Below are 68,654 nucleotides of genomic sequence, written 5' to 3'. Positions count from 1 at the left end.
AAAACCATTTATTTATTATGGGCAGAAATTAAAAAAAAGAAAAGAAAAGAAAAGAGGCTTTGAATTGGACAGAGAAGAGGAGGGCACAAATATCATGCACCGTACAGCAAACCGAGTGTCAGATTCAACAGCAGCAAAAAACAACTAACGCTGTTGAACGTGTGATTCTGTTTTTGACTTATTCCTTGATTTTTTCCGCATTCGATGCTGTAATTTATTTTTTATTATTTCCTTTTTTTTCAATTTTTTTTTTTGTTTTCTATTTTTCTGTTTCCTCCAATGAATCTAGGGAGGAGTAGTCAAATCTCAAATGTTGGTTGAGAATTGTGTCCTCCCTCTTTTTGAATCATCGGATCCTTATTTGGTTTTTTGGTCAGATCGGACCCTAACTTTACACATCACCTTTTAGCTACCAACATATATATAATACTATTAAAATATTTCGAGGTGAAATTTTGCGCGCCCGTGTATGGCCTTATTTCTTCCTGGCTATATTAAGAGTGTGTTTATTTAACAGAAAACTCGAGGTTTTGAAAATATATTCCAAAAAGTGAATGGTTATATCTCTTGAAAAAAATTAGTGTATTTTTGTGGATGATGAAAATATCTTACATTTATTCATTTTTGTAAGCGATACAGGAGATCATTTTTCGAAAAACGTTTCCCAGATCTTGAGTTTTCCGTAAAACAAACACACCCCAACGAAAACAATAAGATCCACCCTAGGCTATACATATAACACCGAGTTTTTTTACTTGTGCCCTAACTGATTTTACTCATAATATTTTACCAAAGTCTTTAGAAAAAAGGAAAAAATAAAAAGGTAAATATCGCGGAAAACCTCAAATTTGTACACCCGTGACAATTTTATCCCAAACTAATTTTATTGGTACGCACGTGATAAGTTTACCAAAAACTAATTTTTTTGTCACAAAAAACGCCAAATTGGTGCATTTGTGACCAATTTACCCTTCGTTAATTTCAGTGAATTAGATTAATACCGCGATAAACCACAAACCGATAAGCCTGTGACAAATGGAGGGTAATTAGTACACCCGTCAACTGCTACGTGTCATCCAACTCAGCAATTTGACGGTAAAATTTAACGGAAATTAACGGAGAGTAAATTTGTCACTAATATACCAATATGGGGTTTTTGGTAGTCAAAAAATTAGTTCGGGCTAGATTTGTCACGAGTGTACCAGTTTTGAGTTTTTCATGATATTAATCCAAAATAAAAATAAAAAAGGAAGCAAGCAGGAGTTGGAGTGCAAATAAAAATGAAAAATAGAAAATAAAAAAAAAGAAGCAAGCAGGAGTTGGAGTGTAAAACGGGACTTGGGCTGAGAAGTGAATTTTGGGCCTAACCTTTCTCATTTCACCTCCTAAAAGCGATGAGCGTTGGTGTGAAATAGGGCAATGTTGCCTATAATCACCATAACTTTCACTTTTCTATGTTACATTGAATTAATAGTTTGGACATTCTCATATCAATTTTTATGAGTTCCCTCCCACAACATTTTGATAATTTCAATCGAAGAGTTATGTTTGGTCTCCAATACAATGTCCATAATGTCGCATATCCACTTCAACGTTTGATGATGACGGTTAATTGATAGAATAAGATCATTACGAAATGATGTATGCAAGGATGGTCAGATGTGCCCAAATAGGATTCAACTGACTTGAAGGAGAAAAAAAGGGTAAAATGTGAAGATTGGCCTACATAATCAATATACTAGATTTGTGGGCATACCGCGACTTAGCATTTATAATACGTGGGTTTCACTCAATTCCGAACAATAATCCAGTCTCATCGTCTAATTTACTAATTTCGAAATCTTAGTAAACTGAGCATTGGTCATGTTGGCAAAGCTTTAATGGTATGGGTCCAACCCTAGTTCACAAGATGCCCAAGAACTTGTAGAGAAACAATTTTGCACCACGTTAGAGAAGTCATTGTCTAAAGGCTTCTAAACATAGGCTAATCGTCTCCGTCAAATTCGCGCGCTTTTAGAACATATGTGGAGTCCACACTCCACTCCACATGTACACACACTTGCATATCATCTTAGTCTCTCTCAACGTGCTCTCATGCATCTAATTTACTCGTTGAGTTGAATGATCTTTCACCTTTCGAGATGCATGAAATTCAATGGCCCGTGTGAACGAGAAGATGGCCACACGCGATTAGAAACACATGTCACCGTCGCGTGATAAGTTTAGACGACCGTAGAAAAATTGGATCGGCTAGCTAGAATGTCGGCAACCAAACTTCTCTATCCAGACATGTGTACTGATTCACGAAACACCCTATAAAAATAAAACCTTCATCGATCATGCTCAAGCATGCCCGACTATTACATAGCCAAATGCTCAATGCTAGGTTCATATTTTGCACCCACTAAAAAGTGGTAGAAAAGAGAGAGAAGCATTCCCTCGATATTCTTGTTCTCCTTTTTCCTTTCATTTCTTCTCTACTATAATTTGTGTTTATACTATTTTGACGTGACACTACGCGGACATTTTTCTCGTGATAATCTCGTGCGATTCAAAGTCACGGACCACACAAATAAAGTATCATTCAATCAAAACCCCCCCCCCCCCCCCCTACAAAAAAAAATTTACCCTTCAGTGATTTGTTTGACCTAATATTCTACGGATGTGGTGATTCTATCATTTCGAACACAATCACAATAAGTGATTTTTTACCCTAGTTTATACAACGACAAGGAAGGTTGAACTTTGGACTTCTCACTTTTTAAGGCTAGAGGTTAGGGCATCCGATTATCGTGCCAACACGCAATGGCTTGTCTTTTTAAAAGACATTACGATAAGAAGAAAACGAGACCCGAGAACCATTTTAGATGGTACATAATGAAGTCCAATTTGAAAGGCATGCAAACTTAATTAAGTTTGAATGCATTTTTTATAAGTAAAGTGTTAAAAGACTATATGATCTTTTAAAGCAACAAAAAGGAGATTAAAAAAAAAAATTGGGCCGATGCTATTTCCACTAATCAAAGTGGCTGCTTTCCATTTTCAGAGATGAGAAGCATTGAAAAGGGGGGAAAATTATTTAATAAAGGACGAAGCTTTCGATGAAGGTTTCACTGTTCACTGCGAGGCGTGCGAACCTCTAATTTCTCTGCTTTTTTTTTTTTCCTTATTTAATCTCCGAATTTGGTTTTACAGCCTTTTTTTAATTCCAATCTGCCAAGCTCCATGACAAGAATCAAAGGAATGAAATTAAAAAAAATATATATATATATATATATATATATATATATATATATATATGTCAAACATTGAACACATTTCGAGATGTTTGTATTTATAGAATAAGAACAATTACGTCCATTTTTTCAACGAAAGCCATCGAAGCAGCCCAAAAAATTTCATGATAAGAAAATAAATGACAAAGGCATAGTCTGTTTCGCGAAATTTGAATGATTGGAAATTTTGTTTTAAGAATAATCGCTTATATCGGCTTGAAATAATTAGTCAATGAAAAATCTTTTTATTATTAGCAATTACTTATGTCTAAATATTTTCGTGGAAGATGAAAATATTTTTTGTTCGTTCTTTTTTATCAACGATACAATCGAATCGTTTTTTGGGAAATTATTTTCAGAATCATTTATTTTTTACGAAACAGATGCACCTAGAGAGTTTTCGCACGATTGCACTATTACAGTGAGAAATGCTAAAGTTCACTTAATCCGGTTTACAAAATTCGTTTACTATATTGTTATAGGTTATGGAATATGACTCGCTTATTTAAAGAGTCATCTATTATACGACAAATCACTAAGTAAATGAATTTTGGGAGTAAGACTGAATAAACCTAACATTTAAAAAAAAAGATAAATGGTTTTATCTCGAGTTATCATAATAATTATCGTTTCATTTTCTTGTAAAATGGTGACTAAGAGCAGTATGGAGAGAGAGAGAGAGAAAGGCGTGCTGACACGCAGAACCAGTATTTGGTGAAAAGTATTGCCAGAAAACAGGGGCTACCAGCCCCCACTCAGATTATACAAATCCAAAAAGGATTATGTTAATGGGGAAATTTGTTAATCATCACCTGGGGCACTAATTAAACTCCACTCAAATTTCTTTACCCAGTGAAAAAAACATAGATTTCATCTGTTCAAATTTTCTCATGATGTGCAAAATCAATTGCCCTCCATTCATGTCCACGTCACAGAACATGAGACTCCCATGATCACTAATCATTGAGCACCACCTCTTGACAATAATCATTAACTTTCTTCAATAATAATAATTATGAAGTGCAGATTATAATATTAAATTGAAAGAGGCCAAACAAAAGAAGGGTGAAAGGGAAAGGAGTGAGTGGGGGGAGACCCGGATATCATTCACTCAGGTGTCAGAGACCCATGTGACAGTGTGGCCCTTTCCCCTTCATGTCCACCTAAGAGAAACCGCAAATTGAGACAAAGGAGTCCTCTAAAGCGACCTTTAATCACATGAAAACATCAACCCTTTCTTCAGACACCTCCCTTCATTGTTTTGTTCTTTCAAATTTTCCTTTTTTCCTCACAGCACTTTTTCTTTGTCTGTTTTCATGTCATCTAGTGGAGTACAGTAGTAGCAACAAAGAACAATAAGTAAAGAAAAAAAGAGAAGCTCAAAAGTAAGTGCCAAAAGGGCACAGCTTTCCATCACCAAAGCCCCTCATAAAAAAACAGTGGCACTTCTCATCTGTAAGTGAATGTACTGGCAAATATTTCAGCTACTATTCCATTTAAATTCTGCTTCTGTACATACAACTGTGACTTAAAGCCTTACATGAGAGAAAAAGGGTCTCATTTTTCTCCAGTCATTTTTCTCTTCCTCTGTCTAAAAAGCAACAAGAAAAAAGATGATGGAAATTACAACAATATTATATTAAAACATTTAGGAGTCACTAGCCTTTGTTTCTTCTGGTATTGCTATTGCAGTGTGGTCCCAGCACACACACAGACCAAACCTAGAGAGAGAGAGAGAGAGAGAGAGAGAGAGAGAGAGAGCACTTCCATGTAGAAAAGAGAAGGACCCCACTTCCATAAATCGGTTCATCTGTCCTTTATATATGTATTGCAGTGTGTATTGACTGTTAAAGTATGTATTTGGTGATGATGACCATGATGGTGGTGATCTTTGCTCAGATTTTGTCAAGACAATCTTTCTTCCTTTTTTCTTTGATGAGGCTATAATTTTTCTTGGTCTATACAGCTATAGGAGGATCTTTCTTTCTTCACTGCTCATTCTTCTGAAACATCCCTGCAAAAAAAAGGGTCCAAAAAAAGTAGCTTTGCACATAAATATTTAAGCAGAAAATTAGAGATCTCTCTCATACCGTGACAGCTTCAATCAAATTGAAAGTTTGAAATGATTTCCACCTACCTAAGTAAGGAAATATCTCTATAGCTGTCCATTCTAACACGTGGTCAACTACATTCCAATTGCTCCATGCCCAGAAGAGAAACTGGGAAGGACACAAAAGTCAATAATCCACCGCCCCCCCCAAAAAAAAAAAAAAAAAGGAAACTCTAATCTTATTGATCATTGGAAATCATGGCCTAAGCGTACCTGGGCACGTGAAACAAACATGATTTTAGAGCAGCAATATTGAGCGCTGATGAAGTAGTCAGCAAGGGCTCATTGGTTGGAGCAGATGAGGTGATCAAACTTGTGATACTATCATCACACTCATCATCAGCAAGAGAAGTGTTGAAGGCAGTGAGATTGTCAGACCTTGATTTCTTGGGAGAGGCAAAGAGGTTATCTGGGAGGATGTGCTCTAAGCTGTCCGAGAACATGAGTAAAAGAATACTTAATTAATAAAGCTTTTGCTGATGAGTATCTTCAAAACATTTACTAATCAATTAAATAGAGCAACTTGCATCTTCAATAGATTATTTTTCTCGTGTTATTAAAAAAGCATCTATATGCAAGATTATTTTTTCATGTTATTAAAAAAGCATCCTTATTGAGTATGCTTACTTAGTAATCATAGCGAGAAGTGACAATGTCAAAAGCAGACAATAATTATGGGTCTACAAGTACCCAGAATGTACAAAACATTACAATACAGGTCCTTTGACTGAAACTGAGCTGGAAATGAGATTTTCTATCGAGGGCAATCATTTTATACATCGAAGGGGAAAACTTTTCGCACCTTTCATGGTGATCATACTCTCCAGGAACGGAGCTCTCCTCTTTTCTCTTGCCAGTGCAATCTTTCTCAACCCAAGCTCCATCCACACCGTGCAGTACCGGGTTTTCGCTCTCTGCGGATTCGGAATTCATCAGCACCGAACCATCAACAAATGCCGCTGTAGCAAAGCCAAAAGCAAAACTATCACTATTAAGGATAACTAGCTATAGTGACGATCAATGCAGCTGAATTCGACCATAAGAAACAAGAATCATTAGTTCCCACCTCTGGCAACTTCTTGGTTGATGGCATTAGGGGGAAGATTCAGTGATTGAACATTGGGAGAGCGAGGAAGAACTGGTGAGGAAATGGGGGAGTTGGCTGATAAATTATGAGGGTATTGCCGGTAGCGATTCTTCAAGTCCAAAAGCTGCAAATTCACAAGTCTTCTCCCTTGAAGCTCAATTGCTTGATGCAGATCGGCTTGTTCCTCCAACTTCCTTCTAAGCAACATCTCCTGAGCATTGTAACTCATTCTCGAACCTTCAATGCGACATAAAGCAAATTTACAACATGTCGAGAGGTGAAAATGATTTAAGCATAAATTGGTTGAACACGCTTTCACTTATTGCCATACCAAAGGGGAGATCAAAAGGTTCCCTCGATTCAAACCCGGTTGGACTCAAGCATGCCGAGTATTCACCCCTATCCATGAACTGTTGTTGTTTCCTGATAAAAGTTTCGCGAACGACATGAACATCATAAATCAATTAACTCAGCAAGACAATGAAGAGCCAGCAAGCATTTGAAAACAAGAACATAGCCCCCACCTATCTGCAATTTTGCCTTTCTCCTTGTAAGGTTTAACCAGCACCCGTGAATCGCAAACAAAGTGAGGATTGCCTTTGGCCAGTATGAGCTTCACGGTCTCCGCATATACAAAAGTAACAAATCCAAACATTCTCTTCTGCTGGTAAGGAATTCTCACATCTTGTACCGGTCCATAATTGCTTCAATTCCCACAAAAAATTCACAAAAGAAATCAACTTGTCAGCATAAACTTTCAAACTCCTATTTCTTTGAAACAACATTGGGCTTGGGCAACATTGATTTACCTGAAGTAATTCGAAACATCCTCTTCTCTGAAAGTGCTATCAGCAGGAAATGTCAAGTAAATTTGCCTTGACCCAGGGCTACTCGCTCCTCCCAATCCTAGTCCCGAAAAATCGCTCCTTTCAGACTGAATGTGCCCGAATTTGTGCACCTCCTCCCTCAGCATGAACTCTGGAGCAGTCGATCTAAACCAAAATCGCAATGCTATCACAAACACGTCAACAAACCATAAAACCCAACAAGCTGCACATCAATACTCTTAATTCTGAGTTAAATTCCGAACGGTCCAAGCCGATCAATCGAACTCCAACAAAGTTCCGAATTACAAAAATGTAACGACTAAAACAACACAATTCACCTCTGGGTGTCGTTCTGCTGCTGCAGAAACAAGTCCACGCAACTGTTGTAAGGCAAGGACGAAGCAGAAGCACCGGCCAAGAGCTTCAACCTCTGCTGCTGCGCCACCACCGCGGCCTTCGATCTTGCGGCGAGTTCGGGTCCGAACTGTTCGAGCTCGCTAAACTTGACCGGCGACCCGACATTGACCGCTGCCGAGGCGTCTGTGCAGTCCCCCGAGTCGCCGTGGAGGAACCTGCAGCTCGTGCCGTTCTTGCAGAACCCCCTCGCGAAGTACAGGCACGGTCTCCACCCGAACCCAGAAAGACCCGGTTCTTCGCCAGCAGCATAAGACCCAAGACGCATTCCGGGTATTGAGTAGCATCTTCTGTGCGACAAGCCAGAGTCGCCGTTCGGAGCAAACTCGAGTCTTGGGTCGTAAAGGTCGTCGCTTTTGGGGTCGTTCAGGAAGGAGAGGTGGTCCTGGAGCTGGTAATCGTCAACGGGGTCGCTGGGGATGTTGGGGGTGGTGTTGTGAGTGACCCCATTGACGACATTTGCGTAGGATGGGGTGCTTCTCGCAGAGGGGATGGAGAGAGAGTGGTGGTGGGTGATGGGTCTTCGTGAAATGGGGTTGAGATTGAGAGCAGCAGAGGAAGGAGAAGAGGGGGTCGTGGAGGTTGAAGATGAGGTCCCAGAGAGGGAGAGGGACAAGTGGGACTTGGCCTTGAGGATGAGGGCGCGGAGGAGGGGGTCGGGGGCGAGGGCTAGTCTGGCCATTTCTTTGTCGCCCTGGTCTTGGAGGAGGATGTAGCCCATGATCTTGGAGGCACTGTCCGGGTCCAAGCTCTGGATCCTCGAGAAGACGAGCCTCGTAGCTTCGTATGAGTCCATTTTTCTATGCTAATGATAATCACAGAGAGAGAGAGAGAGAGCTCAATGAAGATGATGATGATGATGAAGTCTCCGCCTAGAGAGAGCGGAGGAAGATGATCATGACTATGAGGGAGTTTGGGCTAGCTTTAAAGAGAGAGAGGGAGAGAGAGATAGAGGGGGGCAATGATGATGGAGTTCGGCAGTACATAATCGTGTATGATGATTACATTACACTGGGTTAGTGAACAGAAGATAGATAGGAGAGAAAAGTGAGGTCCTTGTTAGCCTCATCATCCCATCCATGCTCCTGAAAGCAAGAAAAGAGAAGGAAGGAAAGGAAGGAAGTGGGAGTGACAGAGAGACTGAGAGAGACTGTGAGAGAGAGACTGTGAGAGAGTTTGGTTCCCAGCCAGTAAAAGATGTGGTTCCCAGTCTTTAAAAGAGAGCTCCAAAGCAGCACGAAGAGCTGCAGCAGCAGTGAGCAACAGCATCATCCTCCCCCCCCCCCCCCCCAAAAAAAAGCATCTTTCACTCGTTCTTTCACACTCTCTCTCCTGTCCGAGAGAGAGAGAGAGAGAGACTGCAATTATTATTTAATGCGGGGGAGGGGTTTTGTCTCCGCGAGGAAATGGACAAAAAACAGGGCAAAAGCGGGGATAGATTCAGATCTGCGCCCTCCCAAAAGATTGAAGTGCGCGGGGGAGGAAACGGTGACGACGCCACTCGCTCCCCACGAGCGGGGGGGAACCACGCGCCGCGCTGGGAGGGCCGCCGTGCGGCGGCGGCGGCGGGGCACGTCCCTTGGCACCGGAGTCGCGGGGACCGAGAGTGAATTACGTCGGCTCCGCGTCTGCATGCATGGGCGTCCATGCTGATCCCGAATCAGAGACCGCACACCGATCGCCCTCGTCCCCCCGACATTGATGAACGACGTTGCCGCCACCACCATCACTATCGACTGAGGAAGTAAAAGATTATGCCCATCATCGTCAGCTTCTTCTTCCCCCCTCAAGTTCTTGCTCGTTGGCAGCTTGCATCCCTTTCCTCCGTTTTAGAGGTGGTAAATGGGTCAAGAACCCATATGTTAACCCGTATCTAATAATTGTGGATTATAAGTGGGTTGAATTTAGTTTTAAAAATATATTTAAATGGATCATTAATAGGTTGTTTATTAACTTAATGGATCAAAGCTTAAGTGAAATTTTCAATTTTTTTAATTTTCTAATTTTTTTAATTTTCTAATTTTTTAAATTTGTATATTCTTTTTCTTTTTTTCTTTTTTCTTCTTTCCCACTGGTGGCCGGCCACAGGCAAGGGACAAGCTTGCCGGAGGCCAGCAAAACTCGGGCTTGCCGTTCTGGCGAGACTTGAGCTCGCTGGCCTCGGGTGAGCCTCGAGCCTCGCCGATCTGGCAAGACTCGAGCTTGCCGGCCTTGGGCGAGCTCGAGCTCGCCGATCTGGCGAGGCTGAGGCCAGAGCCAGCAGGGAGGCCGAGGCCTCGCCGGCCTCCGGTGAGCTAGCCGGCGAGCTCATCCCTCACCTGTGGCCGATTGTTAACCGTTGCCGTGGCTGGCCACCGGCGGGGGAAAAGGAAAAAAGAAAAAAATAAAAGGAAAAGAAAAAAGAAGAAAGAAAATTAATTAAAATATGACTTTTTTAAAATAAAAATAAAAATATTAAAACGAATGCATAAAGGAAAATATGATTTTTTATACCAAACGGCGGAAAATATTTTCTAATTCGTTTCCAGGTTTCAGCCAAATATCGAAAATATTGTCATTTTCGTAAAAACATTTTCTAGAAATGTTTTATTTTCTGCGAAATAAACGGAGGCTCAATTTTTTTTTAAAGATTTGTATTGCATGAAGATGTTTTAGCAATACAATTTTTTAAAATAATTATCAGAAATAAGCTTTTCTATATTTAGTTAAATGGGTTGGGTATTGGTCAATATTTTTAACTTGTGATAAATGGGTCATAAACGGGTTAAATTAATCAAGTTGGGTCGACCCATTTATGATCCGACCCACCCATTTCACAGGTCTACCTCCATTTGCTTTATTTGGGTTTAGCTAATCTCTTGCTTTACATGGCTCTATGTATTTTGGCATCAAACTGAACGTTGCTTCAGTCTCGAATTTTCGCCATAAATTTAAAAATGCCGAGATGTCCGATAAATCTCTCATGGGTTTTTAATATAATTTAAATTTCTCTCGTCTTACGGTTACACCAAGTCGTTCTTTTTCCCGTGTTATTCTTTTAATGTTTCGAATATTCTCAAATTTTAGCCCGTGTGCCGTTATTATTATTTCTAGAGAAGTTCTAGGTCATGATCCCACGGAGCCATGATTCTCAAAGTTTGATTAAAAAAATACTCTCTACCACGCGTGTGTTGTATCCAAAGGAATGATCCCAATATTTCTTTCGCACACAAACTAAAAAATGCTAGTGTCGCGGACTATGATTCTCCTATACTCTCGTACCCCTGTGAGTGGAGCTTAGTGCCGTTAGGGCAAAGAGCGAGTAATGCACAAGAGATAATACAATCAGTTCGTGGGAATGGCGTCAGGGTGACTTGTGTTAGGAGTTATCGGTTAGAATGAATATGCCTCTAGAAGCTCTGAAGGCGGGGTTGACCCCCCGTGAACAAACTGGTCGGAAGCTCATGCTGCTCTCCACATGAGGCCATTGCAGGGCGAAATCAGTTATTGTGCCTAAAGTGTTATGTGTGTCTTGCTCGAGAAACTGGATGCTTGAGCTAAGTTGGACTAGTGTTCTCAATATGTTATTCGCTGTACTGTTCTTAGGAATAATAGGAGGAAGGCTGGCTTAATGTTCTCGGTTTGCCAAACACCGCATAGGCTATTCCACAGTCAATGAATTGTCGGCCCATGACAAATGGTATAGGAGCAGGGATCCCTCCAGTAGGTGGGTGATTAAGGGAAAGTTCGTGGTATTCCCAATCTCGTGAGGGCGGAGAGTGAATTGCCGAGACTAAGAGGGTTCGGACAAAGTGCAGCTTTCGTCTAGCTTCTAGGATGACAATGGGGGCACAAGGAGGAACCGAATTACGCATTAAATAGGGATGACGTTCTTAGATCAATTGGCGAATCTCAAAAGGAGGTCTGTTATCACGTTTCTAACAAGGGAGAACCCTCTAGTGGCCTGCTGAGATTAAGAGAAGTCTAGTAGGCAAAAAAAGGTGCTGCCAAGGGAGTGCAGTTGGCTAGAGATACCACACTTATCAGGAAACACAAGTGACTGGAGATTTACGAACAACTTTGATAGAGGGAAGCTACCAGTGGAGTGGAGTGGCCTATTGTGTTGGGCGAACGTTGCCATTCGTGTAAGTCCTAGGGAGTGGCGTTGGCGGTTAGGAAATGCAGGGAAGCGACTGAACAGCTTGCAACGAGGGCGTTGTGGAATTGAATGGAGGAGAATGTCACGGACCACAATTCTCTGGTACTCTCGTACCCTTGTAAGTGAAGCTTAGTGCCGTCGGGGTGAAGAGCGAGTGATGCGGAAGAGATAATACAACTAGTTCGTGAGAGTGGCGTCAAAGTGGTTTGTGCTAGGAATTCTATGTTAGAATGAATATACTCTTAGAAGCTTTGAAAGAGGGGTTAACCTCCTATGCACAAACTTATTGGGAGTTGATGCCACTCTCCGATAAAGCCATAGTAAGGTGAAACTAGTTATTGTACTTAAAGTGTTATGTGTGTTTTGCCCGAGGAACTGAATGTCTGAGCTAAGCTAGCTTGGTGTTCTCGTTATGCTATTCATCGTACTATTCTTATGAACAATTATAGAAGGAAGATTGATATGGTGTTCTCAGTTCGCTAGACACCGTACGGGCTACTTCACGGCTAAGGAACTATCAACCTGTGACACTAGTGTAAAAGATACTAAGCATTCTTATTTGAGACACGCTAGTAAATCCTAAAACTAAGAACAGGACGATCAATGACCTCTTTAAGATGGAGAGAATTAAGTACGAAACTGTGATATTCTCATATCCAAAGGGCGTGGAAACTTCATCCGGGACATAAACACTAGCGAATCATAAACGGACAAAAGAGTGCAATGACATGAACTGTTTGGAAACAACTTGGAGATTCGATGTTCAATTCGTTCTTTCATCAAGACCCCATATTCAAAAAAAATTTATTCTCTTGGGAAAATTGAGATACAAGAAATAAAAAAATAGAAGAGGAAGACGAGGCTGGAGCACGCCTGCACACCAGCAATGGTAGAGAACAAACCACAAGGACTGAACTCGCGCGATTCAAGGCCGCGGACACATGAAATTCAAAAACTTATTATCCCCCCCCTTCCCTTCCTTCCGTGGAGCGTGTCCGTGTCTGTCGTCTTCTGTCCTGTCGCGTTTCGTTTCATCATTTTTTTTTGGTCTTTTGTGCTTTCCGACAGTTTCTGTCGTGGAGTTTTTATTATAAATTTGCCCCTTCCCCGCAGCGTTGCGAAGCCCGATCACAACATACCAGAATTATTTTATAATGTCGTGTTTAAATCAATGGATGTCCTAAACACCATCCCAAATAGCTTAAGAGACCGTTTATAATCACAACGCGAGAGCCCACGTTGTTCAGGGCTTAGAAAGGCCGTAAACGAGCGAGTACTACATAGCCTTGGTGCCTGTACTAGGCTCAATCTGGACCGTCGGATCTGGCGCGACCCATGCAAGGCCCGTGCGGAACCCGTCATCTTCGATGGTCCAGATTCGATGTCGTGCATCCACTACGGTCACTGTCATGGTGACGGCCGAAATCGAAAAACAGGGATCATGCTTGGTTGCGTAAATCCGCACCGATGTTGACAAGATTGGCCACCATCTCAACGTGTACACAGCTGCACTGCCGAGTTCAAAAAAGACATCCACAATAAAATTCATGAAAAGAAGATTAGCATTCCATATCGGAAAGGAGAAGGAAAAGTCTTTCCCTTTTGTTCTTTTTGAATTGATTCTGATGCAGGCGGGGTAGGGACTGTACCCAAAACAGAATCCAAGAAATACCAAGGATCTCACTTTCCCTTTCTGTCCCACTTTCGTTCTCGCAATTTCTCTTCCCTGGGAGAAGCCAACTGTAGGGGACAAGGCACATTTTTTATCGCTTTGCTCACAGATCACAACTAGCATATGAGAATCAACTCGTAAATCTTATTCCTTCTCCTTGTTCATGGTCCCTGCCATTTGGAAAACTACACATCCAAGATTTCGATACATACAACAAGATTGCAGATGCTCCTGTAACCGGGGTTTGTTTTTATATTCCTATGAACAGATGATAGCTTGCATGATGTTGATGAGAACCAAAGATTCTAGACCTAGGGAAAGAAGAATCGAGGCAGCTGATGACTACCTGGACTGGCATCCTAACAAAGGTATAGCATTGGTGGACGCTGCTTTTCGTCTATGACGCATTAAGTAGCTACAAATGGCCCAAATTCTTCCTAAGCAGTATCCATAGCACTAGATTTTTGTGATGAATCTTTTCTTACTTCAAAGATGTGTAAGAAGGCTCTTACAATCTTGCACACCAGCCACTAGAGAATCACCCAAAAGTACCTGAGCTCCCCGAGAGCATATGCTCAACTATCATCACAATTTCGTGAGTCCCAACCTACCAAAAACAAAATAGACTACTGATGTCTCAAAGTACAAATACATATACTGAACTATGCAAAATAAATCACGGGTATAATCACCCTCCTTCTTTTGAAACACCAATAAGTTATGTAGTTGAAGATGATTTGTATCTCTCTCAGAGTGAAGTACATTGCATTTTGACCAACATTTTATTGGCACATGAATTTTTATTTTTTTTGGTCGAAATTGGCACATGAATTAAGTTGTAAGAATTTGGTTTTCCAAGAGATCAGCAGGCAATGTTAAGAATGAAGTCTCCCAACAGATAAATACCTTCGGTGCTTCCTTCTAAAAAGACAATCTTCCATTCAAATGGCAGATCGCTTAGCCCTCAGATTATGCAAGCCTCAAGCTTAGGTCAAATTTTTCCACATGTTTCAATCATAAGTGGCAAATATAGCATACTGATATTCATAATTGGCGTGTGTCACAGATAGCAGGCCAGTAATTTTCTCAGCCACGCGACTACAGCTTTGTCAAGCATACAATCACTACGACAAAAGCTTAGGGCGGTGAATGTGACCATACTAGAGTCACAGTAATTGCACTTCGTAGCATGAAAAATGAAGAACTCTTCAAATTCGAAAAGTTGCAATCATTTGACATACATTCCACTGTCACTCAAAGTCAGAATTATGGTGAAATAACCAATGTTATGAAATTAAGTCCAAGCTGGCATATAATATTTTCTAACATGCGAGTATGCCATAAAATAGTTCCTATACAGGAAGTTAGGAAACCATGATGATTAAAACAATTACTAAACCATAGACAAGCTGGAAGATGGCAAAAGTAAATGCAATGGGGACTCTTGCAATATTGACAACCTGCCATGAACACAGATAGGAAACCAGTGGCTGTTTTTTGCATGGATATACCTAATTCCAGACAAGTATCAAATCCAGGGAACTTCATTGCTTTAGCATATATCATATTGTCATACTACAACAAAGAAAAATGGTTTTCCACCAGAAGTTGCATAAATTCCACTATCACTATTGGATCTGGCGAACCAGCAAGGAGAGCAGCCAGTTTGTTTGATCGACCACGGTCTGATGAGACAAACATCATGCGTGCTTGAAAAGCTTCATGCTGAGCCAATGAAAATATACAGCGACAACGAGGATGGGGAGTGTAAGGGGAACCAAAAAACAATAGTACCTGCCATAGGAAAGGAAACAAATTAGGCGAAGAAAAAAACATTGAGCAACAAGACATAACGAGATCAAGCCAAGAGTCTAGATGATAAATGATAGGAAAGGAAAGAACAAAACTTTGAACGCAACGAAATCTACAAATTCTTCGGGCGTTTGAGGCACCATACAGCAAGAATGCTGATTTTCAGTGAAGATTTGCTTTGGGACCAAGGTATACGAGCTACTCAAACAAAGTAAACAATAGGAAGAAAGAAAACATCCTTCACTCACAAACAAATAGTTATATGAACGACCCAACACATTTTTTTAGAAAAGGTTTAATTCATGATAGGAAGTGAGGTTTGGTGAGTTAATGGAAAGCCTTTTAGATGATACGCAAAGAAAACACCTTATGCAGCAAGCGATAAAATACGCGGCAAAGAGAAGCCAGCGAATGTGCATTAATTATGTCCAGGAAATGCATAATATTAGCATATGTATAACATGTCATGTTTGGCATCCTTACAGCCATTCATCTGGTGATTCATGACAAACATAGCAGAAGAGTGAAAGAGAATGCTCATCCAGAGAAGGCATGATGTCCCAGAGCAGAACATGAAGAAATCTTTGTCACAAATTATGCAATAAAGCTCTAAATCTGTCCAAACATTGGGCATTAATCCATGAGAGATATCAACTTTACTTATTAGGATTCATAATAATGGCAGTCCGCGACTTAGCCAAACACTTGCCCTGGGTGATCATGTGTTGTGCACAGGAAGCATATGCCATAGAGCCAAACAATACAATAGAGCTTCTTACATGACAGTGCCATGAAAAAGTGGCAGAAGGCTAACATAGGAGGGTCTCAAAGTCCACGCTGCACTTAACAACTAAAACAGTTCTCCTCCTTCGAAAAAAAATTTCCACCCTTTGGCAAAGCATTAGATCACCATTAGGCCAATTCAAGTGGATCAGATAGTCGCTCTCATCCACAACCAAAGCAGTAGATCCTTTGTTTTTGCCGTGATTAGCTAAAGAGAACTTCTACCTTATTTGTATGGTGCTTCAGATGATAAGTAACCCAATCCGCTCTTTGATCAGTTAAGAGATTTTTTTCGACCACTGGAATAATCATAAGCTAATACACGCAATTTCTTGTGTTTAATCACGCAGTACTCATGTTTATTCAGAGGTCTCAGGATACTTGTACGGGACGGAGGAGCTTTTCCTTAACCAAAACAAGGATCCCCAGGTGATTCATTTTCATGAAATGAACAAACTTGTAGGGATGACATCCTTCCAAACTCAAATTACATTCGACAAATGACACTCTGATTTCACTCGAACAACTCCACGACCACGACCCATCTTCTCAGTATCGTTAAGTAGTGTTGCGGTACTTCCTGACGTAATTGAAGCAAAAATCACTTCCAAACGCCTCAAAACAACCTCACGAGCCTCTCCTACTCAAACTCGCTAGTCCTAACATTACGGTCGCCGAACAGACGGAGCATTTCGCTATGATTTCCTGCTCCAATCCTTGGCCAGGGAGATAAACTCGAATCGATACGCTCGCCGCACGCACACACGACAATACAAGCCGCGAAAGCAATGCGCCGTCGAGAACTGACCTGTCGTTCTGCACCGCAGAGATGACGGCGTTGTCCGACGGCGGAAGAAGCTTGGACACGACGGCCGCGTACGCAAAGGCGACGAAGCAAACGCAACCGACCGCGACGAACAACGATCCCCACAGCGTCCTCGCTCTGGAATCACTCGATCGAGACGAAGCCGAAGCCGAAGTAGAAGAGCTCATCGCGACGAACGATTCATTCGCCAATCAATCGACGGGGGATCGCGGCCAAAGAGAGACGAGAGCAGATGGGGTAGAGATTGGCCGTGCAGTTCGCAAGCCGGAATGCGAAGACACGTACATGGCGGGCTCGAGACTCGAGAGCCTTCGCCGGTTCTTCACCGCGTGGAATCTGCTGGTGCGTCGCCCATGAGGGAAGAAGAAGCTGTGAAGGCGAAGAAGATGAAGAAGAAGAAGAAGAAGAAGATCACGGGAAAAATTAAATAAATAAATAAATGGACGTAAAAGGAAAAAGGAAACAAAGGCCGAAGACTAAATTGAACCGGGCCTGAGCCCGGTTTGGGCCTAGGGCCCGTTTACGGGCTGGTGTGGAGGTCCGGTGGGACCGTTCCATTGTTTAGGTTTTAGCTCGTCGTTTCATTTTTTTTTTGTTTTGTTTTTTGGGGGGTTTTCTTCACCAAAATTCTCCTTAATAATTTCTATGCATGCTCAAGCTGCACATGTTGTAAGGTACCGCTTTCCCCGCAACAATTATGTGAAAGCGAGTGTTGTGGCATCGAAGTTTAGCGAGCACTTCGACGGTTGTGGCTCTTCATAGTTACGGCAACTTACAAGAATTTTTAAATAACCGGTTTCATTTGGTTTGAAATGTTACGAATTTAAAACGTGCATTATCAAGTCACGCGAATTACAACCCACGGCACAACTATAGCATAACACACTTATAGTTCAACCGTGAGACGAAACTCTGAGTAAATTGGCAACAACGCATAACACACTTCTTGTTTGATATGAGAGTTTAGGTCAAGGATCGAGTGGTATGAATAGATCAAAATTCAATTGACCCATGATTAATTATGTCGGTAAATGTTTAATGTAATCTTTCCGTTTGGATGGGAATGTTCATCGAAGGAGATAATGTCAACATAGAGTGAATAGCGTGTGCATAGAAAAAGGAGCATTGTATTTACTTTTTGTCATTTCAAGTGAATATTTATATATACAAAGTCCATGTGCATAATATTTTTCATTTGATGTAAATTTTATTAGATCAGTGTTTGTATAGCATATTTTATTAATGCTAATAACACGATGACATTGAACATACTAAAATCGTTTAGGATTTGATTGAATTAATTGAAAGTTCAAGAATGACATTACACGTTAATGAAAATTTAGAGGCCTAATTGAATGAATCGAAAGTTTAGTAGTGAGATTACACACTGGTCAATAGTTTAGGGACTTAGAATGTAATTATCACTTTTTAACGGTGTTAGAAGAACACTTGTGAAGCATGCTAAAAAGCAATAACATGTTTAAATAGTTTAGGATCTAATTGAACTAATTGAAAGTCGAAGAATTACATTACACACCGAATAGAAATTTAGAGACCTAATTGAAATCAGTTGAAAATTTAGTAATGGGATTGCACATCAGTCAAAAGCTCGAGGACTTAGAATAACATTGTTTTGAGATCACTTACTTGTTAAGCAGGCTAAAAAGCAATAGCGTTCACTAGATCGATGCTTATGTTATTTTACTATAGTACGTGTAAAATAACGATGGACATGTTGATGCTTTAATTTATTTTTCGTTTTCTAAAGTAGACGGATAAACAGTAGATATGTTGACTCGTCATTTTTGAAAAATCCAACTCAGCATATAACAATTTATGTCATCACATAAATTCCGATCTGTAATTCGAGCAAACAGAAAGACCATATTGAGCATTTATCGATAATTTGAGGATTACATCGAACAAATAAGACGTGTAAATATGACATTGGACATTGGGTTAAAATTCAAGGATCATTCGCGTCATTTTTCCTTTTAATAACTAAACGCTTATTTCGAACAACAAAGAAGTCCAAAAGGAAACTCAGGGGTCAAATTGATAACGAGAACAAATTTGCGGGGGGCACAATTTTAATATCCTGGAACTTTCGGGTCGAGCGAGAATTAACCCAATCAAGTCGACGTGGCTGAAATCGCAAAATCGAGAAAACCTCGCAGCTCGCAAGCACTGAAGCCACACAGCACGAAAGGTTCCTAACCCTCGGTCCTTCAAGAACGTACGAGAGAGAGAGAGAGAGATCCGGCGACGATGACGACGGCGGAAGCGGAGGCGCTGGACTTCGAGCCCGAGGACGACGACCTCATGGACGAGGACGGCGCCCCCGACGCCGACGCCTCCCCGCTGGCCCCGCTCCCCAAGCTCAAGTCCGCCATCACCGGCGGCGGCGGCGGCGCCGGCTCCTCCTCGCTCGCCACGAGGAAGACCAAGGGCCGCGGGTTCCGGGAGGAGGCCGACGCCGAGCGCAACAACCGCCTCGCCGGCCGCGACTTCGACTCCCTCGACACCGACGGCGGCCCCGGCCCTCTGCGATGTCAGTAGCCCCTAATATTAATCTTCCTTTGCGGTCGCTGTGCCTAGGAATTCATGCTCGTGCTCGTAGATTGATGCGTTCAATGTGCCGTCGCTTTTTACGTCAGATTCGAACTTTATTTCCCAACGCTAGGGTTTGGGTGGTTCCATGTGATTCTTCGATGCTTAAGTTCCTTTTAGATTGTATTGCCTTGTCCGCTTTGTTCGGATCGATACCGGTGTAGGATTTTTTCTTCTTATGCTTTTTAAGCTGAGCGGGATGATGTAGGGGACCAGTGGGAAGATAACTGCACATGATAGGACAAAATCAATGTCATCAGTGATCAGTGTGCTACGATGTGCTGATGAACTGATGGGTGCTGATTCGCGAGCTAAGTCTCAGAGGAGATGCAAAAATGGAATGGGAAAGGGGCACCGGTGGGTGGTGGACAGTGTAGATTTATGTCATAAGTACGTGCTAGTTAAGGCGTGAAATGGTATCGTTTGCGTGGCCTCTGTGTAAGAGTGATTTTATGTGGGGAGGAAAGAAATCCGGGTTGGTTTATGGCAGAATCGAGATGAATCTAATTATCTCGGGCAAAGTTGAGTGAATCTAACAACCTTTTAAAGAAAAACAGTGAATCTTTGCGAGGAAATAGAACATGTCTGCCTTAGCGCAAGGACCAGGGACGAATTTTTTTGGCCATTCTCTAGTAATGTGCAGCGGCTTGGATGCTATTTCGATGGACGACTAGGTGAATGAATTTCCAGGAAAATGTAAAATCTTCTGGATATTGCCTAGCATGCCAATCATTCTCTGTGATAGTGAAGCCTACAAATCCAGTGAAGTTGACCACCTTCATAAATCGGTCTACTATTCTGATTTCCGTTGAAATTAAAAATTCACAACGATCCTGATGGGGCTTTCAGCTGAAATCAAAAGAAAAATGTACAGATGCCTTTCATTCTTTACAGAGAAAATTGTCATTGCCCACGTATGATACTCGAACTTGATTCTTGAAATTTGCCCTTGTACTCTTACTTTGGTTCTAATGGACTGCTATATATATGATGAAGGAGGAAACTGCTGAATCCTGTTCATATCTGGTTTTCTTTCTCTACTTGTAAGTGTTTATCGGAATGTTTGACGATTACAGCCATTGAGGGATGGATCATTCTTGTGACTGGAGTGCATGAAGAGGCCCAAGAAGATGATCTGCAAACTGCATTTGGAGAGTTTGGAGATATCAAGAATTTGCATTTAAATCTTGACCGGCGAACTGGATTTGTTAAGGTAAACAATTTCTTTGTCCTTGGCTTAGTTTTTAGCTTATCTCATTTAAGTCTTTCTGCTCGGCAAACTCTGCGGTGATGTTATCTATTTAATAGTTGCAAATTAGTGGAAAATAGTGCGATGGAAAAATAAGGAAAACGGGGTTTTGGACTTGATGTTTAAACTTGCTTATAGTGCTTAATGTGAGTGGACTTTTGGAAATCATCATTCACCAGAATTTTAAGTGGGTTTCAGTTTTTAGCGTAAGCCATTTTTTTGCTATGTGATGATATCTAATTGACATGGAGTGGTTCATCTGTGGGAAAAAAAGGCGAAAACCAATCTGGGCAAAATCCCCAAGGCCCATTGTTGTCCTCGTGTTCTTTTTATTCTAAACCTCACCGGAAGGCAAAAAGCACTCTCGTCTTTAGGAGTTAGGACATATCTTCATGCAATAGGATGGTTAAACTGTCCATTAGTAGCGTTTCTTTTGGGCTCCCAAATCTCTTGCAGCATTTTTAGATTTTTCACCGGAACGTATTAACACATATGAAAAAAACTGTACAACAGAAAGTTGTTAATGCTTTTCAACATAATTTCCCATGCAAACCCCAATTAGGAAACTGGATAATTCCTTAGAACAAAAACAACCTTGACTTATATCTACCTTCCAGATAAGTTTGATACAATAATCATAAAAGAAATTGGACAAGCCATGCTTCGTACTCTCTGTAGATATAATCACCTCCACTACTCAGTGGAAACAAAGAGAGACGTGATGAGGAACATAAGCCTCTTCACTGTGGATGCAGTTGTTCTTGTTGGTACTTTGGACATGAATTGTTCTAATAGCTTATTGTGGATTCCTTCTCAGGGTTATGCGCTCATTGAATATGAGAGCTTCGATAATGCACAGACTGCGATAGCTCAGATGAATGGGACAGAACTTCTCACCCAGATGATCAGTGTTGACTGGGCCTTTAGTAATGGACCTTCTGTCAGGAGGAGGAATATGAGGAAAAGGAGGTTTGATTCTGGACAAATACATTAGTTTATAAATCATCAAACTATTGCGATTTCTTCCTGCATTCAGCCAAATTGCTTGAAAATTAAAAGGAGATCAACGTGAAAGTAAAATAGGGTCCCATATCTTCCATTCGCACCATGACATTATTGTAACTAAAAATCCCTGCTTGCTTTCATCTGATAATCTTAATCGGAGAGGTTTTAGTAGATCCCCAGATGTGGCAGTCACTTTCCATAGTTTGAGTTGAGTCTGAAGCTTGAATGTTATTTATGCTGTATATGCCTTCAAACTTTGCAGGGAACCACGAGGACATCGCTCGAGGAGCCCCAACAGAAGATACTAAGGGCGACCTGGGTCTTTAATACCATGAGGATGTTTGGATCTTCCGCAAGAACATCGTCTTCGTTTTTATTATGAATCGAGAGATATATGTTTTTCGTGATCTGGAATTAGCAATGTTTGTGTTTGCTGAGGGCTCCGTTGATATTCTAGTCTCGTGGTGTTATGTGATGGTTGTACTAACTACTGGAAGGATATGTCTCCTTGCGAATGACTGACTTTCTTTATTTTGGTGCCATGAAGTTTCCCATTACAATTCTAGCTCAAGCATCTTGTCTAAGACAATAACCCCCATTTTGTGATTAATGACTTTATGACTAAATTACCTCCTCGGTCGGGAATGACCACGACTCGGGTGAACGTCTGTAGCACTATCACCATTTCTTCACGTGTTACTTAGTTCCTTCGGCAAAGCACATGCATTGAGCATGTCTCTCCATTCTGTTTTCTGGAAAATTTTGATTGCTGACCGAGTTCCTACGAGGAACCCGTGAATAGGCTTCCAGCGAATGATGTTGCATTCGCTATTCTCTTTGTTCGTTGGTCGATTTGGCGGGCTATGTTATGCAGCAGAACAAAAGGCTTTGTCTGCTTGAAATTGCCCCATTGGCGACTCATCCGCATATGATGTGATGTTCTTTCGGGCCCTGATCTGCTCGTAATGTTTGCCAGCTTATGTATGATCTGGGGAATTCGCTAGACTAGACGGTGAGGCAGCTATTGAGGCCTGATCACTCTCTTCCCGAGAAGGTGTTTTAGAGGTCCTCTAATGGAAGGATTGCGTGGGTGCACTGCACGATCACTGGCAATGTTCAACTAGACAATCAGATAGTAAATCAAACTAAGCATTAGGTGTTCGGATGAAGTGGATGGTTTGTTTTTCAAATCGAAGCAAGCAAATGAAATCCGTAACCTAAACCGATGCGACATAGGTTCGATTGGTGTTAACTTATCATCATTAATTTCCGGAAATAATTTAAGAAACAACTATCATAAGTCCAAACCTAAGAGTATTGATTATTTCAACTGAAACATACGTTTATAGATCTAAAGGACAGGGTTTGTTATGAAATAATCATATAATGATGGACTTTTATTATGTATATCTACAAGCGGGAATTAAAAAAAGACACAGGTAGCATTCATTTAAGGAAATGAATTCGTTAGATAGATATTATTCATCTCGAGACCATTTGCGTCAAACAACAAAAAACAAAAAACCTTTACATAGGCAGTGTCTAGAGTTTAAAATTTTCATTCGTGGAAATGGCCGTGTAAATACCCGTTCCAAAGATCAAACCGTATCGACTTTGCTCTTTTGTGAAAGGGAACCAAACAAACTAATAACGGGTGATGAGAACTTTCTGGAGAACCGTACCTCAAAAGTTAACTATCAGGTGAAAGAGTGAATGGCTGTGTACGTTTCGTACGTATATGCGACCTTAGATTAAGTTCCGTGAGCTGTAAGTAGTATCATAACAGCAGCTGATGTAAAGCATATCGAACTCTCATGTAAGATGTGAAATTCGAGTTCCATATCTCACAACGAGGATCACAACAAACATTCCTTAATGGTATTTAGAATTCACCCTCGTGCAATGGAAGCAATCCCAGGAGGAAGAAGAAGGAAAGGTCATGATGGCGGTTCCCAGAATAAACTGAGTCGCTCGGTACCAAGAAAAGCGAAGGAGGAGAGGAAAAGATAGAAAAAACGACGAGTACAGACGGAAGTCGGTGTTAAAGTCATGGTCCAGGGGGGCATTGAATTCCTGAGGAAGGCCTGAGTACAAAAGGACCCTTCTGTTCAAATCCCTTGAAGAAGTTGCCCAAAAAAAATAAAAATCCCTTGAAGAAGAAAAGAGGAAGGTCTCATGCCGACCCAATACCCAAAAAAAACAGGGAAAACAAAGCTTGATTGGTGATTGCTTTCAAATCTTTGTAACATCAAGACACACTTCAGTTCCACCCAAGTCAGGGACCGAGATCTTTAGAGACCCTCTTTCGGGTTAAAGTAGCGAATCTTGTACATAAGTGTCTCCAAAGTCCAAAGCACTTGCTAATCATATTTAGTAAGAAAATTTTTCATTGCCAATGCACCGATGCACAGCACTAATTAGTAAGGGAGAGAGTGCTTTGGAAATGGCAAATTTCCTTGATTTGGGTATTCAAAAAGAAGAAAAAGCCCTGAAAAAAATATTGATGGCATTAAAGTTAGGCTGACGGGTATTAGTTAGGGAGGCGGGGGGCTTTTATCACTAACGAGCCTGTCTTGTTCAATGGCGTTTGGGGATATGGGGAGAGAGCCAGCCAATTTATTTATTAGGGGGGGGGGCCATCACTGCGCGGCGGTACACCCGGGGGTCGCTTTCAGTTCTCGCCCTGCACCCCCTCCCTCCCCCACGCATTCAATTCCCTCGCTTGCCACCAGCATGACATGATCTGTCCGCACACCCACCACCATAATTTCCCAAAAAGCAAAGCAAAACCAAAGCAGAAACGAAGGAAGAAGAACAGAGAGAGAGAGAGAGACTCGTTTGTAGTTGGATTCGATTGTGTTGCACTTCCCACACATTCATAACGATACGGACGTGTAGCTGTTTGGTGACTACTAGCCTAGCGTCTTCACTCATTGATTCGTCATTATTCACTATATTACCACCTCCTCTGTTTCTTTTCTTTTCCTGCTTGCTTGCTTGCTGTTTCTTTCGGCCTTCTCATGGGCTACTTGATGAGTTTTCTGTTCTCTTTCGATAAGAAAATTTGAAAGGGGCGCACTCTCTTCTTCCTCTCTTCTCTCTTCTTCTGCTTTCTGCTTGGTTCCTCCGGTTTCGGCTCAGCGTTCTCATCTGGGAATCCATGGAGATAGAGGCGGCGAGCGGCAGCGGCGGCGGCAGCTCATACGAGAGGGAAGCATTTTCGATGGGAACGTTTCTGGTTTGGGAGGATCTAAGTGTGGTCTTGCCACACTTTGGTCATGGACACACCAAGAGGTTGCTTCAAGGCCTCAACGGCTATGCTGAACCAGGTCGCATCATGGCCATCATGGGCCCTTCTGGGTCGGGTAAATCCACCCTACTTGACTCTCTAGCAGGTTTGATCTCTCTCTCTCTCTCCGAATCTATCTATATTGCAAATAAGGTGGTACATACATGCATGTGCATAGAAGATTGGATAATGTCTTTTTCGGTAAGTTTGGACTATTCAGGGGAATTTTCCTTTGCTTTCTTGAAATGGTTAGAACAAGAGAATCTTGTGTCTAATAAGTGGTTTCAGTACCTCCTCTGCTTTTAATTATTCACCAACTAGAGAGTCACGACAATTTCTCTAGGCATGTCCAAAACAAAGTGTTATTATCATTCCTTTTCGCCTTTGAATTCCAACCAAATCGTGGTGAGAGGGTTCTCTCCGTTTGAACATCAAAACCTATATGAAAACAAAAGCAAAAGAAGCCAAGTTTTAGACTTAAAAGTGGTGACGGCACTTGGGGAACATTTCTTATTTTGGCTCATCTTTGGTTTCTTGATCATTCCAATGGTTGGCTAAGGCTAGCACCAGTTCAGTTGAGCCAAACTCGAGGTTCATGACAGTCCGGAGCGTCGACGAGAACATACAAAAAAAGAAAATCTAATATCAGCAATCCAAACTTCTGTTGAGTTATTTTGTATAGTTCATGTGGCCTTTGTTTTTTTTTTTTGGTAAAGTTCATGTGGCCTTTGTTCATCATTAAATAAACCAATTCAGCTAAACTTATACACTTCCAGCCTAGAAACGTTTTAAATACATGGATGAACATTCTTTGGCTTAAAATCAACTACTTCTATTTAAATCGGGTTTTATAATTTTGAATTTTTTGAAACATCTGGTTTGGTTAAGGCGAAGTTTTCCTAAATGGCAGCTCAGCAGAACCTTATAGCAATCTTAATTTATTTACTTGCTTGTAGCATCTGCATATATTCACCATATGTAAAGAGGCATTGACGTTACTGCAGGTAGATTATCCAGAAATGTGATCATGACTGGAAATGTTCTCATTAACGGGAAAAAGAAGAGACTCGAGTATGGTGTTGCGGTAAGTGCTAGTTGTTGCTCACTCAATCTATGGATAAGTGGGGTTGGCGCGATTACACAATAGATTCAGGTAGAACTCTTAATTGAAAAAGTATTGCTGCTGACCTGGAGATCGTAGAAATTGAGTTGACGAGAGAAGCCAATGCGCTCATGACATGTTTTGACACCTGCAACAATGGTAAACTAAATGTCACTAGATTATAGGACACTAAAGTGAGTATAAACTATAATACCCAATTTTTCCAATCTTAAACCATCTTCTTCATCACCCATGTTCACATGTCCCAACTGTCAATCCATTCAAAAAAGTCCATTCTTTGGTCAATAGAAATGACAGCTAAAACTTGAATACACCGTATAAGCAAGCAAAATGGCAATATCTTTTCTGAACGATTGAGCTTTTGTGTCATGTTCAGGCCTATGTGACTCAAGAGGATGTCTTACTGGGAACACTAACAGTTAGAGAAACCATAAAGTACTCGGCTCTATTGAGGCTTCCAACCACAATGAGCAAAGATGAAGTGAATTCTATTGTTGAAGGAACAATCATTGAAATGGGTCTCCAAGATTGTGCAGATAGAGTGATTGGCAACTGGCATTTGAGAGGAATAAGTGGTGGAGAGATGAAGAGACTCAGCATTGCGCTCGAAATCCTCACCCGCCCTCATTTGCTCTTCCTTGATGAACCCACGAGCGGTCTGGACAGTGCTTCAGCTTTCTTTGTGGTCCAGACTCTGAGAAATATTGCTTGCGATGGAAGGACCGTGATCTCATCAATTCATCAACCGAGTAGCGAAGTCTTTGCTCTCTTTGATGATCTTTACTTGCTGTCCGGTGGTGAAACTGTCTATTTTGGAGAAGCAAAGATGGCTGTTGAGGTATGTGTAGAAAATAACACTGAAATTTCACGTTCCATTTTCCATGGCTTTATATGGAACTTCTGCATTGCTTGGCTTTCCTTTGGTCTCGATGTCTCCGAAATTATCCTGAACCATCGTGAGAGTCATGTTATTCTGAACAATTTTGTCCACATTTTTGTATCAAATCGTAACTCTTCATTTGAATTTCAGTTTTTCTCTGAAGCTGGCTTTCCATGTCCAAGAAAAAGGAATCCTTCAGATCACTTCTTGCGTTGCATAAATTCAGACTTCGACATAGTGACGGCCACACTGAAAGGATCTCAAAGAATTCGTGTAAGTATTATATGTGAGCAGTGGTGTGGTTTAGTTGCAAAGCCCAATATTTGGGAAGTGCTTCAGAGTAACATAGACTCACCAAGTACCTTTGATCTATGGATTCGCGGTTGCAGGATGTCCCAAACTCATCAGATCCTTTCATGAATCTGGCAACAGCCGAGATCAGAGCACTGCTGGTTGAGAAGTACAGGTGTTCAAAATACGCAAAAAGAATTAAAGCCAGAATGGGAGAGATAACAACTACTGTAAGCTTCTCACACTTAGCATTGAATCAAAGTGGTTGATATTCTTTTGAAGAACAGAGTCACTCGAAAAGTATGCTAACCCTGCTTTAGAGTGAATTGCACATTTTCACAAAATGACACTCTAGAGAAAAGAGTAGCACCACTGCACCAGAAAAAACAAGCTAAGCAGCCTTCTAATCATCCTCCTGCAATACACCCCGGAAATGTGGCAGTCACCAAACACTTTTGGGACAAATTTTACTAGCGATAGTTGTCACTGAAAAAGTTTCTCTGTAGGATGATGAATTCTAATGGAGTGGGTAGGTAAATACACACACACACACACACACACACACACACATAAGTATGCATACATATTTATGTACAAGTTACACTTCCGCAGAAAGGACATGATGTTGAAAAGAAAAGTGGGAGCCAAGCAGCATGGTGGAAGCAACTTACGACTTTAACACAGAGATCACTGGTAAACATGTCCAGAGATGTAGGATATTACTGGCTAAGGATAATAATATACCTGATTGTATCAGTTTGCGTTGGTACCATCTTTTATGATGTTGGCAATAGCTACACTGCAATCCTGGCCCGCGGAGCTTGCGGTGCATTCATATCTGGCTTCATGACATTTATGTCCATTGGTGGCTTCCCATGCTTCATCGAAGAAATGAAGGTAAGCATATGAAGGTAGCAAAAGAACAAAGAAAAGAAACTAAGCATCACGGATATGCAGAGTTTTTTAAGAGTTTCTTCCGACTCACAAACAGGTTTTCTATCGGGAAAGGCTTAACGGATACTACGGCGTGGCGGTGTACATCATCTCAAATTTCCTTTCTTCATTCCCTTTCCTGGTTGCCATAACACTAACCGCGGGGACTATCACCTACTACATGGTGAAATTTAGGACGGGCTTTTCTCACTACGTGTTCTTCTGCCTCAATATCCATGCCTGCATATCTGTCATAGAGAGCCTCATGATGGTTGTTGCATCACTAGTTCCAAACTTCTTGATGGGAATCATTACAGGAGCTGGAATTATAGTAAGAGAATATCCAACATTTCATGCTTTGATATGACAATTGCATCTTTACGAACAATTTGGGGTCGCTGCTGCAGGGAATACTGATGATGACCTCTGGATTCTTCAGACTTCTGCCAGACCTTCCAAAACCCTTTTGGCGGTACCCAATTTCGTATCTTAGTTACGGCTCATGGGCTATACAGGTACTTCGATGTTAGAATTATAAAAGAAGCGGCATAAATGGATAATAGACAGAAGGAAAAACTTTTAAGACCAGAAGTGAGGTACTTGATCACTCAAAATAGGCTAGAACAAAGCTGAGAGTAGGAGCTTAAGATTAGCCATCTTGATTATTACTTGTTTTCAAAAACTAAAAAATTTGTTTCATTGTTTTGGCTGCGATTCACAAAAGGCTCAGACACTAAATTATGTGGTAACACATTTCGGCATACGTTATCTAAGTCTCATTTTCCTTGTTAATTAATCAACAAAGAGGGCAGTTGAGTTTGTTTAAACACCTAATGAATATTTGCCATGCCATTCAGTACAAGCATTTGAGCAAAACTTCTCCATACCCCTGATAGTATTTCAAAGTAGAAGCAGAACCCTTTTGATTCACAAAATCTCCAAATGCTGTCTCTATGCAAATATAAAGGCAAAACCTCAGTAACTTCGCGCGACTCTACTCAAGAGGGACCATCAAGGAATATGACTCCTATATATCGCCTAGTAATTTACTGACCAACACCAATTCCATGTGTAAGATTTCAAAAGGAAGATGTTGGTTTATAGATTTGTTGACATCATAATGCAGATAGAACTACTTTTCTTCCCTCTCAGTGCTTAATTTTGGTATGGTTTTTGTGTAGGGTGCCTACAAGAACGACTTAATTGGTCTTGAATTTGATCCCTTAATACCTGGCGAGCCAAAACTGAAAGGCGAAGTTATCATCACAACTATGTTTGGGGTTCCACTGGATCATTCCAAGTGGTGGGATTTGGCTGCTATCTTCATTATTCTCCTAGGCTACAGACTTCTCTTCTTCACCATCCTCAAGCTCAAGGAGAGAGCTTTTCCTGTGTTTAACAAGATTTATGCCAAGAGAAGTCTACATCATCTTGATAAAAGGCCTTCCTTCAGGAAAGTACCCTCTATATCTTCCAAGAGGCACCAGCCACTACATTCACTGTCTTCTCAGGAGGGCCTGAACTCTCCACTCAACTAAAAGCTTCGAGAAAGCTGGAATTCCCAATTATAGTGCAGCATTTATGGTCGTGTAGCTTGTAATTATTTCTTACAGCGGACAGATGAGTTTACAATTTTTCACTGGGCATTTGTAATATCTTCTGGCAACACGAAAAAAAGCCTAAGAGTTTCAAATATGTAATAATCATACTATGCCAACTCTCCAACTCTTTCATCATGCACGAGTTTAGGAAACTATTATGCTCGAAAAGGAGCAAAATGATTCTCCTAAGCTGAGATTTGCAATTGGTAGTCTTATAAAAGCCTGCTCTAATGGCAATCTAAGAGGACTCATCACCATTTGAGACGAAAGAGAAGCTCCGTTTGAACTTCCTAATAGGCTCTTCAATCCAACAAGAACAATAAACAAGTCTTATTCCAGTAAGTGGGGTTGGTTAATGTGCATCCCTCACACTAGCGCGCTATGTTTTGCGTCAAAACTTTGCTAAGCTCAGGGATTGTACCATAGGAGCCTTTTGTTTTCGCATGTTTGTCTAAGGTCTGGAGATCAATCGCATTTTCCTAATCCTCCCTTCCCAGAAAAGAAGAACGCGAAATTCCTTTTCATTTCACATGACCAGGAAATTTAACAACTGGAAAAAAGATCTTTCATTATAGTCATGTTCCACATTTTGTTTTCATTTTTTTTTTCAACCTGTATCTCCACCATAATATCACGGATAACATTTATATAGGATGCTTTCAGTGATATCCGAAGAGGGTAGAAAAGGGAGAACTCTGGGATGTAATAGATCATCAAAAGAGCACCAGTTAAATACTTGATTCGCAGTTGTCCAGCCATATTTAGAGGACAAAACAGAGAAGGGCCCAATGGTCTAGAATGCCAATGGAACAGTCCTTTTCTCTGCTTAAGTTAACCGGAAAGTCTCTCGGTGGTTGGAACTAGTTTTTTTTGAGCTTTTGTGTGTAAACTTGAGGCCACTAATTGCGATTGTGATGGCTGAACCAGTAAAAAGACAAAAACAGTACGCGAACTGTCTCTTCATGTGCAGGCCATGTGAACTTTTGTACTGGAATCTTCTCTCTCCTTGCCTCGCAGTTACTATTGAACTTTAACTCTCTTCACGGTAGGTCTAGAGCATTGGTTATTGTACTAATTTTTTTAAAAAAATTGGGAAAGGATGGTTGCTGTTTGGCTTCACCTATTAACTACACCTCTGTACCATCCTTGACCATTAACGGTAGATTTCTTGACGTCTTCTTGCTCGGCATTAGCCTAGTAATATTTAACAGCAACTAAATGAGAGACTTTGCTATAGAACACCGCTTCCTTAAAATCCCTCGTAGGTCTCTCTTTATTCTTTCAAGTTAAAGGTCCTGCACTTATCATTTTTCCAGTAACCAAGGGCCTGTCTTTAAACATACCATGGAGATAGAAAGTGATGCACAGGATGGTGGTTCTGACGGTTCAACTCCTGAAATGAGCTTGGAAGAAGGTAAAAATGAAGCTATGTACTTGGTGTGGGATGATCTTTCTGTGATACTGCCGAATTCTGGTAATGGACATGCGAGAAAGTTACTTAAAGGGCTCACTGGGCACGCTGAGCCAGGCAGAATCATGGCCATTATGGGTCCATCTGGATCAGGGAAATCAACTCTTCTCGATTCACTTGCAGGTTCATTCTCCCCCTCTCTCCTATAGCTCTGTTCCCTCACTGGGCATGCTGAGCCAGGCAGAACCATTGCCATTATAGGGCCATCTGTTTTTCTTTTTCTTTCCCCCTCTGTTGAGAAGTGACGAAGTTGGTGCAGTTGCTAGATTCATCATCTGTCATGTAGAGAGTCCTTGGTCTAGAAGAACTTAAATAAAACCCTTTGGTTTGCTTCTCTAGGCAATGCACAACAAAATTGTCCGCATTGAATACCACTAGTGCTACAATGGCCATACTGAAACCTCCAGAGATATGAGAACATTCCTTAAAGGTCAGCAAAGGATTGAACCCCAAGGAGCAAGAGAACTAGTCCATCCTTAACATCCCAAAAATATTTTTGTCATCATCAAGATTTTATCACACAATAATGCAGATACTAAGTGAGAAGCAACAAACGCTGACTTCATGGAAATAAGACTATCCGCGTATATACTTATTTATCAATGCAGGCTATCCCGTGTACCAATTTGCTGGTACATATACTGAATCTGCCAAATCTGTTTTGATGCAGGAAGACTATCAGGAAACCTTGTCATGACTGGGAATGTTATCCTTAATGGGAAGAAGAGGAAATTAAACTGTGGTGGTCTTGTAAGTGATATTGCATGATTTCACTGATTAGCCTTCATAATCATTCTAACATAGTTAAACTGGAACAATCAGCTAAGTCCTATAGCAGTTAGTCAATTAAGAAATCTTACCAGCATACTGGGACCGAATCCTGTCATGTCCTCCAGTTGACTTCCTGCTTTACCATTTCATGGCTACTGACGAAGATTAAAGTGACTTTAAGAAAAATAAATGGCTGTCTTTTCTCAAAGTTTCTGTTAAAGATCTCATGAGGATATCTGAAAAAGAAACATTCATCTTTACCATGTTCCCATTTTGTTGCAGTACAAGTGAGACTTGCCTATTGGATTTTGTGATGGTTGATGTAGCTTGAACCATTTGCACATGTTCTCACTCATTTCAGTCGCTGCAAATTGCTTTCACGCCTCATCGCACCTTGAGACCACAAATTTCACACTTAGCACAAGCAGAACTTGAATTAGGACTATAAAATAACAACAAACAAAAGTACAACTCTAGGGGCATTACCTTCTAATTCAGAGTCTCCTGCAATATCAGGCTTATGTAACCCAACATGACGTGTTGTTGGGAACTCTCACAGTCAGAGAAACAATAAGGTACTCTGCCGACTTGAGGCTTCCATCTACCATGACCAAAGATGAAATAAGTGGCATCATTGAGAGCACCATTGAGGAAATGGGTCTTCAAGATTGTGCCGATCGGCTAATAGGAAACTGGCACTTACGAGGTATAAGTGGAGGAGAGAGAAAAAGGCTCAGCATTGCTCTGGAAATACTGAAAAGACCAAGCTTATTGTTTCTTGACGAACCCACCAGTGGCTTGGATAGTGCTTCAGCTTTCTTCGTAGTTCAGACACTAAGAAACATTGCTCATGATGGCAGAACAATTCTCTCTGCAATCCACCAACCCAGTAGTGAAGTTTTTGCATTATTTGATGATCTATATCTTCTTTCTGGTGGTGAAACAGTCTATCTCGGAGGAGCAAAGCTGGCAGTAGAGGTAGAAATATGTAATGACTTTACATCTTCAACATTATTACAAAGTTTTGCTTACAATGAGATCATATTTACTGGAGTTCCATCTATGCCTCTCCAAGGAGGCCGTCCAAAAAGATATAATATGTAAAAGATGATAAAACTCATATCCTCTTGGACAATTTTGAAATGCTCCTCTACTTCAAGTTGTTTTGCTCTAGTTGACATAGTGAAGAACAAAACCTGGTCCAAAGAAGTTAAAACGCTCATATTCACAGGAGAACATTGCAAAATTTTCTCAAACTAACGTTTAAATTTTCAAACTATCTGAAGAGTGTGTCTCATGCATGTGATGTTTCTGTCCATGTGGAAACACAATTTCAAGTCATTCAGTACTCTCGACTTCGTACTCGTTCATATTTGCCTTTTCATTTTTCTTCCACAGTTTTTTGCTGATGCAGGGTTTCCCTGTCCAAATACAAGAAATCCTTCTGATCACTTCCTTCGTTGTATCAATTCTGACTTTGACACTGTTGCAACGTTCATGGGATCCTGCAGAAAACATGTACGTACATAATCACAGCTTCAAATTTCTTTCACCTGTATTAGCTTCTGAACACAGTACCAGGATTGTTGTAAGTCACTTCGATATTGAGACAGAATGAATGCTTAAGATAGACTCACATGTGAAAAAGACAAGCTCAAGTTTTTAGACTGGAGATGCTAATTGTTGTCTGTCGTTCAACAGAAGATGGAATTTCAGACTTTAAAGGCTGCTTCATTGTGTAGTGATAATTAAGCAGCTCTTTCAAGAAACTTTACAAGCACTAATTGCAAAGCACTTCAAATTTTTTTCGTGTCTACTTCTTCATTGACATTATGGTTCTTATAAAAGACTTCTAACTTTTCAACCAAGGAAACCCAGAATGTGTTGGATCCAGCTACAATATTGACGACAGCAGAAATTAAAGCATTGCTCATACAGACATACAGGGGATCGGAGTATGCATCAAAAGCAAGAGCTAGGATTCAGGAGATCTCACACATCGTAAGGGACTTGAATTATTTTAAGTATACTGTAACATGTTTAACACTTTCTATTTCTACCAATTTACGTCACCAATATCACCAGCCACATTAGCATTATCAAGTTACTTAAATTATCAAGAAAATGATATAATTCTACATAAAAGCAGCAAATCCAGCTACTTTTCTGATTACCATGTTTTTGCCAGAGCAAGAGGGACATTTAACACCTTTGGATCATAAGTATCTGACTTAAATACGTATTGAGGAGGACTTGCTGCAATTTTTATTCAATCAAGCATAGATTGACATACACGATAAACTAACCGAATGAAGCTAGCATTTATCTTGCATACAAAGAATACCGAGATTACCCTCACAACTTTTAAGTCAGGCAACCTGTGTACTATTGCACAAGAAAGATAGAACATCAAAAATAAGTTTGCCTAAACCTGCAGGAAGGGCTTACAGATAGGAGAAGTGAAGGAAGTCCGGCAAAATGGTGGAAGCAGCTTTCCACATTGACAAGGAGATCCTTTAAGAACATGTTAAGAGATCTCGGGTATTACTGGATAAGGATAGTGATCTATATAGCACTTTCAATTTGTGTTGGTACTATTTTCTTTGACATTGGAACAAGCTACACATCAATCTGGGCGAGGGGGTCGTGTGGTGCATTTGTCGCAGGGTATATGACTTTCATGTCAATTGGAGGCTTCCCATCGTTTCTTGAAGAGATGAAGGTAGTCAATTATTCTCATAGCCAAACAAGATTGTGACCCATGCTACAAAAGTGGAAGATAGTTTGAGCCATGATAATTCATTTTTCTTCTCCTGAAATAGGTGTTCTACCATGAAAGACTCAATCGGCATTATGGCATAGCCGTCTACATTCTAGCAAACTTCCTCTCATCATTACCGTTTGTTGCAATGACGTCATTTGCTACCGGGACTATTATATACTACATGGTGAAATTTCGGTCAGAATTCTCCCTTTGTTTGTATGTCTGCCTTGATCTTTTCAGCTCCATTGCTGTCGTAGAGAGCTGCATGATGATTATCGCTTCACTTGTTCCCAACTTTTTGATGGGAATCATTTTAGGAGCAGGATATATGGTAAGGATAAGTTTCTAGTTTCTCTCCGTCAGATTCTCATCTAGGTTCTGCTTTTGAACAAACCGAAGGTCATTTTCATTCTTTTCCAATTTCCTCGTACAGGTAATTGTGATGATGACATCAGGGTACTTCCGATCACTTCCTGATCTTCCGAGGGCATTCTGGCGTTATCCATTATCATACATCAACTATGGTGCATGGGCGTTGCAGGTGGGTTTCCTCAATTTGTATTTCTAACTTATCCAAATAGAGAAAAGTCCAAGAAGACCTAAATTTTCCGAGCAGTTATTACACAGTAGTTACTTTAGACACTAGTATGAAAAGAACTTGCTGCCACTTGGCAAGTCATAAAAAAAAACGACAAATTACTGGAAAGCATAATACTTCATATGTCAAAGGCCAGAAACCAGCTAAAAAGGCCCCCAATAATTCTCTCTTCATGAGCTCAAGCATTGTGTTGAAGAACAAAAGAACAGTGCAGCAGCATGAAGAGGGTCAAGCCATGCGTAAAGCACTAACATTAGGTTCAAAATGCATGGATAGATAAAACTAATTGGTCCTTCCTACATGCCACAGATCAAACCTAGGAAGCCAAGCGAACAAGATAAGTTTATCAGATTTAGATAAATGAAATTTGATTCAGCAAACAGTTAAAAAAAACCAAACAAGCATACGGATTGAGGCAACTCTTAACTAAAAATGACAGGAAGAAAGTTTGTAACCCCTTTAAATTGGAATATTTGACCATCATTCTACATATAAGTTGACAAAGTGACAACTAAATAGATCAATGTTATCCCAGCCTCCTTAGCATAATTTATGCAATTTCAATGGTTACACATACCTTTGTCAGTTAACCATGTCGGACCACTATTTCACTTTAGTAATGGTGAGACACATCACACTAGATCTCACGACTTTTGATTTGCAATGTAGGGAGCATACAAGAATGACTTGATTGGACTTGAGTTTGATTCACTGGTCCCTGATGGGCCAAAACTGAAAGGCGAACTTGTGCTCACAAACATACTTGGCATCAAACACAACTACTCAAAATGGTGGGATTTAGCAGCACTTCTAACCATTCTCATATGTTATAGACTTCTCTTTTTCACCATTCTAAAGTTCAAAGAGAGAGCTTCTCCAATTGTACGGACACTTCATGCCAAGAGAACTCTACGACAGCTCAGCAAGAGGCCTTCATTCCAGAATATTCCGTCAGTTCCTTCCAAGAGGCACCAGAGGCTCCATTCCCTGTCTTCTCAAGAAGGTCTTAACTCACCAATCCATTAAAGAAGCAAGAAAGTTCATGTCTCTCTGCTCAAATGACCAGTGGCTGACTAGTAGAGAATGCTCCAAGAGCTCTTTATGCTTGAAGCATCCCAGCAACAGCACATGTTATGCGTTAGACATTTATATGGATGTATGTTGTGTGTGTGTGTGTGTGTGAGAGAGAGAGAGAGAGAGAGAGAGAGAGAGAGAGAGAGAGAGAGAGAGAGAGAGACAATACCAAGTTTTTTGGCCAACATAGATAATACCATGCCGCGTAGAGAATGATGTGACAATCAAGGGTTTGGCTTTTTGTTTAAGCTCAATGATACCACTCAAAATCACAAATTTTAAAACTATTATAATAAAATTGAGCCATGCTCTTCAAATGATCTACTGCTGCGAGCCAAAAATAGAAAACTTCAGGAATATTGGACATCTCACAGACATCAATAAACCATTGCAAACTTCAGCTAGAGCTTATGTAAAGTTGGCAAGTTGCCACAAAGATAAGTCCTTTTAAAAGGCATAAAGCATCAAAACAATACACCCACCTATGGGTAGCTCAGTTGGTTAGGGCGTACTTGGGATTGTGTGGTTAGGCGCACTGGTCCCAGGTTCGATTCCCCAGCTGAGCACTTGTGATTTAAGTAGGTGGCCATGGCAGTGGGTTGCTGTGCTAGTCTCCCCCGAGGAATAGTCGAGGTGCGCGCAAGCTGGCCCGGACACCTTGGTTACCAAAAAAAAAAAGCATCAAAACAATACTGATGTAAGATGTCTTACCAAAATAAACAGTCGGGCACAAAGCTACGACATAATTTTTAAGCACCTTTTTGTGGATGTTTAATGGTCATATGGTTGGTATTGCTACAGCAAGCAGTCCAGACTTTCAAGTCACTTGACAATGGAATGTCCAAATTTCTTCCCTAGCAAAAAGAACCTTTCGGGATTACATTGGCACACTGTAGAGCAAATAAGTCTGGCACTATCACTAGCGTGGTTTCATTCTATTCTTTTGTTGTTTCTAACTTTCCCTTTTTTCAAAAAATTTAATGAAAAGGATGGATATTCCGGCAATATGAAAACTTACTGCATTGGCATTTAAGCACAAAGTGAGCACATACCTCAAATGTACACTCCATTTGAAATATAAATCTCTCACAGCACTCCTGCCCTAAGTTAGTAGACTTCTGTGATTACAATATATTTCACACAAATAATTGTCAAGAATCATCATATCTCATGCACCTAAAACCATTCCCACAAACCCAAAGGGCCACCTGCTAACCGATAAGGGAGACTTGATTATCAAAAGAGTGAAGCTGAAGAACCGCAGGTGCCGATGGGAGACGAAGTTAGCTAAGTTCATGAGAAAAAGTGAAGGAATAAGTACACCATATGTTGCTATGTTCCAACAAATATTATATTGAATGCTAACACAATTTTGAAGGTTTAAAAAGCAAGGTTATCTAAAGCATAACAATAGAATAGAGTGGATAAATAAGATAAACTTAGATACAAAAATTTCTCCACTTCCCGATAATCTCATTCAAGCCAATTTCCAAGTTGTGGAGGAGGCTACATAATATGGAAAATTTAGTAACCTAATAAAATGCAATAAGAAACCAGAAGGAGAAAAAAACAAAGGCATCAGGAGTTAAATTATGTGATGAATCTGACTGCATCTTCAATCAAGAAAAAAGGGACCTCTAACTTCTGCTTCTTTATATTTTCAGCCTTGAGGGGAACTTAACTTCCAGTTTTAATTCAACTATGTTACATTTCCTTTGGTCAAGGGAAGACTCCAAAATGCAAATTATCAAGAGCTTGCATTAACAAAAGACACAAAAAGGAGCTATATTTCATAGAGTTTTGTGGGGGTAATATGACCCATTTGATTTATTTGCGGTTACTTGTGCGAACTGCTGGTGCTACCTTGGTAAGATCAATTATGCTTTTGTAAAAGGGGCCACCAATCAGTACCAGCACAAGACATTATCACATGAAAATAAAGTCCTCTATTTACATCACTCTAGATTGTCTAAAAAATTACACATAGCAAAGGTGCTGCAGAAATAATAAAAGATGAACTAGGGACAAGGAAAACCTATACGATAATTCGGAATGAGAAATCAGTCTTACCAGCTCATTGCTCCACATCTGTTTTTTTTGTCCCGGTCCCCTTGGGCACTCAGAGCTTTCTTTTGATGATGTTTGTCACTTCCTTTGCAGACAAGCAAATAGAAAAGACTGCTGAAAAGCCATAATATTGCTTTATTATCTTTGATCTTATTTCACACATGATGCTAAAGACTACCCAAGTGGAAGAAACCATCGCCTGTAATCCACATGACTGTCAGGTGAAAGGAGATATGATTATGAAATGTACCATCATTCTCAGCAGAACTACTACCTGTCAAGAAAACTATATAACTCCATCGTGTCTCCCCCCCCCCCCCCCCCCCCTCCAAAGAAAAAGGCCGTCTCTAATAACGATCGACTTTCCCACATCCCTAGCAATGCACCTAACAAAAAAATCCACAGTGGAAAAGGGAATAAAGCCATCAAGAAAAATACCATAATACTATAAAACCCGTGATAATGAGTAAAACAATCCGATAAACATGATGTTAGCTCATGAGAAAGACACATGTTTCAACAAGAAGAAAATGAACTTGACATTTTGGAAAAAAGATAAAGTTTATCGTTCCTTAAGCGTGTTGGTTCCACAATCATAAGAATTACAATCAAATGTCAAACTCAATTCAATCTCTCAATAATGATTCCTAAGTTATGTAATTTTAGGAGTTTCTCTTGGTCAGTGCTTTTGTTCAGTGGAGCCACCATTATCTACGTGGCTGTCATACCCTTGATAAGGGATTTCGATCAAAGGCTTCGGGATTGGACGTCCTCCAAAGTCACTCGGAAAGCATTCAAACTTGGGACCAAAGTTGAACCTGACGACACAGTTTGGTTCATTTGGAAGAGTATACATTGAAGCAGCCGGGTAGTACCGACCTCCATACAGATCTTCAAAAGCAAACCCTTGACAAACTCCATTTCTGAAAAAAGAAATCTCACTTCCTGCATGCACAGAATGACATGCGTCATAATAAGGCGAGCACTAATATTGAAAATCAATCTGTGGCTAGCATTAGGCTCTCCCTCAAAGAACAAATCAGACAAACTATTCTTCAACAGAAGTAAATTTCAAAAAACATAGCAACATCAGTATAGGAAAAGCCTTCGTCAACGTGTCCATCTCAATTATGGCGATGTCCAACCTCATTTGATTGATATATACCATAACAAAGTCTAGGAAACTAGAAAACTCTGACTGAACCCTCATCTCCAGACTATGCTTCACATGATCATAAACCCATAAGCTAAGATCTTCTAATTTTTGAAGGGATGATATTCAACATAAGACCCAAAAGGGATGGTGCTGTTTTATGTTGGTATAAAAAAGATGTCATATTTGTACAGAATATATTGGTCTACAAGCAATGTTTTCGGTTGGCGATACATATTGTGTGTTGGTTTTCTGCTGAAACAATGAGTTAAACGTACAAAACCATATTGCATAACTCTTCCAATCATAATGCTATAGGCTCCTGTAGTTTATTCAAAAGCAAAATAATATGTTTATAACGAATCCAATGAGCCAAGGAATATCTATCTGGCATCACCATCATGAACAGCTGCCGTTCCTGAAAAGATTTTTCCTTGACATATTAACTCGAGGGATAAACTTGCAAAACAAATGTCTCCAACATGCCGACATTCAAACATAACATCCTTGAATTGAAAACTGGAAAAGAAATAAAAAAAAGGCAAGGATACTACATTCCAAATATAAGTAACTTTCTTGAACTTGAAAACTGTTTTACTTCTGATATATGACTTCAAAGACATAGAGACAAGGCAAAAGTCAGCCACATATGCAAGTAATGAGCATGCGTAAGCAATCAACGTATCTGTAAAAGCAATGGCTCTCTTCCTGTGGAGATTTATAGTTGTTGATATCAGCTTCTAAGTAGAGGAAGAACATGGATATGCAAAGATAACACTGGATATAGGGCTACAATGGCAAACAATGGCTAACTTACCCGGTACAACTTTCAGGGGATCTTCTTTTGGATCGGCCATGCAAACATATCTCTGACCCTTGTACCAAACCAATTGTGGCGACTTCGGCGCATATAATCCCCCGTCAGGCAAATTTATGTAAAATCCAATGACATCGCCTTCTTTATACCCTTCCTCCCCATATTTCTCTCTCAGTGCCTTATGCACCTTACTTCCATCAATGTCTCTATACCCAAAACTGTTCCCATCATACCCAACTGGAGCCTGCAAGTCCCCCTTCTCCGTGGACCATCCCAACCTGGTATGCCCTGTCTCCCCCAATCTCTCCACCTTTATCTCAAAGTACCAAGCTCCTTCAACTACTCCTCTTGTGGCTCTCACCATTCTATACCCCTTGGAACTGCCTGCACTCAATCTATCCTCGCTTAATTCTACTTTCTCGGCCTTATAAACCTTCGACAAGCATATTTCCATGTCCGGCGCATCGTCGTTTCTGTCCGGAAACCTAGGGACAGGAGCTATCAATACGGTGTCCTCAGCAGGCACATTGTGGCTATTATTGCCGCCGCTCTTGTTCTTCTTCTTCCCTTTCCGCGTAGTCTTGGTCACCCACACATTGCTGTTCTTCTTCTTCGATTTCTTCCCACTGCCCGCGCTCGAACCAGTCGCCCCTGCAGTTTTCAAGCTGCCATTGAGAAAGCCGTTGGCCTCGCCGTTACTAACACCTGCTTCGAGCAATGCTGATTGCTCATCATCCCCTGACAGCTCGCGCTCGGGTTGTTGTTGGTCTGGTGCCCGAGACGCGAGCGACGACAGATGATTCTGTTTCCTGGGAGACACCACTTCCCCTTCTCCGTCCCCGTTGTCTTCCTCCGCCCTCATTCGCTTCCGAGATCTAAAGGTGTCGTCGGAAGGAGGCGGCTCCTCCGAGGACAAATCCTCCGACGCAGCCTCGGCGGGAGGCTCGGGCTCGGACGCTTGCTCCGCGGAATCTAGCGGCTGCCCATCGGTGGCGGTGGTGGCGAGAGAAGCGTTCATCGATTCGCCGTCATCCTCTTCTTCTTCTTCTTCTTCTACTTCTTCTTCCGCGTTTTCCTCTCGGTAGGTGTCCTTGGGAGAGCCCGTGAGCGAATGCATTGAGAAGGAAGGAACGTAGGTGAACGAATCGACAAGGAAGCTGGTGATCGGAGCTTCGATTCGGAGACGATAATCGACGTCGTTGCGGAGATCACGCCACTACGACGGCGGTCGGAGAAGCGAAGAAAGAGGAGAGGGAGAGAGAGAGAGAGAGGCGATGTGCTGCCGCGGTCGTCGTCGCCGTCGCCGTCGCCGTCGCCGTCGCCGTCGCTTCGCAGTTTCGCAGTCGGAGCAGGAGGAGCGTTGATGAGCAGAAGAAGCGTGCGATGCAGCTGCCAGGGGAAAATGAGAAGGACTCGAAATTAGTTGGGCTGGTATGGGCCGGGCCGGTCCAGGCCCAGGACCATCCTATAATGGGCCGGGTCGATTCGGGATTGGGATTGGGCTCGGGCTTGGGCTCGCCTAGCGGTCAATTAAACTGGTGTTGACTCGTTGTGCACGCGTGAGAATAAGAAAGGTTAAAGTGAGAGCTATCTCAAAAGAGAAAAAGGTTTTTCTTTTTTAATGGAGAAAATGGGTACGGATAATAAATATTTGAATAAAGAAAATGGGCGATGGATAAAAATTTAAACCATCGACTTTTTCTCATCGTTCGACGACGCGAAGGATGGTTTGAGAATGAATAAAAAAGCGAGACGAAATGGTCTTTCGATTTCGAATATTTGGCTGTCGTTGAGACGCGCAAATTTACTCACGCGGTCATCGGTTAGTTGCGTATGAAGAGAAAAAAAGGTATTTTTTTTTGTAAAAGCATTGGATGATTATTCGATAGATTGGACAACATGTATGAATTTGAGTGGTTTTTTTTTCCAACAACCAACCCGCCCGCCCGCCGACCGCACTTTCTTCGTGCTTTCTTTGTTTATTTATTTTTTATTTAATTTCTGGTCTGAAATTTTTGGTTAAGCTTCGTGGGAAGACGGACGGAGCTACGGTCCAAGGTCAGCCAATAACTGAAAGATTAATTATAAATGGGATGCCCCAAAACATTAGGAGCATAAAAAATCTAAATGGAAGAAAAGATAGCAGAAGCTAGCTGACCTACTAGATCCTATACATAAGAAAAAAAAAATTTGCTAGAAATCCTTTACATAAAAAGAAGGGTACCAAACCTTCGGTTTTCGAAGCAATTACAGTGGAAGTTTGAGCTGTTTTGTCCACTCCCTAATAAATTTCAACTAGTTCCAAGAATTTCAATATTGATTTGATCTCGTCTTAAGGGCCAGGGAAGTTCTACTTGCATTCTAATAATTTTCTTTTTAATCTTTTTAATTTGTTTTGGCCATGGACTATATAATAAATGCATACTTTGGTCAAATATTCTATGAAATATATCATCTAATCTTTTTGTGAAAGTGCAATGCGTAGGTGAGGACCAAATTGGTGGGTGGGGCTCACTGCGAATAAAAAAAAAAAAACTTGTGGACCCATATATAAAACTTCCCGTGATATTGGTACTCCTAAAATACAATAATTTTAATTGTTCATTGTATCACGACGCGTCGTTTTACTACTTGATGTACTTATGACAATTCGCTCGTGCACTTTCCTTTCATTGCACATACGATTATGTAAAGCGGTTGATTGTTGCATACCACATTAGCTAATGACGGGACGCGCAAACTTTCCATGACGGAAGATCACTCGGGCTCATGCGACGAGATCGGTGATGAGAGAGGAGAACTGGGGCTGAGAGAGGACAATAGCAATTTTAATTACATAATCGAGGAAATAGAGGAAAGACACCGAGTTCACATGATAAAAGGGTGGAGGTAGATTGGGCGAAAAATTGATTACCTGATTATCATAGTACCAACTACCAAATCGAGGCCGAGGACATTCGATCATCGTAGCTCCAAATCAAGCCGGCAAAATGATGATAATAATCAATGAATTAGATGGGGGTCCAAATTCCAAATGCTCATGAAAGACAAACTTTCTCTTTAGGGAAGAATGGACTCCATTAGATGTCTTATGCAAATTTGGTCAAGTAGTCTGTGAAATCAGTCATCTATCATCCTTTTTGTGAACATGCATTGCCCAGGTGGTTGGAACTTTCACATCATTTCTTTTTTTTCATAGCCCTTAATATAGTGAAGGGCACGGACGATCAGTCGTGCCAAATCGACGAGATTAGTCATGCTCGTGCCGAACACGAGAAGGAGCTGTAGGGCGAGACAACACGATGGTGACTTTAATTTCCAAATCAGGGAAAACGTCGAATCCACGTGACGAAAGGGCGGAGGTAGACCGGTCGAAAAATTGATTACCCGATCATCATGGAACTAACTAGATCTGTCAAAATGAATTATAAATTTATTTCTTAACCCGTGTATAAGATGATGAATTACTACGTGGGTTAGTTATGCTATGTAAATGGGTTATAAATGAATCTAAACATAATATGAGGATTTAATGAGACATAAATGGGTTTATAATTTAGTTAAACTCAACTTTCCTCTACGACTCTTTATTTATTCTCACTCGATCAAACCTCAATTTGGGTATGGATTTCCTAAATTAGATTAAATATGGAAGTGTTTAAGTAATATGAGTCGAGTCAGTTATTGACGAACTATGAATCACTATATTTGCATTACATGAAAATGGGTTAAAATAGATTCAACAGATTTATTTGAGTCGGACTATTTCCGATCCAATCCAACCCTCCCGTTTGGCGGGTTTAGCATCAACTACCAAATTGAGGCCGAGGACAATCAATCATCTAGCTTCAAATTCAAAGTATTCATTAATAAAGAGGACTATTCTCCTTGGAACAAAAAAAAATTGCCATTTCGGGGGACGACCAAGGGAGGTAGCAACACAGCTAACCCCACACATGCATCATGGCTGATGCAACGAGGTCCCAAAAGAGATAAATAAAAAAAAAAATCAAAGATACGCTTGATATTCAACTGAATTCCGAAAATTATAGGAAAATGAAACGCGATAACAATAAGAAATATTTTATCAGACGAGTGTTCTCGGATGCTGCCACCTAACATACCTCAAATTTTCAAAAATATTTCATGGCACGAAGATAATCGATACCTTAAGTAGTGTGATAAAAATCTCCGTAATTGCTTATGGTCACGGAGCTAGTTATTCATTAACAAGAATTTCGATCGCACTTAGGATGCGTATATTTCATGAAAAAATCGAGATTCGGAAAATCGTTTGTATCACTTAAAAAAATGAATTAATGAAAAATATTTTCATTACTCAAAAAAAAAAATTAAATATAGATTATTATCGAAAATAGAAATATATTTATAAGAGGAATAAATTAATAATGTTTGGAGAGATGTTTGACATTTTCGCGAGACACATGCACAGTAGAAGACCAGGCGAACAACCCCGTCCCTCAAAAGTCAGACGCTGTCCACAGGGAAGGGCTTCGGGCGTGTTGACTTTCGACCAAATTTCAGTCGTGAGGAGCTTCTCAAAGGCTCCCGTCCCCCTCTCCCTCTCCCCGTCTCCCCGTCGCCGCGAGGCTTGTCACCTCCGATTGCTCGTCCATGTCTAAAAGCAAGACGACTTCAGCTGTAAAATCTCTCTCTCTCTCTCTCTCTCTCTCTCCCTAGCTCTGCGACTGCGCGAAGCTTGCGTGTGTGCGTTGTTCGATTCTCCCCGGCTTCGATTCGCGTCTGGCGGCGGCAGCAGCAGCAGCTTCCAGCGCTTGCTGGCGATCCAGAACGGTTCGCGGCTCGAGGAGCGCTGGCGTGTGGGGAGTTCGGGTTCCGTTTCTGCTTGTTCTCCCGTCGTCTTGTGGTTTGCTGTTGCTTCGTCGTTTTCCCCTTTTTTTCTCGGATTTGTGCGGAAGGAGTGCGCGGAGGAGGGGGTCGTGTTTAGTGATCGGATTGGGACGGTGGAGTGCTGATGAATCGTTCGGTGGCCGGAGCGCGTTTAATTTGTTTGTTGATGATGACGAAATGGTCTGTCGTTAGCTTTTTTACGCGAGCGATTCGCAGTAGGGCCGGGAATTTTATGAGCTCCGAAAATTTCGGCAATTCGGTGTTGCGGAATCGGAGTAAAGGAACTGTCGGCCTCGGTGTGGTTAGCCGCCAGCTCTGTCCTACCTCAGTGTCCGGCGTTCACGGGGCTTAGATTGGATGACCAGTGTGACTGGAGAACATATAGCATGTATGGCAATCGGATTTTGACTGAGCACTCGATCATTAGCGAGAGCAACAGAGCATGATTGATTTGATATATAGACTTGAAAATGAGAATGAGGAACATTAGTCTTCTTAAACGCGAAACAAAAGTAAAGGTAGGCTGCTGTCTATGGTTTGTTGGATCAAGATACATAACAATGGAATTGATTACTTAGGTGAAGGGCTTGGTGCTGAAGTAAAAATTTATTCTCGGGAGTATATTTGACAATGGAATGGAGTAGTACAGACAATACATTGTATCGAAGTATTATGATTGTTTCTGTGTTAGTGCGATGGTTTGGTGTTCTGGATTGCTACTGTACTATGAAGTGGAGCTTTATGGAAATGGGTAGCTATCCCGAGAGATCCAACAGCACTTACTTTCTGGGGCTTCTAGACTTGCTTATAAGAGGCGGTGTCGAAAAATCATTTTAAGCGCATTTATGGAACAAATTTTGAAATGTGCCTAGTCGGTTCTCCTGGTCAATTTGTGTCTGAAGAGCTGTCATGTTCAATTCTTATGGGGAAGTTATTTGACTGATCATTTGTTTAAATAACTCCACTACTGGGCGCTATTACCAATCTATTGTTTAATTACTGGTATGCGACAACAGTTGTTCTTGTTTAGAGAGGTGACTCCACCATCTGGTATAATGCCCGTTAACCAGTAATTAGGAAATAGTGGACGTGAAATGGATTTGGAAAATAAGAAATTATATGAATTAAATTATCATTCCCATGTGGAATGTTTAGCTCGCGCTTTGGTATGCATCATTTGGCATTGCATGCCCTTTATTTCAGCAAGGACTGGGACCAAGCGTTATGCTTTTCACCTTCATTTATATCATGCTTATATATATTAATGAGCCATTTATGAACAGGATGGTGCAAGTCATTCTAGCTCACAGCCAGAGAATGGTTTTATTGATTTGGCTTCGCCTGTAAATTCTGAGAAAGCAATCGGGGAACTTCTGCAACGAACTCCTGTTCATGATAACGATGAACATCTCATGGAATTTTCAGAGGCTTTGAGAAGTATGTTTGGACAGTTATATTTATTTCTGAACCCCAGATGCAGTTCATGAATTAACGTTTGTCCTTAACCTGTAGCTGTTGCGAAGGCATTAAGGCGAGCTGCTGAAGGAAAGGCTTCTGCTCAGGCTGAGGCGGCAGAATGGAAGCGGAAGTATGAACTTGAAAGAGCACGGAATCGGGACTTTCAACAACAAGGTTTTGTGAGATTTCATAGCAAATATGCCCGACTATTTAACTCAAGTTTAATCTTTCTTCCTTCCCATAATTGCTGCCTTCCTTCAGCTTTTCATGAATGTGTTACCGAGACATCATGGTGTCTTGTCTGGTACCCTATTGTCAACGAATTGTTTGGTCCTTCGTTTACTTCACACATTCTGATATGCATATGCTTATGCACATATGTATGTACCTAAATTAGAAATGTGTATGTGCATCTCTTTGCACAGCTTAATTAGAAATATGTATGTACATCTCATTACGCAGCTTAGAGAGACAGTACAAACAAGTAAAGCCTTCCATTCATAGGATAGTAACGTTCTGGGTAATCTCAGATTAGGAGGCATGAAGCTTCTGTTTGTTGCATTAGTTCTGGTATGGTCATCATTTATGATTGAGCGTCCATCATCGAGTATTATTTATCAAGACCTGCTGTTATGGTATTCTTTGACTGCATTTTGCTAATAATGTGATCTAATGGTCACATATTTTTTGGTATTCTCTGATCATAATTTTCAGTGATTGAACGATGGTCTTCTCTCCTTTTTTGTCCTCGCTGAAGACTCGATTCACTTTAACGAACTCCTATCAACTAAATCATATAATTTATCATGGATCATCATACGTTGGATCTTCTTGGATATTCCTCGTCAATCCATCAGCTAATGCACATGGTGATGTTAGTTGCAACTCACAAGCTTAGTGGAAAGCTTCATTTGGTTGGTGTCCAGGCACTGACAGTATACTATCTCTGGGTTTTAGTGGAGATGCCAGGCATGTTTAATGAATTATATTGACATTCTGGAAAGAATTCGAAACAAATTACAGATGGATGAGAAATTTTACACTCTGTATAGGGTTTGGCAATCGATTTTTTTTTTCTCTGTTGTCCTTGCCTTGTTAAGTGTTTTGAAAAGACCTTATTAATACTCTTACAGACAAAATATCGGGAGGTAAACATGATGATGATATTCATTGCGAGAGTACACAAAACTTGGATGACCAGAATGATTCGTGTAATCAAACCAACGAGCAACCTGAAAGGTGTTGTGCGGAGCATGGAATTTGGACCCATGAGGTTCTCTTCAACGGGGAAAATGATTCTGCATCAAGGGCAATTCAAACCCGAATGATGAGAAAGGTTGAATGTCTGAGTCGATCCTCTCTATCCCCACGGAGTCACTGTTCATCGATTTTCTTTCCTGTTGTTTGAGTTATAACTACAGCATCACAGGGGAGGTCTTGTAGATAAATTGCTTGATGCCAGGATGATAAAAAGCTTTACACCTCTTGTTCTTATTACTACCTTTTCTTATTGAAACCATTGGTCGTGCAGATTGTGTACTATGATAAAAATCATAGGGGCTTCTACAAATGACATTGCTCTCTCTCTCTCTCTCTCTCTCTCTCTCTCTCTCTCTCTCTCAATATGCATCATGTCTCAAGGAGTATAAACAAATTGTCTGGTTATGCTATTTGTAATATTTATAAATGAAGACTTTTGCTGTATTAGTACTTTGTCAGTGTACAAGCAATATTTGACTTGTTCAGTCATGTAAGCATGTCAATATTTTGTTTAACTCATGTCTTCTTTCTTGAGACAGGCATCGTTTAAACTTTCATGGTCGTGCAAAGGTGAGAGAAGTGATCAGCACAAACATGACATCGTGTCTTTTGAAAAGGGAAATATAACAACAGCTGGGCGTACTAGTAAACAGGTATGTCTTCTACTAATGGTCAGTCAGTGTTTGAGAGGGGACTATGGTTTATATTTCAACTTGGGTGGTTTCGTTTGAGTACCTTTCTCCAATTATATGCCGCATGATATAGAACTATTATTACGATGAACTGCTTGATATAGTATAGCACACGAGCACGCTTCTCTGCTGTTATAATTGAAAACTCATTATCTTTACAGATTGCTTTGAAGTGGGAATCTCCTCCACAGACTGTGCTTATTGTGACAAAACCGAATTCAAATTCCGTTCGAGTTCTATGTGTGGAAATGGTCAGGTTTGAAACTAAGAAATCCTTAGCTTCACCATTTCGATTTCTTTCAACCTGTTCTAGGCATTTACCATTGAAAGCAACGTCTATGTAGATGATGTTCTGTGACTACTGTTCTGCCTAATTTCTTCTTAAACTGCTGGCTAGGTGTTTCTCTCTCACACCAGTGGTCCTTGAATTCAATCGCTAAACTATGGCAGGACAATAAAAATGGGCTTTATGTGATGTGCACGCTGTTTACACATTCTGTCCAAGGTTGATAGAAGTTCCTCTGGCTAAACTAATGAAAAAGGACAAATTCGCTTATAATGAAATGATGTTCTGACTTATGATGCTCTGGGGTTGCTTTTGTAATGTTTTATATCAATCAATACTGAAACACAATTTGTAATTCAGAACTCGTTTTTCTATCAATACTCACACCTCAAATTATTGCTGGACTTATGTTTGGATGAGGCTGTTGTTTCTTAGTGCTTATTTTTAGGGAAGTCTTCTTTTGATTTCTTCAATGATTGCCATTGATTATGGCCGAGTCGGTGGCTTTTGTGGCCTATAGTCAGATAATATTGATTGTGGCGTCTCTGGATGTCCACATTGAGCTTATAGTTTCCTCCAGCTTAATGGTACTTGAATACCTTCTTTCCTCGCAAATTTAGGTATCTTTAGTGTAATTGACAACAGGTTAAAGTCACACAAGTGATATTGGCTTTTGGTGCATCATTAAATAATTTCATGGCTTCAAATTCCTGCAAAAAACAGTGCAATGTATAGATTACCTTCGTATTTGGGTAAACTCCCACATCTTTAAATACTAGTAGTGATAAAAAAATCATGGACTCATGCACATTCTTTTAATTGTTAAAGACTAATTCCTTCATTTTCTATTGCTAGATGGTTAAAAGACCACAATAACTTAAACATTTACGTGGAACCAAGTGTGCGATCAGAGCTTCTCACTGATTCGTCTTCCTTCGAGTTTGTGCAAACTTGGCAAGATGGTGAGCGTGGGAACATATTATAGCTAGTTAATGCAATTAACTTATGATCGCTTATCAATTCGTCTATCTCCTTTACCTTTTGAGGATATAAATATATGCCAGTTCTCTTTTCTCTTTTAGAGTACCTTGTCAGCGAGAATGTTAGTCTGTTTCAGTGCGCTGTGCTTTAACTATTGGATATGACAAAGTTATACTCTTTTTGGCAACCAACAAACTTCTACTTGAAATAGTAGGATTTTTCTATTAATGTGTTTCAAATTTGATCTCTCAAAATCAGCTTCTTCACACACATTGTGGGATTTGTGCTATATCGTCTGAGACAATTATTCTTATGACTGTAGTAATGCTAAATAAAATGATTACAAGTCTTCAAACCTCATAGGCTTTTTTTGTTCTGTTTGATTTTTGTTTCAGAAAGTGAGATTCCAGAATTGCACAAGAAAGTTGACCTTGTGGTCACTCTTGGTGGAGATGGAACTGTCCTTTGGGTATGTGTGCTTGTTTTCCCCTTCCTGTTATTGATTCCCAAGGCAATGCATTTGTCATTTACAGTATAATCAGTGATGAGTCTTTTTTTATGCTATTTTTCCATGGCATGTTACTGAGTGTAGCATCATAGCTAGGCGTGATTGTGATAGCCCTTGTTTTTCTAGTGTAAAATAATTGCATAGTTCATTTTACTTGGATAATTCAAGTACATTTGCTAACTATAAATTGACTCTTTTTTTCTTTTCTTATCCTGAAAGCAAAAGGGGAAATAGTTGACTAAGATGGAGTCTTTTTCCGCCCTCTGGAATGCAAAAGAAGAAAATGTTGATGAACGTACCCATATTCTACTAGAAAGTTTCTGAGGATTTTATGGAATAAAAAAATGAAAATGTTGTTCGTCTACTTTGTAAAACGGTAATCATTCTCAATTTCCAAAAACTCTTAAAACTTTCTTTTCCACTAAGTCAATCAAAGTATTGCAAGAAAATAATATCAATGCATCCACTGTATCAAATTATATTGTGCTTTGAAAGTTGTATTATAGCATTTTGGAGCAAAGTCCATTAGACCATTCTTTTGGGTGGTACATTCCTCAGCCTTACTTATTTAAAGCCTCCTCTTGATTTACTGTTTTTTTTATATAAAAATTTGAATACAATGTGTGTTTATATATATCATATCATATAATATTGCTATTAAGTATTATGCATTGGCCGAAAAAGGTGATTATTGATTGAGAGACTCTCCAAATGTTGTCCATTCTCATTGATGTAGCTAAGAGATATGCCTATAGCACAAAATTTATCATAAGCTAACAATTATCCTAAAAAGCAATTCAGCAACAATAGAAAATTGTATAACCAGAGAAGAAACGGCAACTTTAGGCGATTCAACATGGGTCCGTGAATCTATATCGGTTATTTGTCTAAGATTCCATGTCCTCTTTATTGGCTCTAAACGTTGTATGTGCCTTTACTTAGTCCTTAAAAGTATCTACAGCCAGTTCCCCTTTATATTGGCTCTTAGAGCAGTGCTCGGCGTTTAGCATTGAGGAGACCTGACTGGAAACAAAAATGGCAAAACCTTAAGGAGCCGCAGGTAGCATCCATTCAATTTGGACATTCTCGGAATTTAACCATCCGTCTTCCCATATGATGGACAAATTGTACGTTCTTGTTGCTATTCAATGCAGGGATCTCAAGGTGTGATCACTTCACTGAAATTTGAGACCATGCATATTCATATATTATTTCCGTTTTTCATTTGTTAACTAAATGAACATATGGTTCCATGGTGAAATTGTAGTCAGTTAAACTTCTGATGTTCCTGTTGAATTTTCATTTGAATGTTGAGTAGCAAATCCAAATTCTGTTTATTTGCAGGCGGCATCAATGTTCAAAGGACCAGTGCCCCCTGTTGTCCCCTTTTCTTTAGGGTCCTTGGGCTTTATGACCCCTTTCTGTATCCTTTGCTTTTCAAAAGTTTTAGGATACCCTTTTTGGCATCAAATGAACCAAGTATGAGGAATGCACAAGATGCCATTAACTAAAAACCGAAAACTCTCTCACTGGTTGATGAGATGAAAAGTGATCCTCAACATACTTCAGACAGTGAACACTACAAAGAACACCTGGATTCGATTCTTAAAGGTCCAATCAGCATAACATTACGGCATAGGTTGTGGTGTCACGTTGTCAGGGATTCGGCTAGAAATGAATATGAAACAGAAGAACCGATACTTGTTTTAAATGAAGTCACGATTGATCGGGGAATATCAGCATACCTCACAAATTTGGAGTGCTATTGTGATGAGTCGTTTGTCACTTTGGTACAAGGGGATGGGCTAATCTTGTCAACTACATCTGGCAGCACTGCCTACTCATTAGCGGCAGGAGGATCAATGGTCCATCCACAGGTATCACAAACCTCTCTTAGTATTTAACCTGTTTTTACTATGTAATATCATTAGTCGAATTAGTAATGTTTTCAGTGGAGGAATTTTACAGGTTCATGATAACTATGAAGACAAATCAGGTTTTTCCCTTAATGTTGCAATCACAGGACTATATATTCTCATATGAGTCTATGACACGTTTAAGATAAAAAAATAAATCTACATCTGTGCTTTGCACAGGCTTACAAACAAATATACCAGCTATTCCTAATAAATCATCGTTTTTTCCATTATATCAACCAATTAGAGGATTGCTCTTTACTTTCTCATTTTCGTAGATGCTTGTCTTCCAAGCCTCAGAGCTGTAGACTTGGGAAGCCGAAGGCTCTCTGAAAAATGAAAAGAAATTTGATTCTAGATCATCATGAGTTAATTGCATATTAATTACAATCTATCCACATACGACGTACAAGCATCATCTATCAGGAAAGCATTTTTTTTTTTCTGGCAAGTCAGCACTGCATAATCTGCTGTGTCGATTTGCAGGTTCCCGGCATACTATTCACCCCGATATGTCCTCATTCCTTATCCTTTAGGCCATTGATATTACCCGAACACGTCACTATTCGGGTGCAAGTACCTTTTAACAGCCGAAGTCCCGCGTGGGCGTCATTTGACGGCAAGGACAGGAAACAGTTAGCAGCTGGGGACGCACTCATCTGTCGCATGGCTCCATGGCCTGTCCCTACAGCTTGTCTGGTTGATTCCACCAGCAACTTCTTGCGCAGCATCCAAGACGGCCTCCATTGGAATCTGAGAAAGACTCAGTCATTTGATGGTCCAAGGGAACAGTGAGTATTGTTTTCTCCCCAAATATATGTAGTTCAGGTATTGGCCAACAAAATCGAGCTATGATAGTTAAAAAAAAAAGAGAGTGATTCCTGTGAAAGGAAATATCTGCAGGTTCGCAATAGATTGTCTAAAGCTGTCGTGACACTCTTACTCATAGTTGTCACCTGAAGTGAAGGGAGTGCCTTAATAGCGGCAAGGTTTTAAACTACTGAAGTAGTAAGTGTGCATGATGTATTCCTTCATATTCTCGAAGACTGTTGGATCAAATAAAGTTCAGGTATTTGAGCGCGCAATATAAGGTCTGCGCATTTCGATGGAGTTGGAAACTAAAGTCATCCTGAACCAATTGTCTTGCGTTTATTACATTCTTCTTCGGGAGATTATGGAAGAGAGAGAATTACACCATTCTTCACTTCCCGATTAAGAAAGATTTGATTTGGAGGATCGAAGCTCTTCAAGACCACACTCTGCAAAAAAGAAAAAAAAGTTGTCTGTTTGCGATGTTGTGAGCTACTGGTATAGTGTAAAGTCAGCAAATCGCTCTGTTTGACACGCTACAAGTTACTGGTATAGTGTTAAGCTTTCAGACGAACAAATTCTAGTGAATGCAGTGTTTGAGAACCACCAAATTGATTAGTTAAATTGAGCACTCTGACTTGGGAACTAGCAGAATTATAGCTCATTCGGAGTCCGTCTTTCCTTTTTCCTGCTGAGCCGAGTTTCGTAACGAAAGCCTCGGTCAGATTGCGTTTTCTATCTTGGTGTTTTTTTAACCCTAGGCTCAGTCACGGAGAAGTTTTTCCAACGTATCAAAGTTACAATCGAATAATCGTCTTATTAATGGACTCAAAAGGAGAGTTGGTAATGCTTTTTATAGGAGCTGCGGTGACAATTTTCCACCAACTGATCAGGAGTCAGTTGTAGGTTTGGTTGTTCATCTTGCCTACTGCGATTGCTTGCCACATTTGGTGGCGTAACTGCACCAGACTAGTCTTATATTTTCAATATTTGGCATTGGTACATTCCGACGACCATTCTGATTTGCCAAATTATTAGTCCGCTCTTCTCCGCCGCGCACCGGTTGCCACGATGCTATGGTCAGCCACTTGCGACCAGGCCGCCTGGCTCTCTCTACCGAAACTTACTGGCCTAGCCTCCGAGAGCTCTAATTGACGACGATTTGAGGTCATGAACCTTCCGCGACCATCGACCGAGGCCGATCTGTACCCACCGACCCCGAGCAACCTCGAATCACCTTGATTGGAGGTTGCATAGGGACTCGGGAGAGGGAGGGAGAGATAAAAGGCGGGCAACAAACACTTGATAGAGGTGGAGGGAGACGCAGGGCGGCTGGGTGGTGGCGAGGGCTTCGCAAACGGCAGTGCGGACAGAGGGCACGGATTTGCTGACTGAGCAATAGATAAAAAAGATGAACAATGACGAAGAAAGAAAAAGGTTAAAAAAAGACAAAAAAAAAGGAAAATTTAAAATATTAAGTAAGTTCTTCTGTGTCACGGACGATCGACGATGACTGGATCGCAACGTTCGTATTTTTCAAGCGAAAATTAATCGAAAGACAACATTGAAATTTCATGAAAAAGTTTAGTACCACATCGAAATCCGTACGACAGATTTAGGTCTGAATCGGTAACTTTACCAATTTTGCAGCCAATCTCCTCGATTATTATTGGATATGGCCGGTGACGACTGGCAAACTACCTCATTAATTTGTTTTTGGGCATCTTTGCTGACGAAAGTTTGGGACTTTGGAAATAAAATGTGGGGTAAACTAGGAAAAGCCCACCACGACCGTTCACCCTCGCAAAATGAAAGGATTGTTCTTACTAGTTGACAAACGTGGTTGTCCTTAGCCAAATCAATATAACATCAAAATCCAACGAAGCTATGGAAATTTTACTATAGACTTACCCCATAATGAAAGAATGAGACATATAACTTAAGGTTCCAAGGTTCCGTCCATGCTAGGACCAAGACTTACCTCATAATAAAAGACTAGGACAAATAATTGGTGACTAGCGATGCTGACTTGCACGTTTTTTTCTTTTCTCAGCAAATCAAACTTATCAGTTGTCCTTGTCATCATCGATATAAAATCTAAGCCGTTCGAACTCTGATTATGATCGCCCAACAAAGATAATTAAACTATGATCCTTTCGAACTCATTAACGGGATAACCCGGTTTCTTTCAGTAACTCTGGTTATTATCAATAAAACATATCTCGAACGCAATACTCGATCATTCTTCTTATTTTCCCTTCCATCGCAATCTCATGGCCAGTTAGAAATCCCTATGCAATTTCTTTTCGGAAGAACCGGAAGATCAATAGGCCAAAATAACCATGAACAGTTACGATGTTGCAAGTTTCTTCCTTGGTATCGAATCTGTAACCTTCGTTATTAGGTTCATTTTCTGTGTTTCCAACGGCCGGCAATCTGACATGGATAATTTTGACCGGTAATTAGACATGGACAATTTTCAGGAGACATGTTTTGCTTAATTTTTAAAAAAATTTCAGATTTATTTTCTTTCCTTTCTTTGTTATGTTCATCTTCTTTCTCTCCCCCCCTCCCCTTCCTTTCTCTCTCTACTCTTCAAAGTCGTGCTCCACCCATGGCCATTGTCGCCACCGTCCACCCTACTGCCATGTCCACGGCTCCTCCCATCTACGGCCCTTCTCCATCGCGCAACCGTTGCTGTGCGACTACGGTCAGCCGCCTGCGACCAAGCCGTCTCTCTCTCTCTCTACCTAAACTCACGGCCTAGCCGCCAACAATTCTAATTGAGGACGATTTGGGGTCATGGACCTTCAGCAACCATCGACTGAGGCTGATCTGTACCCACCTACCCCAAGCAACATCGAATGTACTACTACATTGAAATCCATACGATAAGTTTATGAACGAACTGACAACTTTATTAATTCGGTAGCCATCTCTTTGCTCATTTTTTGATATGGCCGTGACGACCCGTGAACTACCTCATTAATTTGTTTTGGGCATCTTCGCGGATGAAAGTTTGGGACCCCTCAATGGAATTAAAATGTGGGGGTAAAACTAGGAAAGGCCCCATCACGACCGTTCACCCTCACAACAACAAGCGATTATTCTTACTGGTTGACAAGGGTGGTTGTCCTTAAGGCAAATCAATATAACATCATATCCCAACGAAGCTATAGAAATTTAATTAAAGACTTACCCCATAACAACAAAAGACTAAGACATATATAACTTAAAGACTTACCCCATAATAAAAGACTAGGACCAATAATTAGTGACTAGCGATGCAGACTTACACGTTTTTCGCTTTTCTCGGCAAATCAGACTTATCAGTTGTCCTTGGCATCATCGATAGAAAACGAAGGCCCGACGAAATTTGATTTCGATCGCCAGTCCCAAAAAAAAAAAAAAAAAAAAAAAAACTATGGTCCTTCCAAATTTATTAACGGGGATAAACCCGGTTGGTTCCAATGACTCTTGCCGCGACTGATGCTGTACTTGTTTTCAATAAAACATATGTGAACGCAATACTCGATTATTATTCTTGTTTGTCCGTCTGTCGCAATGTCATAGGCATTTAGAAATCAATATACAATTTCTTTTTTACTTTTATTTTCGGGCAGTACCCATTCATTTATCAAACCTTTTGCAATGAATTAGCAATTCTTGATGACCTGCTTCGATCTTACTGATTGGTCGCGCCTCAACAAAGAGAAAATTACCAAAACAGTCTTAAATCTATTGTAATTGTGCCAATTCAGTCCTAAACCTTTTTTTTTTTGCGCCAATTCAGTCCTAAATTTTTTGCATTTGTGCAAATTTAGTTCATCCAGTCAATTTTGGTCGGCCGGCGTCTACGTGACTGGCGACCGGCTAGAGGTTTAAGATGAAGTGAAAGAAAAACAAAAAGAAAGGGAAAAAGGAAATAAAAAGAAAAGAAAAATTAATAAAAAAATTCGGAATAAAAATAAAAATAAAATTAAAAAATTGTCACGTCAGCGTCGGCCGGCCAAAATTGGCCGGTTGGACTGAATTGACACAAAAAAAAGATTTATGACTAAATTGCAATAGGTTTACGACTGTTTTTATAATTTATCCCTTCAACAAAGACTGGACAACACTGATGGGCCTCGGCCTCCAATTCCACGATCCAGATTTTTATTCAGCAAAGTTTATTGGTAAAGAGAGAAAATCTTTTAGATAAAGAATGAAGTTGATGGGTTTTTATTTATTTATTTATGGAAAATGGGTTTATTTGTTGGTTTTTATACGGGAAAATAAACGATTGGAAAATTAATGCAGGTAATGCAAATTAAATGTTGCGAGAAAGGTAAATAATCCAGGAAATACAAGGGGCCGAAAAGGTAAATTTGCCGGGAATTTAAAGATAAATAGATGTGTTTTTGTGATTGATCGTGTGTGCAAAGATTACGACACGGGTATCAACCATCCGTGTGGCTACTTACAAGCAGTTAGTGATTTTGAATCTATAGATAACTTCTTAATCTTATGGTGCGTTTGTTTCGCGAAAAATGTACTTTTCAAGAAATCATTTTTCAGGAAAATGAGTTCATTTTTCGGTTTTTGGCTAAAATCTAAAAAAGACTTGAAAGTATTTTCAGTTGTTTGGTGAAAAAAATTTGATGGTGAAAATTATTAAACAATTTTGTATTTTTTAAATTATTTCAAATTATTTGTCATTTTAAAATTATTTTTATTAAGAAAAGAAAATACATGAATGTTTTCCTTCTTAGAAACAAAAGAAAAAGGAAAGAAAAGAAAAGAAAGAAAGAAAAGAAAAAATATTAACAAATTCAAGATGAATAATTTCGGAAAGTGTTTTCACCTTCTTAGATAACGGAATTTACTTTTCTAAAATTAAACATGAAATTTGTGTTGACCGGAAAATATTTTCCGTGGGAAAAGTGTTGAATAAGTCCTAAACCTTTTGAGGTGGTGCCAATTTAGTCCTAAACCTATTTTTTGTGCCAATTGAGTCCTAAACCTTTTGATATAGTGCCAATTCAGTCATTTTGGCCGGATTTTGCTGACGTGGACGTTAGCCGGCCGGCGACCGGTCACCGGCGCTGACGTGGACAAAATTTAATAATATTTTTTTGAATTTTTTTTCTTTTTTTTTTCTTTTCCCTCTTCCTTCAGCCGCTCGCTGGAGCGGTGACCGGCCGGAGGCCAGAGGCCGGCCACTAGCGAGGCTGGACCTCGCCAGATCCGACGAGGGCGAGCCTCGCCAGTGGCCAGCGTGGCTAGCCCGAGGCCGGCGAGGTCGACCTCGCCGGCCTCTGGTCTCCGGCCGGTCGCCGCTCCAGCGAGCGGCTAAAGGAAGAGGGAAAAGAAAAAAAAAAGAAAAAAAAGAAAAAAATATATTATTAAATTTTGTTCAAGTCAGCGCCGGTCGCCGGCCGGCTAATGTCCACGTCAGCAAAATCCGGCCAAAATGACTGAATTGGCACTATATCAAAAGGTTTAAGACTCAATTGGCACCAAAAATAGGTTTAGGACTAAATTGGCACCACCTCAAAAGGTTTAAGACTTATTCAGCACTTTTCCCTATTTTCCGTTAATCAAATTATTTTCGGAGAACCAAACGGATGAAAGTCCGGAAAATACTTTTGGAAAAAATATTTTCACCAAAACAAATACACCCTTATATATGTAGTTATTGATAGACATTATTGGTTTTAAAGATGATCTCTTATTATCTAGCCATAATTATCACAAAAAGTCACATATCCCAATCCTATAGGCGTAACCACTTATAGCAATCGTGTACTTTTGCCGATCCACTATCGCTATCTTCGAGCTCCAATACTCTATAGCTGACTAGTGGTGAAGGCTTTCGTCGATAATCTCCGCGATACGCGTCGTCGATTTCATTTGCTATCGACGAGCGTGCAGCTGGTCGGTTGCCTTGTTTACTGGACTTTTGTTTTGATCAAGTTTTGTGTTAACAGTTATTATATGGACTTATATCCGATATATAAGTCACAAATCAAGAAACGATCGGATTGGGATCTCATAAAAAAAAATAAACTCGTTTATCAAACATGCATAGCGTCGTTCCTTCACCTATCCGCCGTCCCACCAATCGCACTTTCTTTCTTTCTTTGTTTTTATTTTTATTTTTTAATTTTCTCGTTGAACTTTGTGGGTGGCCTGACAGAGCTATATAGTCAAGGTCAAGGTCAAGGTCAAGCAATAGAGACAGAACATGAGTGTCATGAAACATAGCTCGAAATTTTATGTTTGTTTCACATAACGTAAATATTAAAAAAGTACTTTTAAAAAAAATCATTTACATCATTTAAAATAATTAATTTACGAACGATATTTTTATTATCGACAATAATTTATATCTAAACATCAAGCCCTTAATTAATTCTCTAAATGCAAAAAAAAGAAAGAAAGACATGTAGACAAAAATTGTTCACTGTATGGCTTCATGTCATCGTCATTCAACGAGTCATAGGTCATGATTTATTCGAAAGCACTTTCCTTTCATCGTATATACAAATGTGTATTGCAGTATGTGTAATGCAGTTGATTATTGCGTATCACGTTAGCTGATTTCGTGATGCTTACTCGATATTTTCTCAAGTGAAATCCAGTATGCAATATGAAGGGTTGATCGTGCTTAAAATGATGGGGTGGATTGGGCGAGAAGTTGATCATGCATACTGATCACCAAAGTACCAACTACCATTTCAAAGCAAAGGAAAATTGATCATTGTAGCGCGAAATCGAGCCAATAGATGATGATGAATATCATCGAAATAGATGATGTTCAAATTCAAAGTTTTCACTAGTTAAAAAAAATTGCCATTTCGGTGGGCGACTGAGAATGGCGGGAACATAACTAACTCGCACATTAAGAAATATTATTGGCGTTCGGTTAAGAGGTAATATCACCATAGGAAGGGAGTCGAAGCTCCTATGAAGGCCTCTGCAGTGAGCTTCATGAATGCGTTTCTTATTATAACGTGTTTGTGCCTACACGTCTCGCACTTTCAATTCTCAACGTATCTTCGTCATCTCCAGAAAGAGGGAATACCTTCTGAAAGTTTTACATTCCGGTGATCTCGAGATCTGGATGAGGATCAAGATGAAACTTTTTAAGAATATGCTTAGGTCTAAAGTCCAATCTATACTTAATGTCTAATAATTGCTTATTTAATCACGATCCTGATCACTGTTAACAAAAGTTTCGATCGTTTCAAAATAAGACAAGAGCGACTCCCCAAATAGTTGGACGCTGTCAACAGGAGAGGAGCCCCTGACACTTCTCTCTCTCTCTCTCCTCCCGGCCCCACTTCTGCAGAGCCTTGCCCAATCATAACGGGACAGGTGTACTCTGACAGCTCCTTCGGCCGTGACGCGTGGGACGAATCCGCGTGTCAGCAACAAGACTGGGCGACACAAGATGGTCCATCGAAATGTGACGCACACACGATCCTCGCCCTGTGTGATGTTAGTCGAGTCCGGGCCCCACCTAAATCTCTCTCTCTCTCTCTCCGTGCCTGCGCGTTGTATTTATAGGTGGACAATTCAGTCATCAGGGCTTCACACAATTCAGAGGCGCTTTCTCTGCGAGACTCGTCACCTCCAATTGTTCATTCCTGTCTCCAAGCAAGATGAATTCAGCTGTAATCTCTCTCTCTCTCTCTCTCTCTCTCTCTCTCTCTCTCTCTCTCTCTCTCTCTCTCTCTCTCTCTCTCTCTCTCTCTCTCTCTCTCTCTCTCTCTCTCTCTCTCTCTCTCTCTCTCTCTCTCTCTCTCCGTGATCATGTAAAGCTAGCATGCATGCATGTTCGACTTGAATCTAACTGCAATAGTTTAGTGCTTCGCTCGTAAGCCCGTTAAATAGGTGAATCTGAGTCGAAAATAATTCAATCTAAATTGACTTATTTAATTCATATCGTTTTTAGCGACCTATATTTGACCCGACATAGCCATAGGATACATACCAAGGATGAGTGATTTCATGACTAGCTCGCCGAGTCGGTGAGGGAGCTCCGCTCGAGTTGTGGGCTAGGACTTTTTCCTTTTCTATCAAAATGGGCTAGGACTTCACGTGGCACATGAGCAACAAGGAGAGGGAGTGAGCGCCGTGCTAACGGACAAGAACACCCTGCATGAATGGGTTTGGAGGTCGGGTTATGGACAACGGCATGAAGGTCATGATGAAGTAAGAGTAGTGGATCTTGTTTGGGTGATAGGCGATGCCTAGAATGCCTTTGCTCTCGTGAACCGGTTTGCTTCTAGGCATCAGCGCTACGTTGGCCGGAATACAACCGATAGCTTTCTATTTATACCTCTCTCTATCAAATAAATAAATGTATCATGTCCAGATTGGGTCAGGCTCAAAGCAAAAAAAATCCATCATGACCTATTTAACTCATATGAATTTTTTTTTTGGTCGGAAACTCATATAAATTTAGGGTGTGTTTGTTTCGAGAAAAAATTTCATTTCGAGAAATCATTTTCCAGCTGGTTTTCCCCTTTTTAGGTTAAGGAATTTGTTCCTAGCTGTAACCACGCGTAATCTTTGACCTTAAATGGTTTATCATTTTCAGCAAACCATAAGTGTGAAAGTGCGGAAAATTAATTTGCAGAAAATTCTTTCACTCAAACAAACACGTCGTATTTATATTTGTATTAACATATATTCAACCCGACTCATTATAACCCATAGCCATTCAATTAACTTGTCTCAACTTCTTCACCAGAATCAATTGGCACATGTTTATGGTAAGTTTTGTAAGACTATCACTCCGTTTGTTTCGAAAAAAATGATATATTTAAAAAATATTTTCCTATGATTGATTGCTTGTATCGTTTGAAGTATTGGAAATTTTTTTATTATCAAATATAATTTATATCGAAATATTTTCGTGAACAATACAAATATTTTTTGTTCATTTATTTTTGTAAGTGATATAAGAGATTATTTTCAGAAAATTATTTTCCAAATTCTTCATTTTTCGCAAAACAAACGGAGATTATAATTCAACGAGATTTTATTAGTTAATGAAATTTGGCATTTGCTTTATATTGTGGAAACACGATTTTATTTTCTAAAAAGATCTTAACGTTGCAAGAAAGAAATTGTCTAATTTTCACCACGACGTTGTCTTCTTCGTAGTTAAGAAAAATCGGTTTACCACGATGTTGTCTTCTTAAAATATTTTGAAGAAAGAAGCTTAAAATTATTTTCTTTTGAGCCAATTTCTTAAGGTACATCAGAAAATCAGGGCATTAACGTTGACAAATTATATCAGAAAATCAGCCCCCTAACCTTTCAAAATTAATTTTCCGACAAAAAGAAGAACTCTCAAAAATTAAGTTCACCGCGATATTGCCACCTCCACTTCCTGGTGATCTAGAACAGTTGTGACTCGAGGAGTAATGATGGGGAGTTCAGGTTCTGTGGTTTGTTCTCGTTTGTGGTCGCTATTTCTTTCTTTTATCTTTTTTCGGATTTATTTGGTTTTACGTCGCAGAGTCTCTGTGTGATCGAAAAGAGTGTGCCGGATTGTTTAAAATATTTACATAATAAATCACGTATTTATTTAACAGCTTAAACTTTTAAAACAGTCGGTAGTGGTCTCATAAAATCTCACACGGTATCAGAGCAGGAAGTTCTGAGCGTGAGGGGGAGTGATAGAATACTTGAAACAGTTTAAATTTTTAGAATAGTTGGCAGTGGTCCCCAAAACCTCACGTATTGTTGTGATTGGATTGAACTAATTGAGTGATGTCCATTGATGCATTCGCACTGGGGAGGTGCTGATGAATCATTTGATGGCGGGCTGCTTTAGGTGATTGGATTGAACTAGTTGAGTGATGTCTATTGATGCATTCAAACTGTGGCGTGGAGTGCTGATGAATCGTTTGATGGCGGGCCGCTTTAGGGAGCAGAAATTGTCGAGGCACATTCAATATGTTCGTCAACGACAAAATGGTTGTTGTAGCTTTTACACTAGCAATTAGCAGTAGCACTTGATATTTCTACTCGAATTTCGGCAAATCAGTGTTGAAGAAGCGGGAAATAGGAACTGTGAGCCTCTGTGAGTCGAGCCGCCAACTGGGTCTCCCTTGCTGTCCAGCATTCATGGGACTTAGATTGGATGACAAGCAACGGTAAAACGTGTCATGGGAACATTACTTTTGTAAACGGGGAACATTACTTTTGGCATGCATCGCCTGGCACTGCATGCTCTTTATTTCATCAAGGACTAGGACCAAGAGTTTTGCTTCTCACCTTTATTTATGTCATGCTTATATGTTAATGAGCCATTTATGAACAGGATGCTGCAAGTGGTTCTCCCTCACCGACAGAGAACAGTCTTACTGATCCGGCTTTGGGAAGTATGTTTGGACAGTTACATTTACTTCTGAACCCCAGATGCAGTTCATGAATTTGTGCTGTCCTTGTCTTTTTAAGTGCTTTGAAAAGCCCTTATTAATATTTTTACAGACAAAATATCGGGAGGTAAACATGATGATGTTCACTGCGAGAGTGCACAAGACTTGGATGACCAGAATTATTCGCGTAATCAAACCAACGAGCATGGAATGCGCTCGAATGCGATTCCCTCCAGCGGGGAAAGTAATTCCGCCAGGGGGGCAATTCAAAACCAAATGATGGAAAAGGTTGAATATCAGACATCTATCCTCCCTGTCCCCATGGTGTCACTCATCAAATTTCTTTCCTGCTGTTTGCGTTATCACTATGGACATATAGGGGAGGTCCTGTGGAAAAATAGCTTAATGCCAGGATGATAAAAAGCTTTACATCTCTCATTATCATTTCTTCTATTTTATATTGAAGCAGAAATAAAGAATAGTTGTTTTAGGGGCTTCTACTAACGATATTGCTCTCTCTCTCTCTGTCTCAATATTTGACTTGTTCAGTCATGTATGCATGTGAATAATTTGTTTAACTCATAACTTCTTTCTTGAGACAGGTATTGTTTGAACTTAAATGGAGTTCCAAAGGTAAGGACATCGTGTCTTGTGAAGAGGGAAATATAAAAACAACTGGGCACACTAGTGAACAGGTACGTCTCTCCTAACGGTCAGTCAGTGTATAAGAGTGGACTATGGTTTATATTTCATCTTGAATGGATTGGTTTGAGTATCTTTCTGCAATATTTTGTTGACTGATATAAGACTATTTTTGTGACTAACTGCTTGATATAGTACATGAGCTCACTTCACTGCAGTTATAAACGAAAGCTCATTACCTTTACAGATTACTTTGGAGTGGAAATCTGAGCCACAGACGGTGCTTATTATCACAAAACCAAATTCAGAGACTGTTCAAGAGATCTGTGCGAGGATATAGTCCTGTTCGAAACTAAGAAATCCTTACTTTCACCATTTCAATTTCTTTCTACCTGTTCTAGTCAGTTACTTTAAAAGCAACGTCTGTTTGGATGATGTTCTGCGACTTCTGTTCTGCCTGATTTCTCCTAGAACTGCTGGCTAGGTGTTTCTCTCTCACACTGGTGGTGTTTCACTTTAAAATCACTAAACTATGGCAGGACAAGCATGAATAAATGGGGTTTATGTGATGCACAAGGTTGATAGAAGATTTCTCTGGCTAAACTAATGAAAAGAGGACAAATTCACTTATAATAACAGGATGTTCTGACCAATGATGTTCCGGAGTTGCCTTTGTTATGTCTTATATCAAGTCACACCGTAATACAATTTGTAATCAAGAACCAGTTTTTCTATCGACTCATATCTCGAATTATTGCTGGACTTGTGTTTAGATGAGGCTGTTGTTGCTTAGTGCTTATATTTAGGGACGTCTTCTTTTTTTTTTACTTCAACGATTGCAATTGATTATGGCTGACTCGGTGGCTTCCGTGGCCTATAGTCAGATAATGTTTTGATTTTGGTGTCTTGATGTCCACATGGGGCTTATAGTTTTGTCCAGCTTGATGGTACTTGGATACTTTTTTTCCTTGCGAATTTAGGTATCTTTAGGGTTAATCGCAACAGGTCAAAGTTACAAAAGTGATATTGGCTTTTGGTGCATCACTAAATAAATTAACGACTTCAAATTTTCCTGGCAAAACCAGTGCAACGTTCGGATGATTTTAGCATTTGGGTAAACTCCCACATCTTTAAATACCAGTAATGATAGAGAAATCACGGACTCATGCGCATTCTTTTGATTGTTAAATAGTAATTCCTTCATTTTGTATTGCTAGTTGGTTACACATGCGCAAGAAGAAAATTTACGTGGAGCCAAGGGTGCAAAAGGAGCTTCTCGGTAAAACGTCTTCCTTCGAGTTTGTGAAAACTTGTCAAGATGGTGAGTGTGGGAACATATTACTACTAGTTGATGCAATTAACTCATGATCGCTTATAAAGTGGTCTTTCTCTTTTACGTTTTTGAGGGGATAACTATCTGCCAATTCTCTTTTCTCTGGTGGAAAACTTTTCAGCTAGAATGTTGGTCGCGCGCCGTGCCTAAATTATTGGATATGACAAAGTTGTTCTCTTTTTCGTAACCAACAAAGTTCCACTTGAATGCTTCAAATTTGATCTCTCAAAATCAGCTGCTTCGCACACGTAGTGGGATTAGTGTTACATCATTTGAGACAATTATTCTAATGACTATAGTTGATGCTAAAGAAAATATTAGAAGTCTTTAACTTCGTAGGCTTTTCAAATTGGTTTCTCATGTCAATTACGATCTTATCATGCTGCCATTGTTGCCGACTTGTTCTCTTTGATTTTGTTTCAGACCGTGAGATTCCATACTTGCACAAGAAAGTTGACCTTCTGATCACTCTTGGTGGGGATGGAACTGTCCTTTGGGTAATGCATTCATCATTTACCGTAGAATCAGTGATGAGTATTTTTTTCTGCTATTTTTTCATGGTAGGTTTCTGAGAGTAGCATCATAGCCAGGCCTGAGTGTGATAACCCTTCGTCTTTACTTTCTTATCCTGAAATCGAAAAGGGAAACATGGAGTCCTTTTTCCGCCTCTGAAATGCAAAAGAATTGAAGCAATTGTTGATGAACGGCATCCATTTACCACTAGAAAGTTTCTGACGATTTTATAGAATCCAAAAATGAAAATGTTGTTCATCTACTTTGTAAAACGGTAATCATTCACAATTTTCAAAAAACTCTAAGCTCTTTCTTTCCCTCCAAATCAATCAACAAATTGCAACAGCGATAAAATCGTATCCCTTGTATCAAAATTACATTGTGGTTTGAATGTTTATGTATTATATAGCATTTTGGAGCAAAGTCCATTACATCAATTCTTCGGGGTGGCATGCCCAACATATGAAAGCCTCCTCTTCATCTCCTTTTTTTTTTATTATATCAATTTGAATATAGCTTGTGTGTGTATATAGATTATATATGTATTTATTTGGCTACAACGTATTAAGTGTAGCCCCAAAAAGCTGGATTATTAATTTAGAACTTCTCCAAAAGTTATGTCCACTCTCATCATTGAATAAGCTAACAGAGTGTTAGTATTTCCCCGTTGCCCTAAGAAAGGAAAGCTTATCCTAAAAAGCAATTCAGCTACCATAGCAACTTGAATGACCGGGGAAGAAAAAGCAACTTTAAGCAACACGGCTCCGTGAATCTATATAGATTATTGGCCTAAGTTTAAGTATCCTCTTTATTGGCGCTAAGAGTTGTGTATGCCTTCACTTTACATACTCCTTAAAAGCAATCTACCGCCGGTCTTGAATTGGCGCTTCGAAAGGTGCTGAGCGTTTAACCCTGGGGAGAATTGACTAGAATAAACAATGGGAAACCCTGAGAAGCTGCGAATGGCATCCATTCAATTTGGACATTCTCGGTGTTTTATCATTCATCTTCCCATATGATTGACAAATTGTATGTTGTTGTTGCTATTTGACGCGGGGATCTCAAGGTGTGATCGCCTCCTTGAAACTTGAGACCGTGAATGATCATCTATTAGTTCCATTTTTCGTTTGTCTGACTATATGAACATATGCTTCCATGGTGAAATTGTACTCAGTTGTACTTCTGATTTTCCCATTGAATCTTCGTTTGAATCTCGATTACCGATTGGAGAGCTTATTCATTTTGCAAGCAGCATCACTGTTCCAAGGACCGGTGCCCCCTGTTGTCTCCTTTAATATGGGGTCCTTGGGCTTTATGGCCCCTTTCCGTATCCTTTTGCTTTTCGAAAGTTATATGATATCCTTTTGGCATGAGACGAAGCAAGCATGTGGAATGCACATATGCCATCAACTTACTTGAAAACTCTCTCATTGGTAAAAAACTTGAAAAAGTGATCCTCAACAAAGCTCAGGCAGGGATGGCTACAAGAAACAGCTTGAATCGATTCTTCAAGGTCCCATCAAGATAACATTACGGCATCGGTTGCAGTGTCAAATTGTCAGGGATTGGGCTGAAAATGAAAACGCGACAGCAAAACAGATATTCGTTTTGAATGAAGTCACAATTGATCGGGGGCAGTCACCCTACCTCACACGTTTGAATTGTTATTGTGACCGCGAATATGTCACTTTCGTACAAGGGGATGGGCTAATATTGTCAACTACATCTGGCAGCACTGCCTATTCCTTAGCAGATGGAGGATCAATGGTCCATCCACAGGTATCATAAACCTCTCTTAGTATATTCAATATCATTCGTCGAACTGTCTTATATTTTATAGGCACTTGTCTTCCAAGCCTCAGAGCTGTAGACTGCGGAATCCGAAGACCCCGAGAAAAATGGAAAGAAATTTGATTCTAGATGGTCATGAGTTAATTGCATATTAATCACAAGCTATCTACATATTAAGTACAAGCATCATCAATCAGGAAAACATTTTTTTTTATTTTTAAATCTGGTAAGTCCGCACTATTGACTTTGCTGTGTCAATTTGCAGGTTCCCGGCATAGCATTGACGCCAATATGTCCTCATTCCTTATCCTTTAGGCCTCTGATTTTACCCGAGCACGTTGCTATTGGGGTGGAAGTGTCTGACACTGGCACCCCCAAAAGTCCCAACCCCCAAAGTCTCAGCCCCCGAACTCCCAGCCGCCGAAGTTCCGCATGGGTATCATTCGACGGCAAGAACAGGAAAGAGTTGAAAGCCAGGAACAAGCTCATCTGTAGCATGGCTCCATGGCCCGTCCCTACTGTTTGTCTGAATGATTCCACCAGGGACTTCTTGTGCAGCATCCTGGAAGT

The 68,654-nt window shown here is 40.3% G+C and overlaps 7 protein-coding genes and 2 long non-coding RNA genes across 13 annotated transcripts; 4 read left to right on the top strand and 5 right to left on the bottom strand.

Moving 5' to 3' along the window:
* Positions 1-4,889: 4,889 nt before the first annotated feature.
* On the bottom strand, positions 4,890-9,003 carry LOC115674046 (zinc finger CCCH domain-containing protein 53-like). Of its 2 annotated transcripts, none has more exons than XM_030596369.2 (9): positions 7,638-9,003; positions 7,282-7,464; positions 6,997-7,176; positions 6,804-6,895; positions 6,452-6,709; positions 6,188-6,344; positions 5,599-5,814; positions 5,413-5,494; positions 4,890-5,289 (listed from the first exon to the last, which is right to left on the bottom strand). In XM_030596369.2, exons 1-8 carry the CDS (start codon positions 8,507-8,509, stop codon positions 5,461-5,463), a joined length of 1,992 nt encoding a protein of 663 aa, XP_030452229.1. In that variant the 5' UTR covers positions 8,510-9,003; the 3' UTR covers positions 4,890-5,289; positions 5,413-5,460. The 2 variants fall into 2 exon arrangements, with proteins under 2 accessions (XP_030452229.1, XP_056169373.1); XM_056313398.1 differs by having other exon boundaries at positions 6,188-6,299.
* A 6,046-nt stretch (positions 9,004-15,049) lies between these two features.
* Positions 15,050-17,344, bottom strand: LOC115674106 (uncharacterized). Its single transcript, XM_056312862.1, has 2 exons — positions 16,927-17,344; positions 15,050-15,317 (listed from the first exon to the last, which is right to left on the bottom strand). The coding sequence occupies exons 1-2, from the start codon at positions 17,109-17,111 to the stop codon at positions 15,224-15,226; spliced, it is 279 nt and encodes a 92-aa protein (XP_056168837.1). The 5' UTR covers positions 17,112-17,344; the 3' UTR covers positions 15,050-15,223.
* A 1,774-nt stretch (positions 17,345-19,118) lies between these two features.
* LOC115674095 (RNA-binding protein Y14A) lies at positions 19,119-22,350 on the top strand. Its single transcript, XM_030596430.2, has 4 exons — positions 19,119-19,495; positions 20,631-20,767; positions 21,621-21,772; positions 22,071-22,350. Exons 1-4 carry the CDS (start codon positions 19,213-19,215, stop codon positions 22,114-22,116), a joined length of 618 nt encoding a protein of 205 aa, XP_030452290.1. The 5' UTR covers positions 19,119-19,212; the 3' UTR covers positions 22,117-22,350.
* Positions 22,351-24,592: 2,242 nt separating this feature from the next.
* LOC115674038 (ABC transporter G family member 15-like) lies at positions 24,593-30,077 on the top strand. The gene is made up of 9 exons (XM_030596357.2): positions 24,593-25,203; positions 26,102-26,181; positions 26,597-27,058; positions 27,251-27,373; positions 27,490-27,621; positions 28,004-28,288; positions 28,383-28,655; positions 28,732-28,839; positions 29,506-30,077. The coding sequence occupies exons 1-9, from the start codon at positions 24,969-24,971 to the stop codon at positions 29,860-29,862; spliced, it is 2,055 nt and encodes a 684-aa protein (XP_030452217.1). The 5' UTR covers positions 24,593-24,968; the 3' UTR covers positions 29,863-30,077.
* On the bottom strand, positions 25,224-26,597 carry LOC130138689 (uncharacterized). Its single transcript, XR_008817021.1, has 2 exons — positions 26,286-26,597; positions 25,224-25,535 (listed from the first exon to the last, which is right to left on the bottom strand). It is a non-coding gene; the product is annotated as an uncharacterized LOC130138689 (long non-coding RNA).
* Positions 30,078-31,118: 1,041 nt separating the features above from the next.
* Positions 31,119-36,699, top strand: LOC115674029 (ABC transporter G family member 15-like). Of its 3 annotated transcripts, none has more exons than XM_056313545.1 (9): positions 31,119-31,519; positions 32,067-32,146; positions 32,684-33,145; positions 33,566-33,685; positions 34,046-34,168; positions 34,605-34,889; positions 34,990-35,262; positions 35,365-35,472; positions 36,199-36,699. In XM_056313545.1, exons 1-9 carry the CDS (start codon positions 31,270-31,272, stop codon positions 36,553-36,555), a joined length of 2,058 nt encoding a protein of 685 aa, XP_056169520.1. In that variant the 5' UTR covers positions 31,119-31,269; the 3' UTR covers positions 36,556-36,699. The 3 variants fall into 3 exon arrangements, with proteins under 3 accessions (XP_056169520.1, XP_030452205.1, XP_056169521.1); XM_030596345.2 differs by having other exon boundaries at positions 34,037-34,168; XM_056313546.1 differs by lacking the exon at positions 32,684-33,145 and having other exon boundaries at positions 31,120-31,519; positions 34,037-34,168.
* LOC130138688 (uncharacterized) lies at positions 32,402-33,004 on the bottom strand. 2 transcript variants are annotated; one of them, XR_008817019.1, is made up of 3 exons: positions 32,871-33,004; positions 32,654-32,768; positions 32,402-32,560 (listed from the first exon to the last, which is right to left on the bottom strand). It is a non-coding gene; the product is annotated as an uncharacterized LOC130138688 (long non-coding RNA). The 2 variants fall into 2 exon arrangements; XR_008817020.1 differs by having other exon boundaries at positions 32,402-32,768.
* Positions 36,700-39,212: 2,513 nt separating the features above from the next.
* Positions 39,213-41,956, bottom strand: LOC115674080 (protein TRAUCO). Its single transcript, XM_030596411.2, has 2 exons — positions 40,641-41,956; positions 39,213-39,615 (listed from the first exon to the last, which is right to left on the bottom strand). The coding sequence occupies exons 1-2, from the start codon at positions 41,755-41,757 to the stop codon at positions 39,350-39,352; spliced, it is 1,383 nt and encodes a 460-aa protein (XP_030452271.1). The 5' UTR covers positions 41,758-41,956; the 3' UTR covers positions 39,213-39,349.
* Positions 41,957-45,159: 3,203 nt separating this feature from the next.
* Positions 45,160-53,691, top strand: LOC115674065 (NAD(H) kinase 1). Its single transcript, XM_030596392.2, has 11 exons — positions 45,160-45,302; positions 46,796-46,949; positions 47,025-47,144; positions 48,104-48,306; positions 48,770-48,883; positions 49,084-49,178; positions 50,064-50,170; positions 50,585-50,658; positions 52,042-52,120; positions 52,267-52,574; positions 53,100-53,691. Exons 1-11 carry the CDS (start codon positions 45,276-45,278, stop codon positions 53,406-53,408), a joined length of 1,590 nt encoding a protein of 529 aa, XP_030452252.1. The 5' UTR covers positions 45,160-45,275; the 3' UTR covers positions 53,409-53,691.
* Positions 53,692-68,654: the final 14,963 nt, after the last annotated feature.

The sequence above is a fragment of the Syzygium oleosum genome, unplaced genomic scaffold, assembly GCF_021117445.2.
Source record: "Syzygium oleosum isolate NSW1041296 unplaced genomic scaffold, Sole_v2.1 Sole_v2.07, whole genome shotgun sequence".
NCBI lineage: Eukaryota > Viridiplantae > Streptophyta > Magnoliopsida > Myrtales > Myrtaceae > Syzygium > Syzygium oleosum.
Note: the sequence above shows the minus strand (reverse complement) of the source record. Positions and strands in the feature narration are given on the sequence as shown.

What these genes read in the sequence shown, in the direction of transcription:
- LOC115674046 (XM_030596369.2), bottom strand. Translation starts at nt 8,509, where the DNA reads ATGGACTCATACGAAGCTACGAGGCTCGTCTTCTCGAGGATCCAGAGC. An exon ending in CAGCAGAACGACACCCAGAG is followed by an intron (nt 7,465 to 7,637) that starts GTGAATTGTGTT and finishes ATTTTGGTTTAG; the next exon opens with ATCGACTGCTCCAGAGTTCA. An exon ending in ACCTTTTGATCTCCCCTTTG is followed by an intron (nt 6,710 to 6,803) that starts GTATGGCAATAA and finishes GTCGCATTGAAG; the next exon opens with GTTCGAGAATGAGTTACAAT.
- LOC115674095 (XM_030596430.2), top strand. Translation starts at nt 19,213, where the DNA reads ATGACGACGGCGGAAGCGGAGGCGCTGGACTTCGAGCCCGAGGACGAC. An exon ending in GGCGAACTGGATTTGTTAAG is followed by an intron (nt 20,768 to 21,620) that starts GTAAACAATTTC and finishes ATTCCTTCTCAG; the next exon opens with GGTTATGCGCTCATTGAATA. An exon ending in AGGAATATGAGGAAAAGGAG is followed by an intron (nt 21,773 to 22,070) that starts GTTTGATTCTGG and finishes CAAACTTTGCAG; the next exon opens with GGAACCACGAGGACATCGCT.
- LOC115674029 (XM_030596345.2), top strand. Translation starts at nt 31,270, where the DNA reads ATGGAGATAGAAAGTGATGCACAGGATGGTGGTTCTGACGGTTCAACT. An exon ending in GAGCAAAGCTGGCAGTAGAG is followed by an intron (nt 33,146 to 33,565) that starts GTAGAAATATGT and finishes TTTCTTCCACAG; the next exon opens with TTTTTTGCTGATGCAGGGTT. An exon ending in TTCAGGAGATCTCACACATC is followed by an intron (nt 34,169 to 34,604) that starts GTAAGGGACTTG and finishes CTAAACCTGCAG; the next exon opens with GAAGGGCTTACAGATAGGAG.
- LOC115674038 (XM_030596357.2), top strand. Translation starts at nt 24,969, where the DNA reads ATGGAGATAGAGGCGGCGAGCGGCAGCGGCGGCGGCAGCTCATACGAG. An exon ending in GACTCGAGTATGGTGTTGCG is followed by an intron (nt 26,182 to 26,596) that starts GTAAGTGCTAGT and finishes TGTCATGTTCAG; the next exon opens with GCCTATGTGACTCAAGAGGA. An exon ending in AAGCAAAGATGGCTGTTGAG is followed by an intron (nt 27,059 to 27,250) that starts GTATGTGTAGAA and finishes TTTGAATTTCAG; the next exon opens with TTTTTCTCTGAAGCTGGCTT.
- LOC115674106 (XM_056312862.1), bottom strand. Translation starts at nt 17,111, where the DNA reads ATGAGCTCTTCTACTTCGGCTTCGGCTTCGTCTCGATCGAGTGATTCC. An exon ending in TCTGCGGTGCAGAACGACAG is followed by an intron (nt 15,318 to 16,926) that starts GTCAGTTCTCGA and finishes TTCCTATGGCAG; the next exon opens with GTACTATTGTTTTTTGGTTC.
- LOC115674065 (XM_030596392.2), top strand. Translation starts at nt 45,276, where the DNA reads ATGTCTAAAAGCAAGACGACTTCAGCT. An exon ending in ATTTTCAGAGGCTTTGAGAA is followed by an intron (nt 46,950 to 47,024) that starts GTATGTTTGGAC and finishes CTTAACCTGTAG; the next exon opens with CTGTTGCGAAGGCATTAAGG. An exon ending in TCGGGACTTTCAACAACAAG is followed by an intron (nt 47,145 to 48,103) that starts GTTTTGTGAGAT and finishes ATACTCTTACAG; the next exon opens with ACAAAATATCGGGAGGTAAA.
- LOC115674080 (XM_030596411.2), bottom strand. Translation starts at nt 41,757, where the DNA reads ATGCATTCGCTCACGGGCTCTCCCAAGGACACCTACCGAGAGGAAAAC. An exon ending in TCCCCTGAAAGTTGTACCGG is followed by an intron (nt 39,616 to 40,640) that starts GTAAGTTAGCCA and finishes CTGTGCATGCAG; the next exon opens with GAAGTGAGATTTCTTTTTTC.